This window comes from Macrosteles quadrilineatus, unplaced genomic scaffold, assembly GCF_028750875.1.
Source record: "Macrosteles quadrilineatus isolate MER2022 unplaced genomic scaffold, UCM_ALF_1.0 Scaffold_33__1_contigs__length_1397503, whole genome shotgun sequence".
Lineage (NCBI taxonomy): Eukaryota > Metazoa > Arthropoda > Insecta > Hemiptera > Cicadellidae > Macrosteles > Macrosteles quadrilineatus.
The window spans coordinates 1,078,125-1,150,213 of NW_026542626.1; the positions used below are offsets into that span (position 1 = coordinate 1,078,125).

General features: G+C 36.3%; 4 protein-coding genes across 4 annotated transcripts; 3 read left to right on the forward strand and 1 right to left on the reverse strand.

The window, feature by feature from the left end:
- Positions 1-14,701: 14,701 nt before the first annotated feature.
- LOC129005795 (uncharacterized) lies at positions 14,702-16,630 on the forward strand. The gene has a single exon (XM_054434803.1). The coding sequence runs from the start codon at positions 14,702-14,704 to the stop codon at positions 16,628-16,630; it is 1,929 nt and encodes a 642-aa protein (XP_054290778.1).
- A 162-nt stretch (positions 16,631-16,792) lies between these two features.
- On the forward strand, positions 16,793-18,442 carry LOC129005796 (ATP-dependent DNA helicase PIF1-like). Its single transcript, XM_054434804.1, has one exon. The coding sequence runs from the start codon at positions 16,793-16,795 to the stop codon at positions 18,440-18,442; it is 1,650 nt and encodes a 549-aa protein (XP_054290779.1).
- Positions 18,443-18,573: 131 nt separating this feature from the next.
- Positions 18,574-18,981, forward strand: LOC129005798 (ATP-dependent DNA helicase pif1-like). The gene has a single exon (XM_054434805.1). The coding sequence runs from the start codon at positions 18,574-18,576 to the stop codon at positions 18,979-18,981; it is 408 nt and encodes a 135-aa protein (XP_054290780.1).
- Positions 18,982-26,044: 7,063 nt separating this feature from the next.
- LOC129005799 (thiamine transporter 1-like) lies at positions 26,045-29,602 on the reverse strand. Its single transcript, XM_054434806.1, has 3 exons — positions 28,828-29,602; positions 28,526-28,602; positions 26,045-26,134 (listed from the first exon to the last, which is right to left on the reverse strand). The coding sequence occupies exons 1-3, from the start codon at positions 29,600-29,602 to the stop codon at positions 26,045-26,047; spliced, it is 942 nt and encodes a 313-aa protein (XP_054290781.1).
- Positions 29,603-72,089: the final 42,487 nt, after the last annotated feature.

Below are 72,089 nucleotides of genomic sequence, written 5' to 3' on the forward strand. Positions count from 1 at the left end.
CTCTTACCACGTCTCATATCAGATTTTTTTCCTTAATCAAGTGCTGGGTCTTTGTTTAGAATTTTTTCTGCTTCACCAGATGTTTCTGCAAGTGAAAAAATATAGGCTCGCATTAAATCGTCATTGGTTATTCTGTAGGCATAGCCTCCTAAAATTATCATTAGGATATCTATTATATTGTACGCGCCGATCCTGGAATTTGTGCCCATATCTTTCTGTGGGTCCTACCTCGCTACACATATTATTACTGTCCGCCGGTTTATGAAATTATTCATTGTCAATGGCCTATCAAAATACAAATTTTTTTCAAAACATTTTTTTACGTACGTTTTTAAATTAATTTTACCATACAAAAAATTACCTCGACCATGCAACTCGTCTTCGAACATATATTCCATGTTTTCTGACTAGTACCTAGCTTTGAACGCATTTACAAACTCCTTGAATGTACTAACATCCGCAACCATTTCCCTAAACCAACTATTGGAATTTTATTTACCTCACAGACGTTAGCAGATTCACTACACCTCTTATCTATTTCCACAACTGATTGTTGTACTTGATTAACTTCTTAATCTACTAAATTAACCTTTTTAGTCAAACCATGTGGTATTACTCTCATTTCCGCCTTGTGTGAATCAAACATTTCCCCTAAGTGTATGAAACTCTGATCTAATTTCATCTTTGAATGCTTGATTTCAGACTTAAGGTCTACAAACATTTGTGTAATCGACTTAAGACAAGCACCATCCGATGTTGAAAATATTTTTCTAGCATCACCCCTTTCAAAACTGGAAGAGAATAAAATAAAAGCCATGATCTAAATTCAAAAGCTTTCCACAGTTTGATTTTCATGATGGATCTTGGAAGCCTTTTGATAAAGGCAGGGGGCCTTATTGACAACAACATGCTGTCTATTATTAAAACTTGATCACCCAAATACCAACGTTCATTGTGACCAATTGATTTCAAATAAATCCTTTACTGATTAGGATAAACGCTACTTGCATTGTAGAACACATTGATTCTCTCTTGGCATAAATCAGCTATCCAAAAACTTTGATATTTGTCTCCATAGTATTAATGGACACATCGAACTTGAACTATCGGTTTATATGAATATTTGAATGGCTTACTAATAGACAAAATGATAAATATATTATTGCCCACTCTAAAATATAAATATTCTTACCTCACCTAGGCCTAACATACCTAACCTCCATACAATTTTGAAATTGAGGAACAGCAAATTGTAAAATAAATATGTTTTTGAAATTGATAGGATCCACAAATTGTAAAATAAAAATGTTTTTGTGAGGAAAGATTTTGCACTAGGCTGTTTAGAAAAGACTTTGGTTTTACACAAAATCCCGTCCATCCATGGCACCAAATATCTACCAAAAAGAGTTTTCCTGAAAGTGAATCTTCTTATATGAAAGTTGATTGTGCATTCCAATAAAGACTTTGGTATTTACAAATATTGGCTCACCGTATCGACATATCGTGGAATAACGCATTGCTGCCACGTTGAACATAATTAAACTGAAAACCAACAAGACAATATGTCACTAAAAAATTTTAGTTATGGGATTTTTGAATCGCTCGCTAACCAAAGAAAGGAGTAAAAGACAAGATCTAAAAGACAAGGATTTACTTCTTCTCACACCAGCTGCTCTGATGTATGTTGAAGATGTACACTTTGATGGTGATGGACACTACCCGATCTTTGTATTCATCAAGAGGTCGATGCAGATTTTGCAACAATAAACAATCGTCGATAGAGTGTTCAAAGTGCAATGCGAGGCTGTAACTGAATGAAAATAGCAATTGTTTTGTGGGGTTTCACCAAAAGTAGATGGCGTTTCTTAATGGACATACTCTAATGAAATTTCAAAAGATTTTTCTGATGGACATGACTAATGAAATATCAATAAATTATATAATAATGTATTTTTTTATTGTAATCACATATTTTTGTAGAGGTTTTACATGTGTATACATTTTAGTTAATTTTTTATAATGACGTTTATACAATTTTATATTGGTTTGATAACTTTTGTGGAGAAATTGATTTTTTTATATCTTACATATAATTATAGTTATACAATTTTGATATCCAATATGTGATAATGTCGACTTATTCAACCCCTAAAGTTTATTTTTAAGTGCTATACAGATCAACTTGTTGTATTTAATTCAACATGAGATTCCTAGAGAAATCTCCGTATCTTTGGCAAAGTGCCAAAAATGGCAAACATGAAAAAATTTTGAAAAATACTTATAAGAATTTTAAAATTATTTTTTTGAAGTTCCTTTGGACCATTTTGATTGAAATATTGCAAGGAAAAAGTAGTTTTCAAAAAAAGATTTGTTTGCCAAATTAAGGGATAAGGCTCCATATGGCCTTTCGTTTCGGTTAAGACTTGTGGGTTCCAGTTGGGCTGGGATGTCGGCACCCACCAAAGTTTTTTAATCAGATTGTTTACTTCAGCTAGTCAGATAAATCTTCCAGAACTTTTGGTACAAGATAGCGAGTGTAAACCTGTCTTGTCCACGATTTGTAATCTCTTACAAACTCCCATGTATTTTATGATGATTTAGAATTTAAATTCATTTTTAAGACTAATTTATGCTTTTATTTAACCTTTTTAATGTTTTCATATTTTGCTTTAACCCATTTCATAAAGAAATTCATCTTCCATTTCATGCCAAATTATTTTTTTTCAAAATCATGTTTTTGTAGTAAAACACTGTTTATTTGAACTTCAAATAGTTGTTTTGTAAGGTTCAATTAAAAAAAATATTCCGATTAGCTTAAAAAGGGTGTGAACATATGGAAAGAAATTTAACATTCCACTGCGATTTGACTACTCTATACCTCAATCAAGGAAGATGAAAAACAAGTTTTTTTTTTTAGCTGGAATACATTTATTTACATGAACTGGTTGGTTGGTGGTTTAGTGTGTTAAGTTGTGAAAAATGGAAAAAAAATACACAAAGCCCGACATCACACTTTTTACACATTGTTCTTCCTGGATGTGCAACCTTCACCGGCACATCTTCTTCTCTTCTATTCTTTTTGGGTGTAGCGATAACTAAGTGGTCCATTCCATCGTATCTTATATCATCAGATACCCTGCTATCAGAAACTGATCTTTTGGAAATAATAGGTCTTCCGGATCCTTTACTTGCTTCGCCAAATCTTATGATGTATGTCATCACTAATTCTCGACGAAAATCAAGCTGAGGCTGTAAATTTCCAGCACTTATTCGCAGCTGCCATGCATTGCGAACTCAGATGTCTATCAGCAATGTAAGGATGAGCCAGTACCAATTCTTGCTTCGAATACTAATCCGACAATTAGCAACATTTTGATCCATACGATCAGTTCCACCCATGTTTCCATTGTATAAAAAAAAAAAACTGCCGGTCGATCCACATGAATATGCTTTTTTTGTGCTTGAGAGTATCGTTTTACTTTAGTTGAACCTACTTCTTTCAAAAATGAGTCCAATGTTCTATTTCTAGAACGATATTCCTGACACAAGGTCTTTATCTTCTCCTGGTGCTTTACAAGAGTTTTTTTTTCTTTCTTGTCTCCTCCACAGCATTCCCAAGAAGAAAAGCTCTTTCAGACGACTCGTCCTTTTGAAATGCTTCAATTACGGTCCAAATTGAAGGGTTTAAATGTCCAACAAGTGTATTGAATTTGTGTCCATGCTTCGCACACGTTATTTGTGCGATGTGCGTCTTGGAGAGTTACTTGTTGGACGTTACGTGTCTTTGGAGGGAAAAGAGGAGGCGTTACAACTGCTCCTGACACCCCGCTGACATATGTAGAGTCGAAATAGTGCAGTAAATCTCAAATGGAGACGTTCCCAACAAATACTCCATCCTCTTGGCAAGGTCCTCTATAGGTAAAAATGCTAGAGCGTCGACTAATTCAATAATTCTTCATCATCCATGTATTTCTTTGCCATTCCTTGATGTTGAATTTTGCGCCACGTGCTTTGGTAAAGACAAAAAACACCAATGAAGAACGATTTCCTCCCCAAATACTCTGGCAATCGTAACCATGGCAGCTTTCTTAAAGTCTACAACCTCCTTCTTTGGTTATGGAAGATGGCCAGGCTTAACCATTTTTCCTAATATTATTTTTTTTTTAGATTTCGTGAATGTTGGTTGTCCTTTCCGTCATAAACACACGTACGGACTACTACTATCGGATCAAAAAGTACTCGAGTTTGAGCTTTTATGGCAACGTAACCAGTAGACATTGAAAAATACAAGTTACAATATAATTTTACAAATTTATTCCTAAGTACATAAATGTACTCATCGGAATAATCACTGTCTAAGTAATCTGCAGAGATACCATTCAAGTTTATTGTCAGTGGTTCAACTGGAGGCATATCAATCATATTGTCTCTTTTCCAATTATTTTCGATTATTTGTGACTGGCTGATACATTTCTTCCACAATTCTGACCCGCAAAGATGAAAAAAAGACCAATGGAGATCGTTTTCCTCCTCAAATACTCTGGCTATCGCTACCATGGCGTGCGACATTCCACCCATCCTCCTATACAGTTGACCAAGGTTCGCGATTTCACATCCACCGACATCATGTAATTAACCGTGTCAAGGAACTCGTCCTCACGGACGGATATGTACAGCAAAGGCAACACAAGTTTTCCCGTCCCCATGTCGTGCATCTTCGGTAAGTCCAAGATCCTGACAAACGCCTCAGCCTCAGACAACGCGATGGGCCTCACGATCGTTTCATGGTGCCTCGCGCGCATCAGTTTAAAAACCACAATGGGTCCGATCCTACACACAATCTCGCTAACGATGTACGTTCCTCGGCACTTGATGACTGGGTTCTCGTAAAGCATACGCCAGGCTTTCGTCTTGTGTCGGTAGCCGTTCGATGTTCCCCCACGGTACGTGAGGCGGCTGTACTCCCCCTCGTTCGCGAATATGTACAAACTGTTATCTGGCATGTCTGGGAAAAGAAGCTCCATCGGCAGTAGGGCGTACCCATACGCCGTTTGGGCGCCTGTCTTGTTGAATATGTCCACCAAGGACTCTCTGTCAAAGTTGTAAATCGTGTCTTAGAACAGAAGCGTGTTCGCCTGTACTGGCTCGTCATGGATATTTGGGGGCAGATGGTTGCTCTCTGTGTAATCCTTCAAGATCGACATAAAGTCCTCGTACCTCTTCGCCGGCCCTCTCTGCCCTTGACTCTTCGTTTTGCCGTGCGGCATAAACACACGCCTGTCCGATTTTGCGGCCTTGGTCTTAAGTCTGGCTGAAATGGCCATGAGTGTCGGATGCACAATGCGGTCGATGTCTTTAGCCTCCCCACCGTACACATAATAATGAATGTGGGGGTTTGCATTATACATCGAAATCTCGCGCATCGCGGCCCCCACTACCAATGTCCTCTCTGTGGTGTGCTGCACCCTGAAACACCTCTCGTACACCGCTCTCGCCAGCTCTCTACAGGCGGCAACCACGGCAGGGTCTGAGGCCATCGCGTTTGTGCCCGTAAACACCACAGGAAACGGAACTAATCTGCGCAGATAGTCGCGCGGTTTCAAATTCACCGCCACTTTATAACTCCCCTTTACGGCTTCACGGATATACTCAGTGGCAGTCCCATTACCCAGCGTGGTAGCGTTGGCCGCCAGCGCTTTGTAGAGCACTGTCTGAGTGTCCATTCTAGCAGCTTTGGCCCAATATGTAAGAATAAGGGTCGACAGAAGGATTCGTCAAGACCACGTTTTCGGATTTGTACTTTCGAGGTCCCACGTCACCAAATCTCTCTCTCTCTCTCTCACTCTCACAGGTTGCGCAATAATTTACGTTTTCTGAATTTTACTTTTGAGGTCCCACGTCACCAAATCTCTCTCTCTCACTCTCACAGGTTGCGCACTAATTTACGTTTTCGGATTTGTACTTCCGAGGTCCCACGTCACCAAATCTCTCTCTCTCACTCTCACAGGTTGCGCACTAATTTACGTTTTCTGAATTTTACTTCCGAGGTCCCACGTCACCAAATCTCTCTCTCTCACTCTCACAGGTTGCGCACTAATTTACGTTTTCGGATTTTTACTTCCGAGGTCCCACGTCACCAAATCTCTCTCTCGCACTCTCACAGGTTGCGCACTAATTTACGTTTTCGGATTTTTACTTCCGAGGTCCCACGTCACCAAATCTCTCTCTCTCTCACCCTCACAGGTTGCGCTCTAATTTGTTTAGTGGTCGCTGCTTATATAAGCGGTCAATAAACGGTCAAACTGTTTTCGTATAGTATGTCGACTTGTTACTGTTTCAACGATTCTCAGTGATTCTGTATGTAATGTTTTTCTTACTACCACCGCCAAGTGTTATAGCAGGGTGTCCACATTCTGGAAAGTCAGGGATAGTCATGGAAAGTCATGGAAAAAAATTTTAGTCATTGAAAGTCAGGGAAATAGGCAAAAAGTCATGGAAAGTCATGGAAATTTCCAATTGTGGATGGATTTGAGGGGACCATTCAATGCTCTAGTCAGCTGCAACCCGGACTGTTGTAGCATTTTTCGGGATTTTTCACAAATGTTCGACAATTCAATTTATTACAGTTGTATTATTTAATGATTTTTCGGTTTGTTTTAGTTCATTGTTTTACCTATTATACTCCATTGTTATCTGTTATTATATATTTCAGTATTTTCTGCAAAATAACATGTCCAGGCAGTTATATTTGTGTGTGTATGTTATATTATAATTTGCGTGTAAAGTTCGTGAGTCATGGAAATCAATGGTAAATGGTCATGGATAGTCATGGAAAGTCATGGAAATTAATGACAAATTTATGACAAATTTGTTCTGGACACCCTGTATAGGTTCCTTGTCGACTGTCCGATTCACCTCGTAGAAATATTTCTCACATCTTTATATCCACTTCCATCGAGTTTAATGCTTTCATTTTTTGAAATGTTGTTGTGCATTTGTGTCTGGAGTTGTTTCTTTGTCGTCATGGACTAAACTAGGTTGCCGCTGGCACATTGATGGGCCCAGGAGGGCTACCGACCATACAGGTAGTTAATTTATTTAGGCTACGTATAAAATAGTACCAACCAATAAAAAAAAAATATTTGAGCAAATTAAACAAGTGCTTTTACCAAAGAAATTCCAAAAGTAATTTTAAAATATATCTATCTCCAATGTTTATTATGAAACATGAGTATCTCCATATTTAAATTGATTGTTGTAATTTTATCACATAAAATGTGTGAAAACAAGTTATAAAAATTTGAGATTTTAGCTTGATATTATTAGACTAGTTTGAAAAGCATATGGTGGTTCTAAAAATATGCAATAGTTTTTCTGCTCTCCTACAAAATGTACCAAAGTGGAGATAGCCAGGTTTGAAACCAGAGCTCTCAAATACTTCTCTTCTTGGGTATCAGCACTGACAGCTTGATGTAGCTGGCAAGGCTGGGTCTGCAGATGCTGTAGGACCAAGTCTAACTTGGTTTCCAGCCTCTCGTTCTGTGATGAAATTTATCCGAGGACCTTCCACATCAGGCCTTGGTTTGCTTTGAGGTCACTTTGATAACTGCTTCCCTTACTCCTGCCTATACTGTTGCTGCTGTTGCTACCTGTAAATGTCATTGTAAAAAAAGTAATTTGATACTTTGTGTCCAGCCTCTCGTTCTGTGTTGAAATTTATCAGAGGACCTTCCACATCAGGTCTTGGTTTGTTTTGAGGTGCTGAAGGTCACTTTGATAACTGCTTCCCTTACTCCTGCCTATACTGTTGCTGCTGTTGCTACCTGTAAATGTCATTGTAAAAAAAGTAATTTGATACTTTGTGTCCAGCCTCTCGTTCTGTGTTGAAATTTATCAGAGGACCTTCCACATCAGGTATTGGTTTGTTTTGAGGTGCTGAAGGTCACTTTGATAACTGCTTCCCTTACTCCTGCCTATACCGTTGCTGCTGTTGCTACCTGTAAATGTCATTGTAAAAAAAGTAATTTGATACTTTGTGTCCAGCCTCTCGTTCTGTGTTGAAATTTATCAGAGGACCTTCCACATCAGGTCTTGGTTTGTTTTGAGGTGCTGAAGGTCACTTTGATAACTGCTTCCCTTACTCCTGCCTATACTGTTGCTGCTGTTGCTACCTGTAAATGTCATTGTAAAAAACGTAATTTGATACTTTGTGTCCAGCCTCTCGTTCTGTGTTGAAATTTCTCCAAGGACCTTCCACATCAGGTCTTGGTTTGTTTTGAGGTGCTGAAGGTCACTTTGATAACTGCTGCCCTTACTCCTGCCTATACTGTTGCTGCTGTTGCTATCTGTAAATTTTATTGTAAAAAAAGTAATTTGACACTTTGGGTCCAGCCTCTCGTTCTGTGTTGAAATTTCTCCGAGGACCTTCCACATCAGGTCTTGGTTTGCTTTGAGGTTCTTAAGGTCACTTTGATAACTGCTGCCCTTACTCCTGCCTATACTGTTGCTGCTGTTGCTACCTGTAAATGTTACAGTAAAAAAAGTAATTTGACACTTTGGGTCCAGCCTCTCGTTCTGTGTTGAAATTTCTCCGAGGACCTTCCACATCAGGTCTTGGTTTGCTTTGAGGTTCTTAAGGTCACTTTGATAACTGCTGCCCTTACTCCTGCCTATACTGTTGCTGCTGTTGCTACTTGTAAATGTCATTGTAAAAAAAGTAATTTGATACTTTGTGTCCAGCCTCTCGTTCTGTGTTGAAATTTCTCCGAGGACCTTCCACATCAGGTCTTGGTTTGCTTTGAGGTGCTTAAGGTCACTTTGATAACTGCTGCCCTTACTCCTGCCTATACTGTTGCTGCTGTTGCTACCTGTAAATGTTATTGTAAAAAAAGTAATTTGATACTTTGTGTCCAGCCTCTCGTTCTGTGTTGAAATTTCTCCGAGGACCTTCCACATCAGGTCTTGGTTTGCTTTGAGGTGCTGAAGGTCACTTTGATAACTGCTGCCCTCACTCCTGCCTATACTGTTGCTCCTGTTGCTACCTGTAAATGTTATTGTAAAAAAAGTAATTTGATACTTTGTGTCCAGCCTCTCAGTCTGTGTTGAAATTTCTCCGAGGACCTTCCACATCAGGTCTTGGTTTGCTTTGAGGTGCCGAAGGTCACTTTGATAACTGCTTCCCTAACTCCTGCCTATGGATGTTTTAAGTTTTATTTTACAAAATTGAATTGAATAATGTATATATGCAAATAGGACTAACAAAAACTCTACCTACCTGAGGATGCAGGGGAATCTGATGACACAAGCGGTATTTCTATTGTCAGTGGTCGTGGTTGTTGTAGACCTGAATAAAAAGCAGAGTGGATGTTGGGAGGAGATAAAACGGACCTAGCAGATGGGAGGCTTTGGAAGAGACAGGTGGAGGAGGTGGGAGAGTGGAAAACCGACAACCTCTAGGTCTTGAGCAGTTTTTCCCGCAGCTTAACTCTGGTTCGCTCTCAGGCGAAGAGGAATCTTCCCCTGGCAGTAAAATTATTTTTTTCTTTTCTCTGTCTTTTCTTAATTCCAACACTATTTTCACCCTAAAAATAAAAATCAAAAGTTATTATTCATACATATCTTAATTTAATAAATTTATATTTATATTATAATTATCTTTAAATATTTTATGCAAGTCAGTCCTTTAATAAGAAATTAATGTTTTAGTAAAATTATTTTTTTCTTTTCTCTGTCTTTTCTTAATTCCAACACTATTTTCACCCTAAAAATAAAAATCAAAAGTTATTATTCATACATATCTTAATTTAATAAATTTATATTTATATTAAAATTATCTTTAAATATTTTATGCAAGTCAGTCCTTTAATAAAAAATTAATGTTTTTAACTAGCCTAAATTAGGCCTAATGGAATTCCTAATTTGTTTAGTAATCTATATAAATAAAATTAGAGTTTTGTCTGTACATTGCTCAGAATTATATATTTTTAGGTTATTTTTACGTCTTATACATTAAATAAGCAGAAACGAGTCTTATCTCAATTTCTGTCTGTCTGTCTTTCCCACTGTCTGTCTTTCCCTCTGTCTGTAACAATCAAGATGGCATTTTACGCTATCTTCACCTGGAAAACGAGAGTACCTATCAAGATTCTAAGTCATTTTAATGTATTCGCTGGATTGGCGAGATTGTTTTTAGCCATTAAAATATGGCCTCACTACTTTGTAAATAATATTACGAACGTTCAAAAATGTAGTTTTGTGCGATTTATGTCAAGTTTTCGTCCTATTTTTATTGCATAATCATCTATGAAATAACGAACATCTGTTCGGATCAAGGTTATTTTTCCTAGCTTTCACTGATATGTTTACAAATGTTGTTTACAAATACCACAACCTTTTTCAATCACGTTTTGAATGCAAATCCCAACCAAGTGAGATTAAAAACGTTTTTCTTACATAACGGATTTAATTAATCGAAAGTGCAATAATATAGTGTAATAGTGTAACCGTGTAAATGAAATTAATAGGCATCATCCAGTTCAGGAACCAGAGATTCTTTGTGTATAAATTGTTCTTGAGTTTTGATAACCAGAAAGAAGACCTTGAATCAGTGTTGTATATGGCTGAGAAACTTAAATTTAATCATGATCGTCGCCAATAGCTTAGAAACATGGTTTCCACTCATTGACACGGCGCTTCAATGGCGGTTGTGTAAAGTGTAAAGTAAAAATCTCAACTGCAGTGGGTGATTGTAACAGAGGTTTACGGACGATGCTAAACTCGCTTTTCTAATTTGTTATTTTCTGTTCCTACCATTAACTATAGTACCTACTCACCGTGTGATGCAATCGCTGGACCATACAGCCTATAGGCCCATAGCCCATCTCTTGGGTACGTACGCCTACCCAATTATTCATAACAACCTTTTCGACGATGATCCTTGATACCGGTACTTTTCCCTAGAATACACGGCCTACCTTCTTAAGAAATATAATTACAAACGTCCAAAAACCCAACGTTGTGTGATTTTTGTCACATAATCTTCTAATGTTAATAGATTGCCTTTACCAATCATTGTTTAGAGAATAGGTACGTAATCTATTAAATAACAAAAAGTTTTTTGTATGAGATTGTTTTTTTTTCCAAACTGACACCGATAATTTTACATTAAAAGTTGTTTACAAATAAAGCAATTAATGGGAAATAACTTTGATTGCCGTTTTAAAACGTTTTACGAGAAAATCCAAAACCAAGAGATCAATAACCTCGGGACTTGCTACCTACTTAAGAAATATTATTACAAACGTCCAAAAACCCAACGTTGTGTGATTTTTGTCACATAATCTTCTAATGTTAATAGATTGCCTTTACCAATCATTGTTTAGAGAATAGGTACATAATCTATTAAATAACAAAAAGTTTTTTGTATGAGATTGTTTTTTTTTTTCAAACTGACACCGATAATTTTACATTAAAAATTGTTTACAAATAAAGCAATTAATGGGAAATAACTTTGATTGCCGTTTTAAAACGTTTTACGAGAAAATCCAAAACCAAGAGATGAATAACCTCGGGACTTGATTAACTCATATAATTGGTCGGCTGTACTATAGTTCTCAACTGTGAACGTTGGTTTTTGGTACCGGTTTTATTCCTTAGAACCGTTGGTAGGTACTGTTGGTAGCAGCAAGAATCATTTTTAAGTACCAACACATCACCGTACTTTACAAATCAGTTATCTTTGGTGTTGCACCTTATTTATTATTACAGGCGTATTCAATTTAATTGATGTCTTAACTGTACATTTTTTGCTTTTTCTTTCTTGATTGCAAAATGGTAGTGTTAGATATCAATTTCATTTAGTATAGCATATTATTTTTATTTTCAACGCATACTTTCCATTGCCCTGAGCTTTGGTTTCACCGTTTATCTTTTAACCCATGTCCGGCCGATAAGAATGAAATTTCCCGACCTTTGTACTTTTCCATCGTACGATGCTCGGCCGCGGCACAGTCCGCTACTACTCCTCTCGACATTAAGTCACTTTTCATGCAGCAATACGCTCACCGCTATCATAACCTTTCATATTTCACTACAAATCAAATTCAACCCTCATTAGGCCATAAAAGATCGTTTTGTTTTTGCCTTTTTATAACAAGAAGTGAGTTTTAAGTTTATTTTTCGTGTACATAAACTATTTCTAACTGACTGGGGATACAAATTCTAGACCACTTCTAGATGAGCTAGAGACTTGAAATTTTCGGTGTTTTGTAGGTCTAGTGCCCAAACCACCCATAAAATTCCAAAAAGTCGCATTTTCAAGTTTTAACCCCCCCCCCCCGAAATTTTGAATTCCCCCCCATGTTATTCTTATGGGGAATAACATTAAAAATGGCCGACTTTGGTGTGCCCATCTGAACGGTTTAGAAACGTGCTAGAGACTTCAAATTTGCGTAGTATTTTACTATGGGATCTTACATTGACGGTGAATTTCGCAAAAGTCCCATTTTCCAATTTTAACCCCCCCAAAAATCCAAAATGGCGGACCTCTGCAAACGACAAAACACGTTTTTTTCAAAGGGATATAGCTCGAAAACGGTAAGAGCTAGAAAAGATTTGAAAGTATATCCAGGAACAGGAATTAAATTTTATACAAAACCTCCTCAAGCGTTTTCCGGAAATCGCACTCCTTAAGCTTCAAAAAACGCCCTACTTTCAAAATTTTGTAAATTTCTTTAAAATTTGTATCGGTTTTCGCTATGTTTTCGTACCTTAATAATTATTTTTTGCAAATATTATTAATGTTTCGTATTCTCCTTAGTTTACTTTACATTTCACCCTCTACATGTTTTTTCGTAACTTTACTCCTTGACCCCCAAAAACTTAATTTTAATGTGAAAATTTGATTGTTTTTTACCGCTTTTACCAGCCCCATGTTATTCTTATGGAGAATAGCTATGACATTTTAATACTTTGGTATGCTCATCTGATTAGTTTAGAAACGTTCTAAAGACTTTAAATTTTTTTAGTATTGTAGTATGGGATCATCCGTTTATGGTGGAATTTGCAAAAATGCCTTTTTTAAATTTTAACCCCCAAAAAAATCCAAAATGGTAGACGTATAAAAACGACAAAACACGGTTTTTAAAAACGACTATATCTCAAAAACGGTAATAGCTAGCAAAAATTTGAAAGAATCTTCATGAACAGGAATTAAATGTCCTACAAGACACTATTATGCGTTTTTAGAAAATCACACTCATTCACCTAAAGAAAACGCCCTACTTTCAAATTTTGGTAAATTTTCTTCAATTTTTTTTACCGGTTTTTGATTATTTTTCGTACATAAAAATTTTTTTCTTCAAATATTATTAATGTTTTGTACTCTCCTTAGTTTACTTTACATTTCACCCTTTACACGTTTTTTCGTAACTTTACTACTTGACTCCCAAAACGCGTAGGTCAGTAACGCTGTATAGTCATTTGGTTCTCGCTCTAATTTTTGCTAATGGATTTGGCTACCCATGATTAAGTTTCACTGTCACTTCTTCCTATTTATTGGACTTGTTATTTTGGCGATTTTGCTGCAATTTTCTGTAAGCATGGAATTCTCTTGCGTTGCGTCTGGGTCGTTCCACCAGGGAGATCCCAGATTTACCGAGAGCAACAACGCTCAATGCATGGCAAATGCAACCTGTGCCCTCGCATGGCAAGCATTCTGCGGCGGATTCAGTACCAACGCTATTGACGCTATACTCATGGCGGGCGATAGCTTGTATACACTATCTCGCCGTGAGCACAGCATCACTAACCGGTATCTGTTCCCTGGGGACCTTGCCAGGCACTTCGTGGTTGCACACCATCGTGTAACCATCGAAGAAATTTCTTGTGTTTGGGACGGGTTGTATCCGTTACGAAACGATGGCCTAGATGAGGTGACAACTTCCTTGTCTTCGGTTTTGGAAGCAGCTATGCCCGGTGACTCCGTTGATAGCGGTTTTTTGTTTACGGGACAGTTGGTGACAGTCGCTTTTTGGCGTTTCCAAGGGCGGCTGTACCTCTTTGATTCCCACGCGGTAAACGAAAACCGTCGTCGAGACATTGATGAGGCGAGAAATAAGGCTAGGGTGTTCGTCTGTAATAGTTTTCCTTCTCTAGCTTCCCTCATTTTGGTGAATTCTGCGTTCGTCGGTGGGCAGTACTCCGTCACAAAAATAAAGTTTTTCGTCAACGAAACTCAAACTGTCCACACGGTCGACTGTTCGGACAATGACTTAACTCAGTTATCAGAATCTGCCTCTGAGACAGTTGTTCAGAAAACCAAATGTTCTGGTAGACCAAAAACAATAAAGCGTGGTCGTCCAAAGCTTTTAGACACGACCCGAGAAGAGCAAGTGGATGCGGCGAAGAAGAAGTATAGGGAGACGCACGCTGACAAACTCCGGGATGACAGTCAACGTTACACTCAAACCCACCCTGAGGTGCACCGAAAGGCTGTTCAGCAATACGACCTGCGTAATCCCGGTGCTTCTGCTGAGAGAGTTCAGGTTTTTCGCCTGAAAAATCCGAAAATGTCTGAACTTCGCTTTATGCCCGCATCACTTGCTCGGTCCGTAGTCACAAATGGCCCCATGTCTGTTTGGAATGGGGAGCCACTCAATGAAATACAACCATACAAATTAAAAAAAAGTCAGTCTCTGGGTTGATGACGTTTTCAGATCATTGCCAAGCACGGCTCTTCGAGGAGGAGAAGAATAGAAAGCAATGGTGCTGCGGGGAAGGAGCGTTCAACGTTCTCGACCTTCCTCCTTTGCAAGAACGCTTTTATTCTGACCGTCTCTTCCTGGAAAGAGCCCGTGCGTACAACGACCTGTTTGCTTTCTGCGCGCTCGAAGTGTCAGGCGGGTATCGTCATCCCAGTGGTCTTTCTTTTTTCAAGATCGAGGGAAGAATGTACCACCAGGTCTACAATCTGGACGCCCCAGGACAAAAGTTCACCACTCGTTCTGGGAACGTTCAGTTTGTGAATCGGTCCCGCCTGTATATTGACGATGGCGAAGAGCGCCGTAACATTGCGATGGGTAGATCGCTTGATGCCGAGATCATCGACGGTATTGCTGATTTCCTGTCTAGGGAAAATCCTTACATTGAGCATTACCGTCGATTGAGCAACGAGCCTTCCGTAACAGCTCACTTGGATTTTGAAGTAACAAGCAGGTCTACCCATGGCCCTGTTCTCGGTGATCGGCAAACAGGCGTCGAAGTGCACGCCGTGCTCAGCAATGATGAAAACGACACTGAGCCCCGGAGACTGACAATATGGAAATCCGGTTCCGATAGACCTACATTTATTGATCTTTTACACCCCCTAATGGAACCTTTCCAATATCCCCTACTCTACCCGCAAGGCACTGTGGGATGGCACGTTGGTCGCCTTGATAACAAGGGTGCCAAACTGACTCAATTTAAGTACTCGCGGTGCCTCCTACTTTCTGAACCTCGCTTCTCTCACCTAGGCCGTCTCTCACAAGCTTGGCAGGTTGAGATGTTCGCGAGGTACGAGGAGCAGAAACTGCGTTATATTAAGTTTACGCAGCTGAAGAACACCGATAGTGCCTTGCGGGTGGGGCCGGTTGACGAGATTCGGAATGCACAGCAGGTCTTGAACGACATCGCTCGTGATGAAACCGTCCAAGGCGAGGGTGGGGTGCAGGCAGGAAAAGTCTACCTCCCAAGTTCGTTCACCGGGGGGCCCAGGTACATGAAAGTAAAATACGAAGACGCTATGGCAATCGTATCGCGCCTGGGTTCCCCCACTTTCTTTTTGACGTTTACGTACAACGCGACTTGGGGGGAAAACAAGAAAGCTTGCCCTTGTGGAGGTACTCGCAGTGACCCTCCACAAATGGCGAAGAGCGCCGTAACATTGCGATGGGCACTGCTTGCAGAGTTTTTAGCGGATATTCCCTCGGAAGAAGAGGCCGGAGGCCGACTGAGGAAGTTGGTCCTCAAACACATGATCCACGGTCCATGTGGTAATGATCATAGGACTGACTTTCTCTGTTGGGACTCTGCAAAGGGTTACTGCACCAAATACTTCCCCAAGCCCTGCTGTGAAACCACCCACGTCGACGAGAGGGGATTCGTCCAGTACAAGCGAGATTATACCAATCGGGGGACAATTGTATCACGCAATAAGAACATTATCGTACATGACGGTTGGGTTGTGCCTTATAATCCCGCACTGATGTTGAAATACGAGGCCCACATCAATTTGGAGCTGGCGTCTACTCGCCGCGTGATTAAGTACCTCTTCAAATATCTTATGAAGGGAGGATCTCTCCAGAACGTCACAGTTACTCCCTTCAGTAAGCAAGATGATGAGGTACAGCATTACGTGACGAAGAGAATGGTGGGTGCCAGTGACGCGTGCTGGCGTTTATTAAACTTTCCAGTATCAGAATCTGAGCCGGCTGTTGAATGTCTTCCCGTCCATCTGGAGGGCAAGCAGTCCGTCCTGTTTAGACCTGGCCAACTGGCAGAGGCAGCCGCTAGGAACAGCTCAAAACTCACCATCTACTTTGACCGGCCTCGTATTTCACTGTTTGACGACCTGACTTATCAGGGGTTCTAGGAAACGTTTGTGGTTCATGTCAAGCGCCCAAAAACTGCGGAGATATACGAGCACCCCGATGGCGTCCATTTTATCACTGCCCGACAGCGTGGCGAGAAGGTGTGCAGACTGTTTTGGGTCTCTCCGAGCAGGACAGAACAGTATTACCTGCGTATCCTGCTTATGACTGTATCTTGCCATGGTTATGCCGACCTCCTGTCCCGCGGTGGACCAAACTGCCGCACTTTTCAAGGGGTCGCGCGGCATCTTGGCTTGGTGCAAGACGAGCAGGAGTACCACTACGCACTGCGAGAGGCCGCCACTTTTATGACCGGCCCGAGACTTCGTTCTTTCTTTGTGATCCTCTGCAACATGGGGGCTCCTGCAGCTCTCCTGTGGGATGCTTTCCGTGATTCCATCTGCGAGGACCACATAGAGCGTAATCCTCTCGATGTTGAACTGGCCTACAAGCTAGGTCTCATCGATATTGATCGGAGTCTTCGTCGGCAAGGTTCTTGCGTCGCAGATCACGGCCTCCCCGATGTACACGATGACACGACGGAGTTGGGCAGAGAACTGCTCTTACACGGTGAAAATCAACAGAGAGTGTTTGTTGAGGAGTGGGTGCCAAAGCTCTCTGAAGATCAAAACCGCGTATTTGAGTACGTTACCTCCGTTCTCAATGCCCCTGCCAGCGGAACGTCGTCGAAAATCATTTTTCTTGACGGTCCGGGAGGCTATGGGAAGACCACTCTGATTCGTGTCATTCTCGCATACGTGAGAGGTTGTCGTCAGGTTGCACTCGCAGTCGCTAGCTCTGGGATCGCCGCGGGTAACATGCCTGGTGGAACTACAGCTCACAGCATGTTCCGGTTGCCACTCGACTTCGGTGACGGCACCGGCTTTTGGAACATCACCAACGGCTCCCAGCGAGCAGAGCGCATCAGGGCCGCAAGGCTCATTGTCTTTGATGATGCCCCGATGGCACATCGGTTCGTTTTCGAGGTTCTTGACAGATCCCTGCGAGACCTCATGCGTTCCAGTGAGCTATTCGGTGGTAAAATATTCCTCTGTTGTGGCGACTTTCGCCAGATCGCGCCTGTCGTTGTAAACGCTCGTACTCCAACTGACATTGTTTGTGTCTCACTTCGGGCTTCCCATCTGTGGCAGCATTTTAAAATTTTTGCCCTGACAACAGCTCATCGGACTAGTAGTTCCACAGCCTATTCCGAATTCCTTCTTAGGGTAGGCAACGGAACTGTCAGTTCGACCACTTTCTTGGAGGGACGGAACGAACAAAGTCTAATTCCGCTGCTCGGGATTAGACAAGTGACGTCTTTGACTGATTTGGTCGATTCCGTCTTTCCCGCAAACGTCCTACTCGACTCTGATATGTGTTCGCGACGCGCAATCCTCTCGAATCTGATAGTGAACGTCAAGGAGATCAACGACCACATCTTGAACTCCCTTGACGGTCATCTGTACGAGCTGAGGAGCGCCGACACAGTTGACAGAGAGAACGACGATGGCCTGGATCTCGACGTTCAACTCCTGAACACGGCTACTGGCAAGGGCGTACCAGACCATGTTCTGCGGCTGAAGATCGGCTCTGTTTGCCTCATTATGAGGAACCTCAACATCGCTGAAGGACTCGTCAACGGCACTAAAGTCATCGTAATCGGCATCACCAACCGCCTGATTACAGTGAGACTTCCCGGACAGACGCAACCTATCGGAATTCCCCGGATTACCTTTACTTTTGCGTTTGTCGAGGGTTCGCCGTTACGTGTTCGTCGACGTCAGTTCCCCTTGACGGTCATCTGTACGAGCTGAGGAGCGCCGACACAGTTGACAGAGAGAACGACGATGGCCTGGATGTCGACGTTCAACTCCTGAACACGGCTACTGGCAAGGGCGTACCAGACCATGTTCTGCGGCTGAAGATCGGCTCTGTTTGCCTCATTATGAGGAACCTCAACATCGCTGAAGGACTCGTCAACGGCACTAAAGTCATCGTAATCGGCATCACCAACCGCCTGATTACAGTGAGACTTCCCGGACAGACGAAACCTATCGGAATTCCCCGGATTACCTTTACTTTTGCGTTTGTCGAGGGTTCGCCGTTACGTGTTCGTCGACGTCAGTTCCCACTGATGTTGGCCTATTGCATGACCGGACACAAGAGCCAAGGTCAGACAATAGATTCAGTCTGTGTTGATTTACGGACCGATTGCTTCACGCACGGGCAACTGTACGTCTTGCTAAGTAGAGTCAGACATCCTGACCATATTGTCGTTCTGGTACATCCCGAACGTGTCCGAGATGGAATCGCATACGCGAGGAACATCGTGTATGGCGATCTCCTTCTCTAAACCGGACTTGACACCAGCAGTAGGCTAGGGGATCTGCTTCATCAAAACTCCCCGTCGTGACTTGACAACACCGGCAGTTGTACATAGGGGGCCTTACCAAAAGTCCCCGTTTTTGTATATTTTTTTCTTTTTTTACTTTCTCCCCCTATACCATAGTATATGGAGAAAGTATTGTTTTCGTCAAAATTTTCGAGTTTGAGTTTTGTGTGGATATATTCGTTTTGGGCCCCCCTGGACCCAAAAGAGTGGTTTTCGAAGTGATGTCTGTGTGTGTGTGTGTGTGTGTGTGTGTGTGTGTGTGTCTGTATTCACCGAATAGTGGCATCCTTCACAGGCACACGGCCGTACTGTGGCACCTTCAAAAATTGTGGCACCTTTTTCAGGGTGCCACAGCTAATTCGATCATTTTTGAGGTTTTCCAGCATTATTACGTCGTTTAAACATCACATGCCACAATTGAGTATTTTTGAACTCGTTGATGGGAGTTTAAGTAGCGCAGGTACACGCCGAATTGTGGAACACGAAACCATACAGGTAGCTAGCGCGCCTCGCGCCGTCCGCCGGAACTATAACTTTCCTAATGCTACGTTGCCAATTCTCGCGCCAGCTTACACTCTAAATAGTGGCACCATGCCACAATTCAGTATATATCAACAGTGTGTGTACAGGATGCCACTTAATGAGTTGTAGCGCTTGAGCAGTGTGTAGAACAGTGCAACAAGCAACTAATAAACTAATAATACTGTACTGCCACGTACAATAAAACAATTTAAGTACCATAAATAATATACTTTTGCTCCAAGTGGTGAACAAAGTTTTACATTAAAAATAATTTGTATTGTAACTAATTATTTAAATTGTTTTTATGCAACCATTAAAAAATGTATTTTTGTTTACAAACATAAATTGGTAACGTAGTTACTTTGTATATCAATTGAATTTTTACATTGAAACAATAACAATGTTTTAGGTTAGAACACTATATAAGTTGTCCTATGCTGCAATTTTTTATCTTACAAACTATTTCGTGCTGACATCTGTTTTATTAACATTCTAGTCATGTTGACAAAAATTTTACAATTACATTTCTAAATCACTCAGTAGCGGTAATTATTATTATTTATTATTATTATTATTATTTTTTTATCATTTTATTTAATTTACAATCTGTTAAAAAAATAGAACAATAAGCAAATGTGATAAAATTTAAACACAGTAGTTAGTCCTTATCCAACAATAAAGCTAACAAACAAACTTTGCATATTGGCACAAAGTTTAAAGTCCATAAATCTCTAAAAACGACTACTTAGGTCCAAAACATGGCATCTTTTCAATCTATATACAGTTGCTGTTGTTCAACAAATTCAAAGCGAGGTAGTTGGTATGGTACTCTAATTTCTTTAAGTATTTGGCACTTAAGCTTGAAATTTCTTCTTTGATCGTTGGGGTTCGACTGTCTCTATGGAGCACTTCGTTGTTAACGAACCATGGTGCCTGAAGAATGTGTCTAAGAACTTTAGATTGGAATCTTTGGATGATGTTCAAATTGGATTCACTGGATGTCCCCCACAGTTGGATACCGTACGTCCACACTGGTTTTAGAATGGTTTTATATAAAAGCAATTTATTTTCTGATGTTAATTTAGAATTTTGATTTAATAGGCAAGAAAGAGGTAAATTTCGATGCAACATTGCTGAAAGTTATGTTTTGCTTCTCACTCTCAGAGTATTCCAAAGACATCTAATGTTTCAATCCATGTTCAAATGTTATATGAGGTAAACATATAACCGAATGTACGGTACTTCAATTCAACAATTAAACAACAATTAAACACAACAACAACAATTAACCAACAATTAACAACAATTCAACAACAACAAACAACAACAACAACAACAACAACAATTTTCAACAATTAAAGTACGGTACTTAAATTAAAATACATATTATTACTAGGGTTGCTTTCAGAGAGGTGAAAACCAGTTGAGCGGAAAAAACGTGATTTGATATTTGTATAAGTAACTAAATGTAAAAACTCAATAGATGTACTAATGCTGGTTTTATTGGTTAAAATTATAATAATTCAAATTTGTTTTACTACATCTTGTTATTCAGATACCTCTTCCAGAAGTGCATTATGGTAGTTTTGACCAGGAAAATATTACAGTAGTTGGAATCTGATATTAACATCCAAATTTAACTGTAGCCCACAACAAAAACATTGGGCTTCATTTTTCACCCTTACAATCGGTTAAAGTATTGAAGTATAAAAAAAACGTAATTATTAAAAAAAACTAGTATTAAAGTATAACAACAGGAGGGAAAATTTGACATTTAAATTCAACTGTGCAACATAAACATTGGTCTTCATTTCAACCCTTGCAATCGGTTAAGCTCAGCTTTCTTTGCTGGAAATAATTTATGATTGTTAATACCAAGTATTCTTGATATGATGGAGGATATTATTGTAATGTAACTAGAATGTACGTCTTCTACCATTATTAGGACGATTTAGAGACAGCATTTTAATATTGTTCTTAATAATGGCCATTGGATACAGAAGATTTTGATGAAAAAGGCTTGCTACAAATTTAACATGGGGATGGAATGTCTGTAAGTTGTATTGATAGTCAGAGATAAAACATAGGCCTACGAAAAGCTTAGGGCTATTTTAATGTAAGACTCAAATGTAAAACACCTTTAAAAGACTAAAATGAACTGAATTATCAATTATATATTTTAATGTGTAAAAATGTAAAAAATTCAAAAGACTTACTTATTGAACAACAAAATAAGATGGCTGAAATGTAGGCCTAAACATAAGTAATAAGTAAACATCGCATTCAGCTGATTTAAGTGAAAACAGAATAACAATAAGAAGGGAAGACATGTCTTAAATATACAATGTAGATAATATGATTAGAAATTCGTAGCCTACTTCTGGACAGGCCTAGCCAATTATCCATACCGTGGATAAAAGTGTACTTCTATTAGCCCAGGTAATTAATTATTTACTTATTACGGTTGTAACTGGACGTATGTATAGTCCGTGGCTTGGCAATCAAATAACAGTATTTAAATAGGATAGGCTACTGTTATCAACTTTTGAAATTACTGGATTGTTACCAAATTACTGTTTCACAAAATACAGATTCCATTTTCAACCGAGCCATTAAAATGAGGATTTGCCGAACAATTATTAATATTACAGAATAATATTTAATGCTATACAACTTTTCACATTTCATAAATTATATGTTAGTTTTGCTATGGTCAAAGGTCCAAATCCAAAAATGTTCTTTTCATTTGGATTTATGTAGTAATTTGCTAGAATCATTGACTTTATATCAAGTCAATGCTAGAATACTGTAGATGGCTTGTTAAGACCATAACGCAAGCATTTTTCAAATCGTTTACCCGTTTAACCAAATATTCCAAAAGATAAAAATTATATGGTGCAACACAAATAAACAACCCGATCACCTATCTATAACCTACACTTTACCTCCCTAATCCAACCTTACTTTAAAACACTTAATGTAGTCACGAATACTCATAAACCCCGACCTACCTTCACCTACCACCTACCACATGCCTAAATTAGATCAGTGTTCAATCTGCGTTTTAAGAGTAATAACTTACTGCACCGTCGATGTAATTCAACATAATATAACCTGTGAGGTATTATCGGATTAAATATCGATTTCGATGCGGTTAGATATATCGCTTATTTTTTTATCAGAATTTATTTTACAATCGGTACAAATATGAGGACAATAAGTAAAACATATATCAAAACAATGTCAGGAAACATTAAACAAGCACCTGTTCATCAACAAACCTTGCCAAAAATTGGAACAATCATTTAAATATTTACAGAAATCTGTAGCTTAGGTCCAGCACATGCACAACACTTTTTAATCTGGCAATGCACTGACTATTGTCCAGCAGATTAACAGCAAGACTGTTCGAAATCCTGATTTCTAACATTGGCTGTTTCTAATCAGCCGGCAACACAAATAGGTTCCGAGGAAAGTAGTCACAGGTCCGTATCCCTCCACTCCTTGTTAAATATTGGAAATTTTAAGTTCGATTTAAATTGCATTAGCATTATCTAATTGAAATTTGTTTGTTTAAAAACCATCTCACTATTAGTCTAAGTAATTTTGTTAAGTTTGGCTGAAATGCGTTCAGCCGTTATTGAGTGATGTTTCTCTATTTGTTGCATTGAAGTTGACCCCAAAGAGCTTCGCTCGCTCCGCATTGACAGTAGCTGCTTAAATAGTATTTTCTCTTTGTACCATTTTTTACAGCCAAAATGTCGTGTTATTTTCAATAATGTTACCAAACCAGTGCGCTAAAGTCCGTAATATAGGCAGGTGCAAATAATTTGTCAAGGTGGGTACCATTTTAGACAAAGTTTCTATGTTTGGATTTTATTAGACACGATAAGAGCAGATATTTCTACATAAATATTTGATATGTGTAGTATAATATGATAAAATATAGGCAAAAGTGGTGAAAAGGCAGACACCAACCCGTGCAAGTGAGATAGTTCAATAAGAAATAATTTAAGAATTGCTGTGATAAAAGGACTTTCCACTGATTTCGTAATGGGACGTTATATTGCAAAACATGACATGATAAAGAAGAAAATCAATTTTAAAATCTGAAAATAACATTGCAAATACTTATTTGGTAGAATTCAGTAACTCCCAATAAAAGTGTGTTGTTTGAAATACAATTTAAAAATGATCAGCTGTTTCATTAAAAAGTATTATTCACATGGCCAAAATGTAAACAGCTCTGTGGAGGGATCTTTAAAGGCTTCTGGGGCAGAGTCCTAAGGGATTTTGATTAGTCTTTCTTTTGATACCTAACTCATCTACAGACCAAGACGTTTCTTTGGACACCCCTACCAAGTTTGGGTCTCTAAATCCAACGTACAAAAATAGTATATTTCGTACCTAGGGCCGAAAGTGAGGTTTTGCCGACTCGAGATCGGGTTTTTAGTTTGAGACGAATTCGAGAACGTGAAACGATCGAGAGCTGCAAACCCATTTTGGCTCGTGGTACGAACGCTATTTTTCACCCAAGTATGTTTTGCAATATAACGTCCCTCTTATTTATGTGAAATATTTTGAGGAATCAGCAAAATCAAAAATAACAATAAATAGTTGTCTAGGCAGCTGTGACAAAAACAAGTCTATTGCAATGCCATGGATACAGCTTGTGCATTTAATATACATTAATGTTTTAAGTAAATAGGCGAACAAGTGATTTTGCGGCCCTAGGGATGTAAACCCCTGCTCGGTCCCCATATGACGATGACAGCTGGCATGGCCAGTAAAACGTAACTTTCAGGCACCAATATAAACCAGCTAAATGTATGTAAAACAGCTAAAAACATCATAGTGAGGTGAAAAATTCGTTACGCATACTTTTACATTACCATGAATTAATTATATGCACACAGAAAAAACGGAGTCATACTTATTGCGTATTTTAATGTAAACTAGTGGCTTGTAGGGACATAGTCCCTAAAAAGCTTAAACGGAAAAGGAATTATTGTTGGAATATTTAAACAAACTCAGAATCAAATTATCTATATGTCAGGATAGGCCTAGATATCCCACTACAACATATCTTTTGTGCAAAAAAACAAAACAGTTTGTTGTTTGTCTTTGTTTGCTTTTGTTGATAACGTTATGTTCAATAAAGAATCTGAATGATTCCAGAGGTTTAACTGCTAAAGGCAGCAAACATGTTTATGAATAAATATTGGTTTATTAAGGTAGCTTTGGTTTTTTGGTTTATGCTGATAACAAGGCTTCCCCGATTGAAATACAGTATTGGAAATTGTCTTCGTCAAATAAGAAAAGGCAAAAAATGGTGTGTTGAGATACCCTACCCAGTTATTATTTCTAAGTCTATGCTCATTTTGTAAAGGTTTAACAAAATTATTATATTCTTAAGTAAAGGCATCCCATTGACAGAACTTGGACCTAAATTTGTTTGTGATCAACATTAAAATACCACTATTAGCCTAGTGTAAGTATATGTTGTGTTAATCCTCCTAAAGGTGCGATTGATTTACATATTCTACCAAAAAAGGGCCTAGTCAACGTCTAATTACTAACTATTTTGCGGCTAGTTAGGGTTCCATTACCCAGTTATCGAAACTAATCATGACATAAATATTTTTGGTTCGTTTAAATACCTGTACGAACCTACTTCATCTCTATTCCCAAATTGTTTTCTAAGAGTAACCGTTGAGGTTATTCCTCTTCATACAAAATATTGATTAAACACTACAATAAATCTCAAATATAAATGTTAGTAAATAAAAAAAAAAATTGGAATAAATCTTTTACATATGTTTTGAAATAAAAACAAAGAAGATCTTCTTTTAATCTTGAATCGTTTCTTAAATCTTGACAACAATTTATTTCAACTTTGACATAACTAAAAAGTCTTGATTATTAAAGGTAACGTTATCCCTTTATATAGTTGGTTTTATATAGTATACATTACATTGCAGAATTGACTGGCAAATGAGTAATCCAAATGTAAGCTTACTTGCTAATGATAAAATAACGATCAGCTGGATTGAAGTAAACAAAAATCAGCAGTAAATGCCTTCTAATGCTATTCTTATGGAGAACATTGTACGTTATATCTAATTTTGTGTTAAGATTTTGGGAATTTCACTATTTTTCCCGCCGTCACGGGATAAAGACCTTTAATTTGAGCCCTCTCACGTCGTTCTACGACTTCCCAGTCGCCCACAATTTTGATGCAAAGAATCGGCTTACGTAATTAATATATAGATAGAATAGATTTCTTGTATATTCCCATGAAACTGATAATTTACCCAGCACATTAAGGTCTTTATTCCAAGTATCTCAGTTCGTAAACCATACATACAATGTGACGATAAAATATCAACAAAATAGCATGTAGTTTTATGTAATCCTCACGACATTTCATTTGGTCCATTGACTTTAAATCCAATAATTGTAAAAAATATTGGAGCTTTGAAAAAAAATTCATATAAAATCCTTACACTAATAAAAGACGACGTGAGGAGCGCGGGCAATGAGCTATAGTGGCTAGTGCATAGCCACATGAATACAGAACGGAATGAAGGAACTAGAACGGAGAACTGGCAACAGCGCACGCGAGAAGTAGGAGGGGCGCACACACCGCTCAAGCACTACAACGCATTAGTGGCATCCTGTCCACACACTGTTGATATATACCGATTTGTGGCATGGTGCCACAATTTAAAAACTGGAATGTTAGATGTTAAAATGGAGTGTTCATTAAAAATATCGATGCAGACATGTTTCTACCACCTTCCTTCATCCACTGGTGGCCGCAGGTTGAAAGATGCCACAATTAGGTGTTTGCGAGTATTCGGTAAAACCCCGTATGCGTGTGTGTGTCTGTGTGTCTGGATGTGTACAGAGCTAGAGACTACACCTGTGGTCCGATTTCGATGAAATTTGGTATGTAGGTTCTAATCTATGGTATCTCCAGGCGTTTTAATGGGGATTTTCCCATAAAAACCCATAAAAACCGGAAAAATAGGATTTTTCCAAAAATGGCCCGAACGATTTTGATAAAAATTTAGTATGTTGTAGCCCTTTAAATTCTGAACAGAAAGGTACAAATCCCATATCTGTAAAAATTACGGTTCAAAAGTTATGGTCAAATATGTTATTTTCCCATAAAAATCCCATAAAATAACGAAAATAGGATTTTAGGAAAATATACGGTTTTAATTCAACATAGTATGTTATAGTCCTTACAATTTTGATAGTTTTTTTACTTTTTAAAAATTTTTTATTTTTAATAGGGATTTTCCCATAAAACCCCATAAAAAACGGAAAATAGGATTTTCCCAAAAATGGCCCGAACGATTTTGATAAAAATTTAGTATTTCATAGTCCTTTATATTCTGAACAAAATGGTACAAATCCCATTTCTGAAAAAATTACGGTTCAAAAGTTAATGTAAATTATGTCATTTTCCCATAAAAACCCCCATTAAATAACAGAAAAATCGGATTTTCCCAAAAATGGCCCGAACAATTTTGATCTTAATTTAGCATGTTATATTCCTTTAATTTCTGAACAAAACTGTACAAATCCCATTTCTGTAAAAATTACGGTTCAAACGTTATTGTAATATATGTCATTTTCCCATAAAACCTCCATTAAATAACAGAAAAATCGGATTTTCCCAAAAATGGCCCGAACGATTTTGATAAAAATTTTACATGTTATATTCCTTTAAGTTCTGAACAAAATTGTACAAATCCTATTTCCGTATATTTACTCTCACCGCTTACACATGATAAAGGTTGTTGACAAACTTATGGGAGAAAGTATGTGTCAGAATGCTGATACCGTTTATTAGTAGTTAGTTTAGTTGTTGTATATATTTCCTTTAAGTAGTTAGTAAAGTTTACTAACTTGTACATTTGTGAATAAATTGTAAATATGGTTCCGACGTTTCCTGGCCTCCTCGTGGCGGAACTGGATATGCCATAAAGTTTATGGCTAACCGACAGGGAAACAAACATTACTTGATCTATTTTCATAAATATATACATGAATATCTACTGTTATCTATTTACTTCATATAATACTCTACAATTATCAACTTATTAACTTGTCAATCTACTCTAATATATATTGTGAAATAATTATTACTTCAATATCGATTTTTGCTATTCAATGCTAAATTATATTATCACTTCGTTTGACCAAATACTCAGTTGTAAATATACTTAACTAACGTACTCTCTTACCGTAACTTTAAAATTAATGTTTTATAATGGATTTTTTAAGTTTGAGCTGAAAATTAACTTGCCAGCCTCCTCAAATATATTCGTGAAATTGTTTTCATATAACTCAATATAGACTGTTTCAATGACTGCTTTGTTACCCGCTTTGTTACAACTATACTACTATTCTACTAATGACGACTAACAGCTAGGGGGCCTGGGGCGAGCCAAAGGCGAGTAAATCATTATAAAATTGAACTATTTCTCATATTTAATATAAAACGATCTTTTGAAAATAAGCTAATTTCTGGGTAGGCCTAAGAGCTCATTGCTCACGTTTTATTACAACACATATTTTGGTTTTTCTTCTCCTTGACTGTTCTTCAGGTGTCTCAGTAGCCCTTTTTATGGCCATTCCCTCATGTATTACTCAGCGGTGAAACGCCTTATCTGAAGTGAAGTCTCGCAAGTTCGTTTTATAAAAACCAGCAGTATCTGCTCAACCAATCAGTCTCACCCTCTTGAGGTACAGCTGCCTCGACCTCAGCCATTGGTAAGCTGTTTCTAGCCTGGGCTTCAGAGTCTTCATTATCCAAATTCAAAGGGACATTGAACTTTTTCATTATCCACAGACCAGTTATGTACATGATCCCTGAACAGATTTCTGTGATTCCAATGCAGGTCAACTGCGTAAATGGGCTCACAAAAGTTTTAATCCCCGCCATGGTTGTAATCATAACTTGGATAACAAGACTCAGGGTGTTGTTTAGGCTAATAACTAGCCCATAACTGTCAGGGTTAATTCTGGATGCTATTTCGGAGTTGGCTATTATTTGGGTGACATTATGTAATATTCCACAGAATATATACGTAAAGCACACCACTAGCCAACTCCCAGTTCCCGCACAAAGCAATAAGGTACAACACTGTAGTAAGCCACACGATCCTAACAGGATATAATTTTTTTTTTTGGACTTGAATTTCAAGCCAAAATAACCCATTAATAATGATGATACAAAGCCGCAAATAATATTAAGTATTTGTGGAATACCAGTGGCAACAGGTGACCCATGAAGGAATACTCCAAGCAACTGCACGCATATAACCATCTGGCTAAATGCTGCAGTCATCATAACCACATACACACAAAACCCTAGTGTATAGGGATTGTAGTAAGCGGCCTTGAAGTCTTCCCATAGCAGCTGCTGTACGACTGTGATGGACGGCTTTGGAGCTGGACCAGCTTGGATGTTTTCAGCCTGGCCACCTAAGCTGACGATCCTAGCTCTATGAAAATAGAGGGTCGTTTCAGCGTTGGGCAGCAAAACCAGCCAACAAACAGCGAACGCCAACACAATGATCGTCACGTAGTTGCTCCATAAACCGGGAAGTGGCCATAATGAGACTAGAGCAGAGAATATGCCTCCTGCCACGGCGGCCGCCTGGCAAAAGCTTGTCACCTTTGTGTAGTTAATTTTTGGCACCTTGGCATAGATGTAGCTGAAATAAGCCACTTCCGCCGCCTTAGCTGCTCCATACAGGCATTGCCTACCCATCAAAGCAAATGTGTCTTCTGATACCAAGTTTATGATCTGGGCCGCCAATCCAAAGAGAGCTCCAATCACAATGAATGGTTTGTATCTGAAATAATCTGCACAGAAAAACAGCATGGTTGTCAGGATCAGCTGGGTCAAGACTTCCCAAATTCTGGCTTCATTTTGCTCTCGGTTGTCCAAGTGATGCAGAATGAACGGGTCATCTGGCCCAATCTCTTTCATGAACCCGTAGACACACAGAAAAATGGTTAATTTCACCCATTCATCCATATTGATAATAGGTTGTAAATCCAACGAAGGTCTATGGAGGTCTAGAAGATAACTCCTCGGTATGTAGGTTTAGAAAGTGAAGCGCTAAATATCGGTTGTCTCAGGAACTGAAGCCTTTTACAAGGATAGAAGCGCCAAAGCCATCTATCTTTTAGGCCTATGCCAAGAAAAAGATAACGCATTTTAGTAAAACATTTATTCAGCAAACCATCATTAATTGTTTAAACGCTTTACGTTGTTTATGTATCAATAGTTCATGGCCTATTTTGGTAATATTTACTATAAATTACCAATTCATTTCATTTAGTAAGCCGTCATTTCGGGTCATCATCGGTCCAAGCAAATATACATTGTTATGATGAAATTTGATGACATTGACAAATATTTCAGATACTATTAATAATTTTACAAGTACTTTGTTAGTCTTAAAGCGTAGCAAATTCCCTAATAAAGTTCTGAATTTTTGTGTGTATGTCTGTTAGTAACGCATTAATGTCCTTATTTCCAGTGTTTCACGGAAAGGACAAAAGTACCTTTATAATGAAAATGTCAACACGAATAAAGTGTTAAATTGGGAGGTTGAGGTAGTACATTAAATACTTTTAACCATTGTGGAAGGTAACTTTCAATTATAGGCCTACATTAGGGCTATGCCTCATAGATCTATAAATCATTTTTTAGTTTAATCATTGGATTTAACATATGGACCATCACGACCCAGGTTACATTTAATTTCGAAGGATTTGTTTTGGCTTGAAACTGTCAGATACTGTATTTGCGAAGGCTTATATACAGGGTGACCGTTAAGTCTTAGGACGACTTTATAACTTTTAAACGACAAACTATATCACAACCACATTTTTGGTATACCGTTACTTGAAATTGTAAGCTACTTTTCTGTGTACATGGTGGTCGGACATCACCTTTGGGGGACGGCCCGTCGGGGGTCAGAAGAAAATCTTTAATGACAGCCTATGTTGAGTTGTACATCATTTTAAAGGTCTACTTCAACTGAAAACAATCCTGCAAACCGCATTCAAAAGGTTGATCCTGCGCAAAATGGCAGATGTTCAAAGATTTTCAAAATTAGCCAATTTCTTTAAATTAAAACACTTTTTTAAATCTTTAAACAACTGTCATTTTTTAACGGATGGTCCTTTTAAAGTGCGGTTTGCGGCATTCTTCTTTGCTTAAAATTCCCTTTCAAATGATCCCCATAACTTCACATTAAGTAGTAGAGAGTAAATGTCTGTTCTGGAACTTGATTTTTGGAAAAACACTGTCTCTTCTGGAACCGAGCTTTTTGTTTCAAAAGGCGAGTGCTGGTTGAAGCTGGGAGGCAAGAGCTCCGCTGATGAGGTTTAAGTAGTGTAGCGTTGCAGATTTTTTTTACATTTATCCTAACTAGAGACTGCAACTATCCTACATACCAAATTTCAACTCTATATCTCAAATGGTTATGGAGATATTAATTGTAAGGTGAAGGTAAATAGTTAAGCCCAAGTCCTACATTTATGATTTTTTTTCAAATCCTTGCATGCGAGTCAACTGTATTTTATGTCCTTAACATATGTACAAAATTTCATATAAATCGGTTAGTAAATAACCAAACGCAAGGCAACTTTAAAAAATTCACATGATCGTGTGTAGTGTGCAAGCTTATCAACCATTCCGAATTTTGTTTGCACTAAAACAAACTAGAGGCTCTAACCGTCCTACATACCAAATTTCAACTCGATAGGTCAAATAATAACGTATATATTAAGCATTGGGCAAAGGTCAATAGTTAAGTCCAGCCTAAACACGTCCCAGAGGAATGGAAGTTATATCAGTATATGGCTCATATATGAAAACCTTCTTTATGGAATTTCTTAAAAATTTTCTTATTTTTGCTCTATCTCTTACCGTTTCCAAGATATAAGCGATTAAAGAATTTATTGGTAAAAACAAAATTAAATTTAAGTATAAGTTTCAAAAAAGTTAAAGTTTCAAAAAATATTTAAGTTTCAAAATGATTCTAATTCTTAAATTGTGTTTTACTCACCAAGTAAGTGAAAGGAGATGCTCACTGAAGCTAACACAAAACCACAACTTGATTGAACAGACACAACAAGTAATGTACCCAATCTATCACAATTTCGGCTGACGCAAATGAGTGATAATCACGAGCATGTTGTAAAGGACGCACGTGGTGTTAACAGTCCACTGTGCAATAAAATTTTCCACGGAATTACAGAAGTTCGCAAATGCGCTAATGAGTGATTGGTAATCAAACATGGTGACCTGGAGGTCAGCGCGCCGCTGATAGCTAAAGATTGCTACAGCATTCTGTTGCCCTGATACCCAAAACAGTAAAAACATCTGTTAACTTCGATATATCGGTATTTAGTTCGATTCGATATATCGATATTTAGTTCGATTTGATATATCGATATTAATTTCGAAAATCGATTTATACAGTTCGATATTATTGTAACTATATTCCTACTACATTCTGCCAGCCGGATAACTGTTTCAGAATTTTTCTAAATCTTTTCTTCAATATTTTTGTTTTAAAAATTAGTTAATTTGTTTGAGTTTTGTTTCAAATGTTTCCTACTATATCATAGTACCTTAATACTTTTTCCAAATTATTTTTGTTTATTTTCTGCGTATTTAACTATATTACTTCAGTGACTATGTTGATGCAACTTGTACTCTGCCCACATCAGCTTTTCTGATGCAACTTGTACTCTGCTCACATCAGCCTTTTGCTGATGTAATTTGTACTCTGATCACATAAGCAATCATTTAGTGACGCACGAGTGTTACTATAAATAATGGCTAAAACGATGGAGCATTCAGCTTGAACACTCAGTTGCTCCAGTTCGTCAACCCTCACTACGCCTTCAAGCTCCAAACCATGTAAGTTTATTAAGACTTATTGTTAAACTAAAATACTTTAACATATTTTTTAACTTAAAACTTTAATGTTGGTTTAATTATTTTATAACTTAAAGTCAAAATAACATTTGAAAAGTTGGTTAATTTTTAATCAAACTTTTTTAATTTTATTCTGTAAGAATAACTTAATTTGCCAAGTGTTTACTAGTTGTTTGATATTAATTATTGTTTGATTGCTTATTGAAAAATAATTCTTAAACTAACTTTGCAAAAGCACAATATTGGTTTGTTAGGTTAGCTAAGTTGTTTACTAAACGTTTTAGTGTAGGATAGTTTTGTACTGAAAATTCTTTTAAATTATTAAATGAATATTTCTAAAATGCTAATATGTGTTTTTACTATGGAATAACATTTGTTTCATTATTTTTGTAACTTAGTAAACACAGAGTTTAAATATGTGAAACATGATTAGCTTCTTTATTTTCTTAGTTAGTAATAAACTTATATTTTTAAATGCAAAGTAATAGTGATCTAATAATATTGATTGATTCCAGTTTGAACATCTTGCTGCTTAGTTCCGGCTTAGTACACCATCTACCATCCTACACCATCTTGTTGCTCAGCGCTACTCCACTACGTCCATACGCTCTACACCGTAAAACTTTAAGTAAGTTTGTAATGTTCAAGTAATTATTTTTACGTAAACTTAATTTTTGTTTGTTAACTATTCCATTATGTTTCTGTTTTTTGGCACACACATTTTAACACTTATATTAATTTAATATCAAAACTATAATGCCATTAAAATTATATGCTTATTGGATTTTAACACACATATTAATTTTTTTATTTAACTTGTATATTGTGTTATAAACTGTAACCCTGATAAAATACAATAGTTACCAGCTTTAGTTTTACAATTGACTTCCATGTAACATAACTAGTGAGCCAAAATATCTTAATAACAATAATTTTTGTATCTCACCATCCCTGCAATATAAATATCTATTTTATTTTTGCTGCATTTCAAATTCAATACTTGAGCTTAATTAATTTAAGCTTAATAAAGGTTTGAACCATCTAAGTTGGTTTGAATATAAACTAAACTATTATATATTACTGATTACAGCTTACTAATTTACTGTTATGGTTTCAGGAATCTGCGTGTGTAAATTCGCTCAACCTCCGACCTTCGCTCAACCTCCAGCCTTTGCTCAACCTCCAGCCTTCGCTCAACCTCCGGCCTTCGCTCAACCTCCAGCCTTACTCTTTAACCACTTTCATCTCCCAGACTTCTACTCTCAATTAATCAGGTATGTGCATAGTTAAATTATTAAAAATTCAGTTTAAAATACCATAAACTATTAATAGGTTTAAACATGCCAACGTTTACAATTATATCTTATTCTTAATTTCAGAATGAATTCAATTGGGTTTCTAAAGCTGTCCGAGCACGCTTTCATCCCGTATAGACACACAAACAAAGCAGCAGGCTTAGACCTAAGATCACCAATTAGGGTTACTATTCCTGCAAATGGGAGAGCTTGTGTGTTGTTAGATCTAGCAGTTACACTCCCTGCCAATTGTTATGGCAGAATTGCACCGAGATCTGGTCTCGCGTTAAAAGAATGTATTGATGTGGCAGGCGGAGTGATTGATGCGGATTTCGCTGGTAACATAGGGGTTATACTTTGCAATCATTCAGATGAGGATTATATGGTAGAAAGGGGAGACAGAATCGCGCAATTAATTTGCGAAAAGATTTGCTATCCGCAGGTGTATGAACTAGTTTGTATAGATGAAACAGAAAGGGGTGCAGGAGGTTTTGGTTCTACTGGACGATAGATTGCAATCTGTAATGTAGCAGAAGTCTAGGATGGGAAATTTAATTTTATTTAACAATACATTTTATTAACAGTTTAATATTATTACTATATTACTTGTGTAATAATAATAACACGAGATGTTAGCCCGTCCTACGTACGGGAATTCAGTAGTCAGTTAAAACCGTGTACAATTCAGATCAGCTAGTTTACACATATAAAGACAAAGTTTCTTGCAGTTTTAATGTGTAAAATCATCTTGTAAACAAATGTTGTGTGACCAAATATGTTTTTATTCCATTATAGGCCTATACGATATGCATTTTAAATCCGATAATTTTACAATGAAACAGCAAAATTCCGCAATTTTTACGCTGTGAAAAGCGTTGAAGTGAGATTTGCAGCCGATTCGCACACTGATTATAAATAGCCTACAGTAGAGAGAGTAATAGTCAATTGAGAAGTGTATAGACCTAGTCAACGATACCACCTTCCATAGCATACCTGCCTCTTCCATAATTATTATCACCACAATACAACTACTATACACAATTTCCAGTAGGTCTGAATAGAAACGACCTAAAATAAAACGATAATATCCTAAAATTCACAGTACACATAATTTAACTTTGGTGTCCTAACATCAAAACTAATCGTCACACCTATCCTTTATATCAATTTCACTGCATTAATTGCTAAATAAATAAGAGTAAACAAAGAAAAGTAAAAACAATAACAGTTTGTTTTGAAACAGCTTTTTGGTTCAAATAACATTCATTTGAAAAAAAAGAACTGGTCACATGTAGCAGGAATATAAAAAATAAACACGCTAGTAAAGCTAATGACGTAATTGTCAATGTTTATTATCCATACCGTTATCAGTTCTATCCTTGATAATTACCCACCCTCATTGAATAAATGTACATCGTAATTATCCATATTAGTTAATTTAAACTACAATATATTCATAGTTGAAATAAAAGTAATATTTTCACGTTTGGGGGCGCTGATATAGGCACCCCCAAACGTAACCACAACTGAACACGATTTCATAAAAGGATTGTTTGTCTAATTGCAGTATCCTAGGTCAATGTTGACGTTGTGTTCAATCTACGTCATCCATCTGTTTATCTTTGTATAAAACCCGGCTGAGGTTGTGGTGGTAATTTAAAATCGTGATTCCTGATTATTCTTGATCTTCTTTTTATGACATCAATATTTCCGGGACTAATCCAAACAAAGTTAAAGCAGACAAACATTAATTGTAAACAAAAAGCTACCATGAAGAATTAAAACATGTAAACATTGTTATTTTTCTATTCTTTCTTTGAAAAGTGGAGTAGTAAAATAATTTGCATTTATCCTTTTTTATTAAGACTCGTGTACAGAGCCTCGATTTGTACTGTGGTTTAATTAATTTTGGTCTAAACTATTTTAACTGTGGTCTAATTATCTCTACTAATCTTACTTATTTCCTATAATCAATGACAAAATAAGAGTAAATAAAATAACTAAATAGTTCCATAGTTTATATTTAACCAGCTGTTAGTTAAAACAAATTATATTGCTCTAAAACAAATCGAAGATTACAAAGATTGCTTTAAAAAATAATTTGAACATCCTAGTATTATTTTACTATGTATAATTTAATTAATCTGTCATCCTCTTACAGAAGAATTGAACGTATCAATGATTAGCATTACACATAGTATAAATACGTCAACCCTAAGTATGTCTTCACATTTTTATCCAAATGCTGAATTTGTTACACAAAAGCTGAATGTTTACAGCTGTTACGTTAAGCAAATTATTTTATGCCAAAAGCTAGTTTAGAATCTTAGCGTCGGCTGCTAGACTTTTTAAAAATTAAAACTTAATTTCTAAAAAACTGGGACCCTAAACTAAATTTATGGCTTCGACATTCCCTAGTTCTCAAAATTATCTTTCTTTCAACACAAAAATCTTGAAAATCCGTCGAGTGGTTGATTCAGAATCGTGAAATAAAAAAACACTGTTTCGTTTTAATATTATAGATTAGCAATTTTACTTATTTACAGTAATGGCTCCAACACGGCCAAAACAAGAAGGCATAGCTTCAAAATATCAAATTAAAATATTGCAGATATTTAAAAAATATAAGAAAAAGTTTCATAAGCTAATTGTAAAATAAGATTTCTGGATAGACAGGTTTCTTGTGTTAGTAATTCAATAGATTTTTAGTGGGTTAGTTGTGAGAATTTAAACTACATTTAACTTTAAAACCCAAAGCTCAAAATCAAATATTACTGTTTCATGAAATGCTATTGCAAGTTTAAAAATTGTAACATTTTTTTTACATATTTGCAGTCATGAATTCTCAGACACCATCTAAACAGTCAGTTGAAGAGGGCGTTGTAAAATCTGCAGTGGGCATGATCAGTTTACTACAAATAGTACAAAATCTAATTACTCTTGGATTAAATTCAGTAGAACGATGGCTGAATATAATTCCAAAATTAAGAGACTCTGAACGATTCTATTCTCATCCTGAACTTGCGAATCTCCAATTGCTGCTAACTCAAATATCTCAACATTTACATTCAAAACTATTTGAATTTTTTCCTAATGATCTGTCACAAGAAAAACTCCCAAGACTCTTGGCTAAGGAAATCTCATCTAAAGATCTAATTAAATGTGTCAAACCTTTGCTAAAGAAAAAAAATTTCAGTGATAGGTTCTTCTCAATTGAAACCAGCAATTTTTTGAGTAGAACAGTGGAAGATGCTTTGGCTGTTTTTAATTGTGGTTTGCCAGAGCCTGAGGTTAGCTTGATTGAAGATGATGATAATGATAAACCTTCAGTTTCAAAAAGAACCCATGAGCCCAGTGTTAAGGTTTCCCTTAAGAGGAAAAGAAATCGTTCACCATCTCCATCTGAGTCATCTGAAGCATCATCGGGTGATGAACATTCCGAGGCTTCTGATTCTGGATCCGAATCAGATAACTCAGACAAGTTTGATAGGTTGTTTGTTGTAAAGTCCACAAAAAAATCCTCTAACATTAGGCAAACATTTCAAACTCAAAAGAAAAGATTGAGGAAGAAACTTATTACACCCGGTGAGGAGGGCCGTTACATGATTAAAATAGAGCTAACTGACACTAAAGATCTTAAGAAATGTCCAACAAGCAAGTTTTGGACTAAAGTATCAACTAAAGCTGTTTTTTTGACAGAGCCAAAAACTCACATTTTCAAAAAGATTAGGAATGTTTTGTATGATGTAGGAAGAGCAATAAAAGAAACGCCTGGAGTAGAGTGTGAGGAGGTTAAGCTGGATAGGAAAACTAATTAACAAGCAATTGTTTGTAGGCGTAGTACGTTATTAGATAGTTAGCTTATTACTAATAACTTATAAATAGTGGTGTTAGTTACACAATTGTAGAGGAGAAACCATTCTAAATAGTTTTGTTAATCCACAGGATGGAGGTAAGCTCGGAAGGGGAGATGGAAACGGACGATGAAAGTGTTGCTCGAACACATTCTAGATTTTACCGGTCGTGTTCTGGACCATTTAATGAATTTGTTGAATTAAGAAATGCATTCAGCGGGAACTTGAAAACATTTTATCTTAAAAACGGTGATGAGGAAAATAAGGACTTGTGTTTTTTGTTAATTTCTGTGGAATCAAAAATTAAAAGTATTATTCAAAACCTTTTAAGTGACTATGGGGCTTTAAAGTTCAATATAGTTAGTGAATGTACTTATATTAAACCAGTGACAGACGAAATTCAACTAAGAACATTTAAAACCAAAAACAAGGCTGTGCTGGAAAGCTCTTCAATAAACTCAATTTTGAGAAAAATGTTTAGTAAGCTGTGTTATGAAGAACATGAATACGAAGGGAAGGGATCGGGGTGGACGCTGTCAACTGTTGATGGATTGCTTCTGAGATTTAGCAGGTATAGACCATTGCGAGGAAGCACCTATATTCCTCTACCAAAGGAAATCGCATTAAAGAAAGCCGTCATCAATCCTAAGAACCATCGGGATATGAACTGTTTTGAATGGTCTCTCCTAGTAAAATACACAAATGATTGTAGAATAACTGCTAAAACTTTATAACATAGACACAAATTCAACTTCACAGGAATTTCCTTTCCCACACCAATCAAACAAATAAGTAAATTTGAAAAACAAAATCCCGGAACCAGTGTTAATGTTTATGGTTTAAATCAACAGAACATAGTCTATCCTTTAAGAATAACCAATGAAGAAAAACCTAACCATTTTGACTTGCTTTTTATCTCAAAAAATGGTGTTAACCATTACTGTTATATTAAAGATTTAAGTAGATTAATAAGGAAACAATTAACTACCAACACTGGAAAATTGTCTATCTGTAAACGATGTTTTAAACATTACCAAGGTCCTAAGAGGAAAGTAAATCTAACTGCCCATTTAACTGACTGTTCCAAACAGACCCCAGCAAGAGTAGTAATGCCATCCAAACCTTCAGTAAATAATCAATCTGACCCGTTAAACATTTTGAAGTTCAAAAATCATCACTATTTATTTAAACTGCCAATTGTTTGTTATGCTGATTTTGAATGTTTGTTATTAAAAACAAACAAAAAAGTTTCTGATAAGACCTATGTTAATAATGTTCATGAACCAATGAGCTTTGGGGTGTATGTTGCTTATGATGATTCTCTGCCTTCTTATATAGCTAACTATTTGCCTAAAGAACCATACATTTATCGAGGGTTAGATGCTCCAGCAAAATTTATGCATTACATGAAAACTCTGGCTAATTTAATTGGTGATTTAACCCAATTAAATGTCCCTATGTTGCCTTTAACAAATGATGAGAAACAACGGTTTAAAAATGCCTCAAACTGTGAACTGTGTGACTGTGAATTTACATTAATTAATTGTCCAGTTCGTGATCACTGCCACTTTAGTGGACGATTTAGGAATGTGCTGTGTTCACAATGTAATCTTAAGAGACAATCTCAGAAATTTTTACCAGTATTTATGCATGGAAGTTCTAACTATGACAACCATTTTGTAATAAGAGAATTAGGGTGTGATAATTACAGAGTGGGTGTAATACCTAATTCAAAGGAAAAATATGTTACATTTTCCAAATATACTCAATCAGGCATTACTTTAAGATTTGTGGATACTTATCGTTTTATGGATCGATCATTAAGTGAGTTGGCTAATAACTTGCCAAAAGAAAACTTTTCCCATACTAAAAAGTTTTTTCATGAATCTGATTTACCTCTGGTCACTCGTAAGGGAGTGTACCCATACCAGTATACGGATAGCTGGGAAAAACTAAATGACAAACAGTTGCCAGACAAATCCTTCTTTTACAAGGGTTTGGGAGATCCAACGATGGTTGATCCAGAAAATGATTCGTACCCTTATCAACTAGAACCGATTGATGAAAATGAATATCAGCATGCAAAAACAGTCTGGTCACATTTTAAATGTAGGGACTTAGGAAGCTATAGTGATCTCTATCTTAAAGTAGATGTACTACTACTTTGTGATACATTTGAGAACTTTCGATCAATTTGTGTTGAAAATTATGGATTGGATTGTGCTCATTACTTTTCTTTGCCAGGTTTAACATTTGATGCTATGTTAAAATACACAAAAGTAGAATTAGAACTGTTTACAAACTATGACATGTATTTGTTTATTGAAAAAGGTGTAAGAGGTGGAATCACATCATGCTCTAAAAGATATGCTCGTGCTAACAATAAATATATGAAAGAGTTTTATGACCCAAAAGTGGAAAGTTCTTATCTAATGTATTTTGACGCGAACAACTTATATGGCCTAGCCATGAGTAAATCTATGCCACTAAATTAATTTGAATGGATGAACAAACAAGACATAGCATCTTTTAGAGTAGATGATATTCCTGATGACTCTTCTGTTGGTTTTGTTTTGGAAGTTGATGTTGAATATCCAATTTATCTCCATGATTCACATAATGACTTACCACTTTTTCCTGAAAATAAACCACCACCAAATTCTAAGCAAACCGAACTGTTGACTACTTTAGAAAATAAGGAAAGATACGTTACCCATTATTTAAACCTTAAACAGGCTATTCAACTAGGCTTGAAAGTAACAAAAGTCCATAGAGTCTTAAAATTCAATCAAAGCCCTTGGCTTAAACCCTACATAGATTGGAATACTGCAAAAAGAACATTAGCTAAAAACCCTTTTGAGGAAGACTTGTATAAAAAAATGAACAATGCAATGTTTGGTAAGAGTATTGAAAATATACGTAAAAGAATGTCTCTTGAACTGGTGACATCACAAAAACGTTTGGATAAATTAGTTTGTAAGCCTACATTTTTGAATAGAACTATTTACAGTGAATCCTTAGCTGCCGTCTCTTGTTCAAAAGAAAGTATTGTTTTTAATAAACCCATTTATATTGGGTTTACAGTGCTAGAGCTGAGTAAACTTCATATGTACGATTTTCACTACCAAATCATAAAACGGTTTTTTGGTTCTAATGTTAAACTCTTGTATTCTGACACAGATTCACTTTTTTATGAAATTATCACTAATGATATATATGTAGACATGAATAGCCCTGAACTAAAACAGTATTTTGATACTTCTAATTTTTGTAAGAATCATCCATGCTTTTCAGCTAGTAACAAGAAAGTGCTAGGTAAATTTAAGGATGAATGTTCTGGCAAAATAATTATTGAGTATGTAGGTTTGCGTCCAAAGCTTTACTGTTATGAAATATTTGAACAGGTTGTTAGGAAAAAAGCTAAAGGTGTTAACACAAAGGTTGTGGAAAAAGCCATCAATTTTGATGATTTTAAAAAATGTTTGTTTAATAGAGACTTGAATATTTGTAAGAAACAAACTCTGTTTCGGTCAAAAGATCATAGAATTAGCACTATTACTATCAATAAAATTGCAATGAATGCAAATGATGACAAAAGACATATTCTAGATGATGGTATTAACACCTTAGCTTATGGGCATTTTAAATTATGTCAGTGAAATATGTAAATAAACTTGTATATATGATATTAATTTGTGTTTTTAATTTCCTTTATTATAATGGTATAAGGTTAACATATAACAACATATTTTTAAAACAAGATTTATTTATATAATACACTATTTACATAACTTTTTTGACAGTTCCAGACAATGGAGAGTAATACACTAATCCATCACTTATAATCAAACAATATGCAGCAGTATTTGCAGGAACTGCTTTTGTAGTTTCAATTTCAAGACGTACATCAATTGTGCCACTTTTTAAAGTTTCAGATTGTTTAGAACAATCACATACAAATAATGGTGAACTCTCAATGAAGTCTTTTTTGCTTATACATGGTTGATCATCACTTCCTGCATAGAAAGAAGATTGAAACTTTGCATAGTACTCATATAACAAAGCTTTGTTTCCATTCAATGGATCATATGGGTAGTATATTCCATTTAAATAAAGCCTTATGTTATTTAAATCACAAAAATCAAAATGTGATGCATTTTTATTATTTTTTTCTTTACGTTCAGTTTGGAAACCTACAATAACATATCTAGGTTTCTCAATAACTGATAGTGTCTTAACAGTCCATGTTTGAGAAGTGGTTTGAGGTAGCACAGGGTACTCATGCATTTGCCACCTCCTAAAGGCAATTCTTAAAGGTTGATCTTTTTCCACTAGTTTTAGAAGTGATAGTTTAATTTCATCATCAATTTTCACATAAGGCATTTTCCAGATAAGTTTGGTTATTACAAATTTAACAGTTTGTAAAGATGCTGCAGCTTGCAATATTGCATTTTTGTCTGATGAAGATCTTAACAATACTAGTTCTTGTTTCACATTTAGCAAAATCTCTTTAAAATCTTCAGCAAAACCAAGCAACAGCTTGAGTGGTACACAAAATGAAAAGTTGGTTTTATCTTCAAGTACATCAATCTTAGGTAATGTCCAGCCAGCGTTCCCCATCCAGTGAACATCTCCAGGACGTGATGTAAGTATATTTTTCATTGTAGTAGTTATTCCAACATTTTTTACTCGATCTATTTCTGTTCCACATAGCTCATATCTTATTTCTTCGAATAGAAATGCGATTGCATTATTTATAAGATTAGTTGTAGTATCATCATTTCCATCCTGTTTTTTCAAAGTTCCCTCAATTAAAATATAACTCTCACTTGGTAACGTATATACATCTTGCTGGTGAATTGGTATTCTTATTTCATCACTGTTTCCAAAAGTGTTTGATGAATAAGGATTGTGAGAATGGAATTGAAAGTCAATTACACTGTTGTCAAAGCTTGATTCAGAATTTATATTTAATATTCGATTCATTTCTTCTTGAATATCCCAATATTTTGCAAAAATAATAAATTTTCAGGGGATAAAGTTTTGATAAACTTATTGTTACTACGCACTGTAAAGTTGGATGTGGATGGCAGGGCTGCTCTTTCCTCAATGACTGTATGTTGAATGCTGGGATATTTATGTATAAATGGTTCTCTTTTTTGATTATAATTCCTAAAAAAGACTAATCCCATTTTTTATCTGCGCTGCTTTTCTCTTATAACTATACGTATATTTATATTTTCCCCTCTCAGATTAACTAACTCCCCGTTTTGATCTTCTAAAGCAATTATAAACTCTTCCAAACTATTTTGTTTGTTTATTGGAAGATAAGTTATTGTATTTGGTTTCTCAACAATTTTAAACCCCGGTGCTACAGTTGGATAAAACTCATGTAATACATGTCCTTCAACACCGTCAATATAAGATCCTCTTACAATATTACAAGTGATCCGTATGACATCTACTTTGTTAATGGAAACTTGATTGGGTGATTCAGTCCATTTATTTGGCTCAACCATGATTTTGTCGCTAAATCCAAGGAGAGACCCTAATGTTCCTTTTTTTGTGAAGTCTATTCCCTTGTCACAGAATATTTCACATTTTAAAGTGTTATTGTTAGCAACAAGTTTAAATTTAATGTCAAGTTGCTGCCTTTCTATTTGCTTATTAATAAACTCATTTATACTTTCAATTTCATATGATCCTGTAGGAAGGCTAATCACATCTCCATTTGAAAAATATAATTTATTATTTTCATTCTCCTCCACGTTGGGTATTGAATTATAGGTCAACAAATCATGGAACCCCATTTCCCATTCATTTGATGTTGATAAATCAAATGGTGGAAACAGCGTATACCTAATACGTGATGAACTCCCTTTTATGCAAATCATTATGTATGACTGGCTAGAAAGTCTAAACACAAATGACCACAGTTCACTTCATCCTCCTTTTGTATAGGAAAATAATTATATCTAACCTCAGTGTGGTAAGGTCCACTGTTAAAGTAGCGTTGAAGTTCAACTGGTGGTTTGAGATTTCCAAAGCTGTCAAAATATTGGACTCTGAAACCATTTTTTGTATAACACACCCAATGTGTCCCCTTTCCATTGTTGTCATCCAAATTAACAATTCCAGTTTCCTTTTCACTTATATTATGAGGCAGTAAATCCCGCATAAACACTCCTCTAAAATTAGGTATATTTAAACGTGAAACCCACTTTAAAATATCCTTGTTACTAAGCGGTCTGTTAGGAATACTATTTATCTCCTTTGTTAAGTAGACGATCTTTTTTTTTTTCTTTGCACATCCTGATCCTTTATAGGGTCTTAGATATAAGCCTTTACCTTTTCTTTTAGTTGCATTAGCTTTTCTTGTATTTTTCTTATTTTTGCATTTACATCTTCTCTTTTTCTTTACCTGTTTTTTTCTACCAGCACCAAGTTTATTTTTAGCTTTCATTATATTTGTAATAGTCCAAGCTGCTGCCTTTTCACCGAAACTTGAATCAGAAGCTTTCACTCGTTCCCAAGCCTGCTCAGCTAACTGTTTGTCAGCAATAGATCTGTTTTTACTATCAGAAAATTTGGAATATGCAATATCATGCAGTTTACAGGCTGAGTCTAATTTGTTGATACCTGGATCACCACGAGCCAATCTAGTCTTTAAATCCGTTCCAGGACCACAGTACTGATAGCCTGGCAAATGCAGTTCCGTTGGTAAGATGTCTATAGCACGGTTTAAAATGTTCCCAGCTGCGCCTGTAAGACTACTGATCAGGCCGGAGCCTCTTGGATAACTGATGCGACCAGGTCGGGAGAACATCATATTTATTAATGATTTTCAGCTCCTGATTTGTCTTTATTTATTATCACTGGTGCAGGCGTATTAGCTTTTGGTTGCACCAAAGCGTTTTCACTCACTCCAAACAAATCGCTCCAATCACAAGTATGCAACGATTTATTTACTCTTTTTTTCCATTCCTCTTTAGTAAGCTTTGGTTTGTTTTTCTTTTTTAAATTATTATGAATCGCAAAAGACATTTCAGCCAATACATCAGCAATAAATGAATAGCTTATTGCATCTCCTTTTGCTTTAGGAAAACCTATGTTTTTTATAACATTTCCCTTAGCATCATATTCTTTATTTTCTTTTAAGGCTAGAGTATTAACTTGTAAATAACGAAGATTTACAGCATCATGTGACAGTTTTGGATCTTTTACATTACAAATATTTAAATTCTTTGCATTAAAGACACTTTTATCGACAAGTAAAGCATTTTCCTTTAAAGTTCTATAGTTTACTGCATCACCATCCGCTATAGGAAAGCTTATATCTTGCACTCTGAATTGGTGAAAAGAGTAACTGTCAAGCAGTTTTACCGGTGAATTAGAAGTAAAATATAATTTATTAACAGCATCACCATCACTAATTGGTACATCCAAATTGCTTACTCTAAGCCCTTTCGCATCATACTCTTTCTTTTCATTCACCAATAAACAATTTCCAACAGATGTATTAAGTGTAAAAAGATTTACAGCATCCCCAATCTCTGTTGGTGCTCCAACATTACAAATCCTTTTGAGTTGGATATCATAATCACCATCATCTGTAAGATTAAAACCATCACCTTTAGGACCCTTTTGACCTTGTGCAATTTGAGCATTACCAGAGCTTGAGTAGCGTCCAAATTTATCAACACTCATCATGAAGTTCAGAACTGAAATGAGGGTAGAGATAATAAAACAATCAGTTTAATTACAATTATTTATTGAAAATTAAACATTAATAACACCATTGTTTTCCAATTCCAACAATTCCTCAATAATAGAATTTATTTCATTTTTATGTCCATTATTTCCTGCTTCTTGTGATCCATATAGGAGGCGGAGACGGTCAACAAGCTCATTTGGATCATCAAAGTAAATATATTCCGGCTTTCCATTGCCTAATGTAACTCCGTGTGAATCTGATTGTGGAGCAAGCAGATCAGGATATGTTGTCATTGGATTTGCTTTAATAACATAATCTTGCTGTGGTAATTTATTTTTTCTACTTTTTGGAGTAGTTTTTAAAACACCACTACCACTTGCACCATTATTATCCCATTCATTTAATATTGGAGCAATTATATGCAAATACTTATGACCTCTGTTAGACCTTCGTCTACCAAGTGCTGAATAATTCACTCGATAAACATTAGTATCTTTTAAAATACCAGCATAACTTTTTAAATCTTCTTCAGTATAAATGTATTGGTTTGGTGAATTCATAAATATCAGCTCATAAAGCCCTCTTGTTCCTAAATACCTCACACCATTTACTATAATGTCATTTTCATCAATTTCAATTTTTTTATCACCAATCATCCAGTCATTTCCCTCTACACGAACACCATAGTTGTGGTCAATAGGTTTACCCCCTCTAATTAATTTGAGAAAATAATCTTTAGCTATATTGCCTGTGAAAGTATGTTCAACAAATTCCTTAGCATAGTGTCTTCCTTTTGGTGTTTTTAAAAGAGCCTCACCTGTACTTGTTGTTTCATAAACCACTGGCTCATGTTGCATTTCTTCAATACTTTGTTCATCATCTCCTTGATTTTCATACTCCATTTCATTTGTATCAAATGTGGTACTAGGGATTGCTGGACGTTTGGAAGGTGGTAGACCTTCATTTCCATCATCATATTCATAGTCACTTTCATAATCCTCTCGCGTAGGCAGATTAATCTTTTGTTTACGTTTCACTCCTTGATCGGGTGCGCGTATAAAATGTTTAACTGGGGTTGCTTCTTCAAAATTTTCAGTAGGTTTTCTCTTGCGATTATTCAATTTCTCCTTCTCTGATTTACTTTCTTCCTGTTCCTCTGGTAGTTTAATCAAAGGTTCAGCAACAGGTTTCCACTGCTTTTCCAGTAATTCACTATTATCGGTTAATTGACGCTGTAGCGCTTGATGCTTTAATTTAATATTCCTTCTAAGTTCACTAATCTCCTTAACCATTTCTTCCTTTGTTTTATCTTTAACCCAATCATCATAAAATTGTTCAGCCATTGTTTGCTGTCAACATATGTACTGGTAATGGTTAAAATGTAACATGGTAGAAAGTTATATCTTCTCCCCACCACTATTATCAAACTTTGATAAAAACGTCTAATCCATTTCGATAGCGACCTTTACCCATCTCTCTGTCTTTGTCTATCACTACAAATGAATTTTTCCCACTACTCCACACTTTTAAACACATTTCTTTAAAAGTTCCAAAAGTCATATCAGTGTTAACATGGTCATGATAAATATGTTGTAAGTTTCTATTGTCTTGTTTGAATAAAACAATAAAATTAGCGTTATCCCTAACCAATTGTTTTGGTACATAGCTGTATGTTTGGCAAATATAAAACGTATCAATATTGTTATGTCTCCCCATTGAAAAGTAATTTTTAATATTTTGCTGTTTTTCACATGCAACATCATCAAATATCATTATTGAATTAGGAATGATTTCAGAAGGATGCAAAACTTCATCATTATTTGAAAACATGTAAAACCCAATTTCTTCAATTTGTTTCATAACACACTCAAGAAATTTTTATTTAGGCTGATATAAGGATTTAGAAAAAATGTATACATTTTTAAAATACAATCCACTTGGTGAGAAAAGAAGATTTAACATCAAATTAGTTTTTCCACAGTTTGATGGTCCACAAATAATGCACCTGATAGTATTTGGAAGGAGAACACCATGCTTTTTGCTGGATGATTTATTTTTATCGTTGACTCTAATAACCTTATCTAGATTAACAACACTAAAAGAATTTTTTTGTTTGGTAAATTTCATATCTTACTTCACACTAACTCACTCTGGCTAATCCAACTATCATGTGACTTGTCAAAACCCAGCCACCGCACTAATAGCCTGTCCCCCTTTCTCCTTATAACTTTTTGAACTAAGTAAATATCTGAAAACTTAGTTTTACTTAGTTCTTCTTGATAAAACCCACCTTTCAACACTTCTCCTTTGGAGTCTTTCAGAATATAAGTTGGCGGGTTAGTTGGTTGAACTTTTGACACTGTATAAACCTCATTGCTCCACCTTGGCCAGTAACCTTTTGACAATTGTTTGAATCTTAAACTTATTCTAACTTTGTCTCCCACCTTAAACTTTTGCTTATACACTTTTAATTTTCTACTTCTTACAATTCTCAAGAGAATTTGTTTTTCATTATCTTTGTTAACATCAACAGGCTTTATACCAATTGTTCTATGTACTTTATTGTTATAACGTTTAATTATGTCAGGAAGATTTTGCAACCATTTAAAATTACCTTGTACAGTAAATAATTTCCACATTTCACCTTTTAAAGTTCTATTAAATCTTTCAACTATTGATGCTTTTTTATCTGAGTAAGTATAATAATGATTTATATTAAAACTTCTTAATAAAGATTGAATTTGTGAGTTAAACCATTCTTTTCCTTGATCAGTTTGAAAATGCTTCATTTTATGAACTTCCAAAATAGGTTTTAATGCAATAACAACTTCTTTAGCAGTTTTTGATTTTAAAGGAACAGCAATTGCATATTTTGAAAAACAATTAATCATAGTCAAAATGTATTTATATCCATTGTTCACTGATGAAAAAGGTATCATTTCTACTAAATCAGCTTGATAAAGATCATTAATACCTTTTAACTCTACATACCGGGTTGGAAAGTTTTTTCTTGACTGTTTGTGTAACTCACTAGCAATCTCAGCTCTGATATTTGACATTTTACTACAGTGCTTGAAAGGGAATGATGAAAATAATTGCTACAGAACACTTTTAACATCAAATTATTTATTTTACAACACATCAAATAAAACAATTATGAAAAACCTTTTATGTATTTACAATAAATCACAATATGGTGATGCTTTTTTGTGTTCCACCATTGGATCTTCATCAGGATTCCACTGATCCAACATAAGGCCACAGCTTACACAAGTAGTAGCATCATCAATACCAGTATAGTAGAATCCAGCTTGAACCATCTTCTCTATGTTTGGATAAGCTTTAGGGTACGCTAGAAATGTCTCTCTCATCACATCTTCCATTTCCCTTACACTTCCCTTTAATTGGCTATAATTTTTAAAATCCAAAGACACATTTTTACTCATTTCACAATCTGGATTTGTTAATTTATGTACAAAATTAATGTGTTTTAATGTTAACTTTCTAGAGCCAGATTCCCATCTACATCCACAACAAACAATATTTTCAAATAATTTAGTTCTATAAAATCCAGATTTAATCAAATCACTTTTTTTAAAATTAAATAAGTTGCAACATGAAGCTTCACCTGAATTACTAGATGTTGAGGAACAAGATGCTGAAGTTGGTGACTCCATCATGGTGCATTAGCCACTGAATCAAGTAATGTGTTTTCATTTTTAGCAAGCAGATCAAAGGTTATCTTATGTTTGCAAAAATAGCAATATTTTCTTTTGATAACTGGTCCATCAATTGCATCACCTTCATTAGCAAACTGATAGTGTTCTTGGCAACGCAAGTTTTCTATGATGTCTGGATCAGACTGCAATTGCAGTGGAAGTTTGTGATAGATATATTCTAAGACATTCACATAGTTAATGATAAACTGTTTTGGCAGATACTTAACCAACTCATCCTGCATCACATATCCTTTTTCAACCCATTCTTTTATAGCTAAATCTATATTTTTACTAGTGTAAATAGCAACCTGCTTCTCAATATTCCACCATTGCAGTAAAACGTGAACATTAATGTATGCACAGTTAGTTGGGGAATGGCTAAAACTGCAAGTTTTGAAAGAACCTAAGTGCACTCTTGCTTTTAGATCTGATAGCTTTGGACACCCCAAATCTTCTAGATTGAACACCTTAACCTCGAACTCAGACAGAAGTTGAGCAATAAAATGTTTCTTTTCCAAACCCTTAACATACACATTTCCTTTTATATCAATATATTTAAATATATCTTTAATCTGAGAGTAACCTTTGAATCCTGAACTCCAATATAGACCATGCAAATGCCGTTCAACCCAGTGTACTTGTTTCCTCACTGTCTTTGGTAACTCGTGTAGACTGCAGGGGGGTAGAAAAAGCTGAAGCTCGTATATCTGCCCATCTGTAGATATAATTGCTAGCTCCTTAATGATGAATTCATTATCCTTATTCTTGAATCCTTGGAAATCCAAAATAAACTCCATTGAACCTGTAAATTATATGATATAATTTATTCCCCATCCTCATAAAAGCTTCCATTTAAGTCTGAATACTGGTAATTAAATCTTTTATAAAACTCTTTGTCTATATCGGTAATTGATTTCTTTAATTCTGTCCATTTATCTACATCCAAAGAAATACTTTGTCTTCCCAGTGGAGAATTAATTGTTATAATAATTTTTGTATCAGTCTGAACATTTCTAAATTCCACTTTCATATCATGAGTAATAATAAAACTTTTAAACAAATCCATTCTAAAATTTACCTGAGCACTCAAACAGCAGCTTGAAGTCCGTGATGCAAAATAACATATATCACTCAACTATCACACGGCTTATATACCAGTTAATCACGTGTAATTATGACGCAAATATAAGTCAAAGTTCATGGTTAAGCTAAATAAGCACATCCAAAGTTCATGTCAGATAAGTTAATTAGTTGTTATAACGTTCCTCAAATGCTTCACTGATTGTAGGAAATATTTCTTGAAATTTTTTCCATCTTTCACCATCCAATTGAATTACACCATCTCCCAACTCTATTTTTACATATGCATTAGTTTTATTATCCCCAACTACTATCTTAAAATTATCCACAATTGAAAACACTTTGTTTTGCTCCTTTTTAAAATCATGCCTTTTAATAAACTCTTGATCAATTTCATGTAGATATGGTTTTAGTTTTTCCCATGCTTGAGCATAGATAACAAAATTATCACCATTAGATTCAAAAGCAATATATGTTTTATCATTAACTTCTCTCAGTAAAACCCTAAAGTTTTCAGAGATATTGAACATTCTTTCTTCCTCCATCCTTCTTAATGGGTGTCAAGAACTATACTAAATGATATAGCAAATAATACACACTTTTATACCAAAAAACAAGCTTTATTTTATAACTAAAAATCACTTAACAAATCTCTCACAAAATGATTAGCATCTTCCTCCTGAACACATGTTACTTTACGATCTTGTAATGGTTCACTACTCCTCTCTGACGGTGCATACTTTGTCTGTGCTTTGTACATCGTTGCATCACCAGGTGACCAGCTAGTTGAAGAAACAAACCCACTCTGAACAGGTCGCCCTGAGCTAGAATCAGCTTGACGTTCGTATTGCCTTTGATATGGGAGAGGAAAATCCAGGTAAAGGTTCCTTCTTAAATCCTGGCCAGGAGGGTTTCTTTGAGGCTGCTGCTGATTGTCTTGCTGAGACATTATAGTCTGTTCACCATGAAATCTCATTAATAAATGGCAATTACCATATAATGCAATATAATAGCAACTGTTTAGAGCACGCTTATCAGAGATCAAGTTAGCTCAGTGCCAAAGTATTAGACTCAAAGTGGTAGGGAACCAAGGCATTGCTCACTTGATCTCATTTTATGAAATTTTTTGCTCGAATAGTTCATTATATTTCTGATAGGTTGCGCAGCAAGCGCTTTACTATTCATATTGTGAACTTTATTCTCGATTAGTTTGTTACATTTCTACTAGGTTGCGCAGCAATCGCTCTGATACTACTCTATAATCCAACAAACCTATATGAAAACCTCAAGTAAATAATGCACTCGCCTTTTGAAACAAAAAGCTCGGTTCCAGAAGAGACAGTGTTTTTCCAAAAATCAAGTTCCAGAACAGACATTTACTCTCTACTTTAAGTGATCCAAATCTCTTCAAATCAAAACACTTCAGGGCGACGGCCCCCAAGGAGTCGGAAGTAAATCTTGAATGGAAGCATAGGTTGATATGCACATCGAATTAAAGGTATTTATAAGTAGAATACAATGCCGCAAACCGTACTTCAAAAGGACCATCCGATAAAAAGTTACAGTTGTTAAAAGATTAAAAAAAAGTGTTTTAATTTAAAGAAATTGGCTAATTTTGAAAATCTTTGAACATCTGCCACTTTGCACAAAGTCAACCTTTTGAAGTGCGGTTTGCGGCATTGTTTTCAGTTGAAGTAGACCTTTAAAATGATGTACAACTCAACATAGGCTGTCATTAAAGATTTTCTTCTGACCCCCGACGGGCCGTCCCCCAAAGGTGATATCCGACCATCATATACACAGAAAAGTAGCTTACAATTTCCAGTAACGGTATACCAAATGTGGTTGTGATATCGTTTGTCGTTTAAAAGTTATAATGTCGTCCTAAGACTTAACGGTCACCCTGTATAATAGTTTTGCCAGCATTTCTGAAAATATGCAAACCAAATTCTGTTCTTAGTAAAAAGGTTTTAATAACTGACTACAATAAGATCCCCGTGCGTAGAACGGGCACACAGCTAGTGATTTAATATTACTTTAAGGAAAATAAAATAATTATCTAATATACATGATTCACAGTGGCAGTCCTTCCCTTATGGATGTTAAGTAGGAATGAAAAATCTATACCATAAAGCCTATAAATAGTTTTTAATGTTACAAAAATCCTTGCTTAACATGACGCCTGAAATCGCCTAAGTAAGTAAATTACTTGAACCGACTTGTACACTTTTTTACCAGTGTTTTGGCATTATTGATTTTGGATGATCATAATAGTCACATCAACATTGAAACAATTGAAAAAGCTCGTGAAGTAGGTATAATCATGTTGACATTTCCCCCACATACCTCTCACAAATTGCAACCACTGGACAGAACAGTTTTGGACCATACAAGACCTTCTACAACACTGCAGTTTCAGAGTGGATGCTTTCTAATCCTGGAAAAGGTGTTACACTCTATGAAGTAGCTCAAATGTGTGGAAAAGCTCATATTCAGGAATTTACCACCAAAAATATAATCAAAAGATCAAAGGTAACAGGAATTTGCACACTCAATGCAAACATTTTTGGTGATGAAGAGTTTTTGTCATCATATGTTACAGATAGACCAATTCTACCAAACACAACAAAATCAAGAGATCAAGAAAATGAGGATCAACCAACAGCGTCAACTTCCTGTTCAATAGACGAAGTAAGGAATCCCATTCAGTCAAAGGCGCAACATTTGGATTCTACTAGCCTGACTCCCCAAGGCGGACTTGTAGTTACAACAATATCCCCTCAGATGATAAGGCTTTTTCCGAAGGCATCACCACGTAAACTGGCTAAAGAGGAAAAAAATAAAATCGAAAATAATAACAGATACTCCTAAAGAAATGCACTGGAAGGAGAATTGAAAATTAAACAGTTGAAAAATAAGAAAGTGTCAAAAAACGTTTTGTTTACAGACAAGAAAAAAGAAATGTGAATCGAAGAAACTAAATTTGAAAAAAATCATAACAAATAGGCCTACAACTGGATCAAGGTCAGAAGAGGAAGACAGTTACTACAATGAATCGGAAAAAGAAATAGTCGTAAAAAAAATTAAAAATAAGTTTTTTAAAATTTAACTGAGGAAATTGAAATGGAAGAGGTTAAAAATCGAATAGAATAAATGTTAGAGAATCTAAATGTAAGTGTAGGGTCTTTCATCCTGACCAAACTTTACGGGAAAAACAACAGAAAAAGTTCTATGTTGCAGAAGATGAGATAGTTGCAGGCTTTGGATACAGGATAAAGTACTTGAAGAGGGTTGATGAAACAAACAAGTTTGTTCGTGAAAAAGAGGATGTTCAGGCCATGGCCTGTTGTCTGAAGAAATAGAGAAAGTGTTACCCTATCCGATTTCTGTGGGGGCCTCAGAAATACAGGTTTCACAACTTGTTTTTCCGGTTGATTTTTCAAGTTTAAATGTAGCCTAAACCGATTTATAACATGTTTTGAGAACAGTCACGTACAGTTAAAAAAAGTGTTCAAATAAAAGGATCTTGAAACCATACTGAACGTTTTTATTTCAAAACCTTTAAGGCCTGCACACACCGAACGCGGGAAGCGGGAGTGACGCAAATCTAGTTCTAGGAAGTTCCCGCGCGGGACTGTAAAACAACGGCGGGATATGAGAGAGCGCACACCAACGCGAATCGTTCGCGCGGGATCGAGTGGCGGGATCTTTTCGCAGCGTCTTCCCGCCTGGTTCGCTGCATGCAGTGTTTTCCCGTGTGAATAGAGCGGGAACCGTACAGTCAACAGTCACACAACAGGTGAGACAGTGCTTTGTGTTTGATAGTGTAGTCGTGTGTTTAGAAACTATGAGTAATTTAACAGAGATGTTGTTAGAGTGTGTGTACACCTTTATGACCCAAACAATAAGGACAACAAAAACTAAAGAAGAAAGACCGAATTTAGGACGAGATTGGGAAAGAGCTGAAAGTACCGGGTGAGGAATAATTGTCAACCATTTTGTTTGGTTAGATTTTCATTTTAACATAATCTTGGACCGAACTTGGTATGTGTTCAGTGCTGTGATTGGATTATTATATTTTATGGGTTAACAATGTTTACTCTTGATTGTAAAGTGTTTACAACTATTCACTTGGTTTCTTAAGTACAGTACTATTTCCGCTTAACTTATAATTTTGTTTTTAAATTGCAATTTTAACTAATTTAAAATTAATATAGTGTTTAAGAATCAAACATTTATTGGTCTTTATAGCATTAATACATTAGTAACTACCCTGAATTACCCTAATCCCAAATTTAACATCTTCAAAAACGGGGTTTTTGTATTTCATAATAAAAGTTTTATCTGAATTAAGAAAAAACATTTCCACTTTCAACGTTCACAGGTAACAAAATAAAAATATCTTCAAAATATTCACAATAAAACTATAATTCTATAATTTTTTAATCGTAACAGCAACCAAATAATGATTCCTTACTCTTGTCGGCTATGTATTTTTAGAAACAGCTTAATTGTTAGATATTGGTTCCCTAAAGATTGTCATTACACATAATACTAAACATATTTCTTTGCATTAAATTCTGAGAAGTAAGAATGTTTTGATAGTCGTTACTTGACAACCTCGTTTCTTACCAAGCAAGTAATGGATCAGTATTTACAACAACAGTGTTAAATAAACTAGTAAGTTTGAAACTCACAGGGTTGTTACACATTTCCAAAGTGATTCCATAGTTAACCTCACTTACATAAAGCAAATTTAATGTAGGCCAATGGCTTATAGAGCTCAATTTTATTTGATAACAAAATAAGTTTAACTACCAGGAGTCCATCTTCCTTAATTTTAAACGCTTTAGACAGTGTTCTACAACTTCTTATTAAGTAGTCTACTTATTAAAGAAGTCCACAAATCTTTCTCGCACAATTATTGCAAATCGAGGACCACTCTTAAAACTCGATTGCAGTTAACAAAGGCACCACCAACAGGAGTGTCAGAAGCTTCCTCATCAAGACAATGAAAATAGTTCACATCAGAGTTTTTATCGATTAGGTAATTGTGTAATACACAAGTAGCCATAACAAGGCATTTAGCAGTTTCCACATTGACTTCCAGTGGCCTGCTGTAGATTTATTTATTTATTTTTATTTATTTATTTGTAAACGGTTGCACCATTTTTACATGAAAAAACACAATAATCTTACATACAAAAGAAGCAGAAAAAAATCACATGCCAGTACAAAAGTAGTGAAAGAAAAAAAACTGGAAAACAAGACTTCAATAACAAGACATAAAAAGGTAAATAACAACTATAAATAACAAACTATGAATAACAAACTATAAGTAACAACTATAAATAACAAACTATCTGAACAAGTTGACAAAACGAGAGATTCGAAAAACAAAACCAGTATAGAAACAATAATGATGCAATGCAGTAAGCCGAGTGAAACTTCAGTAAAAGAGGCAGAACAACTTCATGAAAAACAGATGAATCCTCCACTTTTCCAGATGAAATAGACGATCCTCCACTTTTGTGATAATTTTCCAAAAGTATTTTCTACCACACCACTAGCCCTGCAGAGTCAATAATTATACTGGGTGGCCCATAAGTCAGTTGACAAATTTGCATTTAATGAAATGATACACAACAAAATGGAATACATGTCTATTATTAATTCATAACTCAAAAACAACATTTACTGCATTATAAGTTTATTTAATTTATGTCCAATCTTACTTCAAAAGGTGTTAAAAGTGGTGTCCACGCTCTTCTATGCATGATTTGCATCTCTTCAACACCGTTTTACAAATTAAGCCAGAAATGTTCCTTGATTGTAGGTTTTCGAATTCCAATTCGATTCGCTCCTTTAAATGTTCAACATCACGAATCTTGACTGAGTAAACTTCATTTTTGAGAATTCCCCATACTGAAAAGTCCATTGGTTTCCACCATATGGCCATGTTTCCACCATGTTTGCAAAACAAATACACGCTGTTCTGTTGTTAACTTTCTATTCATTGTTTATCGAATAACAATGAACACACTATCATGAATAACAATCAAACATAACCTCAAACTAAACAACAACAATTACTAAACACAACTCCCAACAGCTGTGGTATTACAGCTGTGTATGGTACTAACTGCTAAAATTAAAAAAAAATTGCAAGCGTCAACTGACTTATGGGCCACCCAGTACTTTCTTTTTCGTCGGTCTTGTCTTGCTTGCCTTTGCGGGATAGGTTTCATGAGAAATGATGACAAAGAGAATGCTTCATCTCCAATCAAACAATAAGGTGTTGACAATCTACCTCCTGGTAAAGGCTTGTCGTTCGGTATGTTAAGCTCATTCCTCGTGATTTTTGTATCCATTACTGATTCTTCAAAAATCCCTCCATCACTGTTTTTTCCATAGCCACCGATGTCAACACAAATAAATGTATAATCTGGACCGACGATGCTTAGAAGAACAATTGAAAACTTCGATCTGTAACAAAAGTAAGTAGACCCACTATTCGCTGGGCACTTCACCGTAACATGTTTTCCATCAATGTTTCCTACACAATTCGGGAACTGCCTCGATCGTCAAATCCCTTTTCTGCCTCTTTCCAAACGTCCATTGTAGGTTCAGGCATTATACAAAGGTTGCAGTATTCTGATAATTGCCTGGCTTACGTCTTTCACTATAGCACTTACAGTAGTGAATCCGATTCTGTAACTATGGCCAATAGTTTTGAAGGTATGCCTAGTAGCCAAATATCTGCAATGAAAAAAAAAACAGAATGCGCTCATTTCAATGTTAAGAAAACACTGACCCACAGAATTATATGTGGTAAATAATAGAATACAGTACGGTACGTATTTTCAAAGAAAAATAGTCTATTTGAAAACGAAATCATTCACGAAAATAATATTGGAAATAATAACACGCAAAGAAACAGCACCGCAACCAGTAGAAGAATTATAGAATAGAAAGAATTATTTATATTTATTTATTTATTACATGCACGGCAAACACCATTTTACAAGATGACATTGAGTATGAACTGTTGTCAACTATACTAGTGCACAACAGACGCAGTTAGTCAAGGTCAGACGTGTTGTATATCGATGGGTCAGACCAGTTAGCGTCGATGTGTTAATGTTGTGTTTGCGGTATGTGTGTGTGTGTGTGTCTGTGTGTGGTGACTGATGTGAGGGATGGTGAGCGGAAAGGTAGGTGGTTGCCGGTAGGGAGTGGAAGTGTTGTTGTTCTCATGCCGCGCCGGCGCCGTCCTAGTGACTCATCGACGACAGACAGACAACGCAGTATGCTTCATCCTCAACTTGCTCCGTACAAGTTCATACGGACCTATAACATGATTCGTAAACAGTATAATAACAGTCAGATAGCATTCATCATTTCACTTTGTACTATATTAGACTCATACACACTTCTCAGGGCCTATTTTAATTTATATTCTGCACATTTACAGGACCATATAATTTATAAGGCCTCTCGCCACTATACGATTTCGGTCGTGTGACACTGTGTCGTACGATATTCTTATCGTATGTGTGGTCCTCGCCCACTATAGGTACGACACTTTATCGGATAAATTACCAGTTGCTCGGTAGCCGTGGAGGAGTGAGTGTGTTGCGCAATATCTTAACAATGGTTTTTGTATCAAACAAGGAATCCGTTACGTGTTGTTGCTATGTGGCTGGCTGCTATGGCGCAGAATTAAGCGTCGTAGGATTAAGCGGAAGTATTGGATTCACCCTATTAATCAAAGTAGGGATCACACAGGATCATTTCAAACTCTTTTTGATGAACTTCGGCGTGATGATAACAAGTTTTTCAATACCCGTCCTTCATACGGGGTTGGCATGTAAGTGGCAAGTGGCATATTAAAGGGGTTTTTGTATATTTACCGTCTTGTGAGTAGCAGAATAAGCGTAAATACATGTTTTAAGTGTTATAAGACGTTTCTTTTATTTACTTTCCGTAGATTTGATAACACGTAAAATGCACATCAAGAAGTTATTTTGTTTTTTTTAAGTTAAAAATGGTTTGGAAGAGAAATTCGGAAATTTTCTGTTTTGCGGGAAAAATGAGTAAAGTTAATCTTTACTACATTTAATCGTCAGCATAAATTTATAATAGAATGTTTGCTATGATAAATAGATACTAACCTGATCAGAAAAAGAAGCAGAAGTCTTTTCAAACATAATTTGACCTCCAAAGTGACCACTAGTGCTCTTCATCATATTGTTCCTAACACATTTGATTGTGTGGGGGAAATCGTGAAGGAAAAAAATCTTCGCCTCATTGACGAAAAAATATGGGGTCAAAGGTGAGACGTTCAATATCCGGGCAGTTTTCCTATTGACAGAACTCTATATTGGTATACTACAACCAATAACATCTATTAACACCCTTTCAAACTGCGGCACACGTTATTTGTTGTTTTATTCGCTTTTTTTGGAAAATGCCACCATGGCCCCCAGGAGGTTCTAGTGCCATCGTGGCATTTTCTAATTCCTTTACCCCGTCACCCCCAATACACCTGAAATTTGCCACAAAAACACATTATGACACCCTCTCGCACTTTGGCACACATTAATTGCTGTTTTATAAGCCTTTTTTGAGAAATGCCACTTTGGCCCCCTGGAGGGTCTAGTGCCACCGTGGCATTTCCTTATTTCTCCACCCCTTCTCACTAATTACGCTCGAAAAGTGTTACAAAATATTTTAACACTGACCTCTTTACTCAACTAGACCGTTTTGAAGATTTAACAGTGATTTTTACAGAAATTACAAAATCTTAGGTAAAAGACTACTACCGCAGGTCGATATCAATACCTCACCTGCATTTTCCCCCCAAATTCAAGCAAAAAGTTTATAAAACTGGAAAATCCGTATTGCAACCTTCCGAACTGGCATTTTTTAGTCAAACTACAACCAATAACACCTTATAACACCTTCTCACACTGCGGCACACGTAGTTGGCTCTATTATATGCTTTTTATGTGAAATGCCACCCTGGCCTTCTCTGAGTTTATTTCGTGCCACTGTGGCATTTTCTTATTTCTCCACCCCTTCACACCCATTAACCTCGAAAAGTGTTACAAAATGTTCTAAAACTGACCACTTTACTTAATTAGTCAGTTTTGAAGATTTAAAAGTGATTTTTACAGAAATTACCAAACTTTAGTCAAAGGACTCCTACCGCAGGTCCCTCGCAATGCCTCACCTGCATTTTTTCTCCAAATTCAAGCAAAAAGTTTATAAAACTGAAAAACCCGTAATACAACCTTTCTAACTGGCATTTGCCAGTCAAACTACAACCAATAACACCTAATAACACCCTCTCACACTGCAGCACACGTAATTTGCTGTATTATATGATTTTTATGTAAAATGCCACCCTGGTCCTCTTTTAGTGTATTTCGTGCCACCGTGGCATTTTCTGCTTGCTTCACCCATTCACCCCCATAACCCTCGAAAATTGCTACAAAACGTTTTAAAACTTACCTATTTAATAAACAAGTCCGTTTTGAATGTTTTTCAGTTATTTTTTCAGAAATGACTCCTACCGCACAGGTCTTTCGTGATATGCCATCGTGGCTTTTGCCACTATGGCCTTTTGTGATATGCCATTGTGGCTTTTGCCACTATGGCCTTTTGTAATATGCCATAGTGGCTTTTGCCACGATGGCCTTTCGTGATATGCCATCGTGGCTTTTGCCACTATGGCCTTTTGTGATATACGTTGTATAATATCAATGTAAATAATGTATTGCTTCCCTACTTTCACGTATTTGCTTTTTTATACTATTTCCTTCAATACGCAACCAACAAAAATCCATTATACTATCACGTAAAGAAAACTATATTGCATAATGAACATCTCGTCATTGGTGATTTATAGTTTAGGTTATTCAGTGAAATTGTAAATTCTACGTTGTATAATATCAATGTAAATAATGTATTGCATTAGGTTACTTAGTATCAAGCTCCAATTTCAATAATCCCCCTAGTATGAAGATTATTCAATGTTAATAAAACTTCCATACCTGTATTTGTTTTTCTATGTCTATGTAAGTATTTCCATCATTTAAACCAAAATTAAACCAAACTATTATAATACCATAGCAACTGAGATTTATTTTTAAAAATTTACAAGTGGCACCCACATCGTTAAGATTTAAGTAATCTTAAACTATTCTATTACATTATGGCAAGACAACACCTACCTTGTATTCACAATGATAAAATGGAAGAGTCCGAACGTGTACGCAAATACCACTTGAAGACGAGCAATCGATGCCGGATAATGGCAATCCTGCGAACAACTGTGCCTGAGAAGATCTTGGGTGCGTCAAGTCAGGCCAATGTAGCAGACCACGTTATGCGGATCCTCAAAGCACCCAGATCAACGAGAATACAGAAAGACACTCGTCATGGCGTGCGTCGGATGATATCCACATACATCTCGGAAAATATCGGCCACCCAACTGAAGAAATGGCCATAACGTACTATTGCCATGATTGCTACGACGGCGTTGAACTGCACGAATATCTAACGTTATACGGGCCTCCTGGATTAACCCTGATGCAAGGTGGGAACTCTCCTCCTTCTCCACATTTTCAACCATCTACTCCACCTTTGGCGCAACAGCATCCATTGGCAGTACCGTCATGTTCCTCTCCCTATCCCACCATTACCTCTCCTTCTCTACCGGGGCCATCCACTTCCACAGGGCCCGTAACACCGTACACGGGGACACCTCTTCATCTCATTCCCACGCCCCATTGGATGGCACCAAGTTCTTGGCATTCTCCAGCATCGAAGATCTTCTCAGGCACAATTGTTCGCAAGAGTGCCATTATCCGGCATCGATTGCTTGTCTTCAAATGGTATTTACGTACACGTTCTGACTCTTCCATTTTATCATTGTGAATACAAGGTAGGTGTTGTCTTGCCATAATGTAATAGAATAGTTTAAGATTACTTAAATCTTAACGATGTGGATGCCACTTGTAAATTTTTAAAAATAAATCTCAGTTGCTATGGTATTATAATAGTTTGGTTTAATTTTGGTTTAAATGATGGAAATACTTACATAGACATAGAAAAACAAATACAGGTATGGAAGTTTTATTAACATTGAATGATCTTCATACTAGGGGGATTATTGAAATTGGAGCTTGATACTAAGTAACCTAATGCAATACATTATTTACATTGATATTATACAACGTAGAATTTACAATTTCACTGAATAACCTAAACTATAAATCACCAATGACGAGATATTCATTATGCAATATAGTTTTCTTTACGTGATAGTATAATGGATTTTTGTTGGTTGCGTATTGAAGGAAATAGTATAAAAAAGCAAACACGTGAAAGTAGGGAAGTTTGAATTAACATTGATTGATTTTCATTAGTGAGTGGTTCTTTTAGTTGTCGATTGCAATTAACTAGGGAAACTAATCTAATATGCTATTTACAATGGTTTCATATAACGAACTATTGACATTTCCACTGCCTGCATTCTTACACAATAGACTATAATTAACTAATGACGACCTAACAACATCAAGGTAGATGTCTATTTGAGATTACATAATGACTTTTTCGTACGTTGTGGACATAAACTATAAATGGAGATTCACAACACGATATCATTTGTTGACTCTAATACTTACTGGTTGATAATGCACAAAACAAGTACGAGAACAAACTGAGAGGTTGACTACTTTAACAGTGGTGCGCCCTATGAACTACGGGTGAAATCTGTGCAGTTAGTTCTTATATTTGCCGTTGCTAGGCGCATTGTCTGCAGACACTTGTTACCCGGGTGTAAGAATGAATACAAGTTGTATATACGTTGTATACGATTGTTATATGCCGTATACATGGACCAGGTGACCAATAATAAAAATATTTCGAGTTGGATATAAATATATTGAGTACATTTAACATAACAGATTGCATGTGGCCATGGGACAAGTTAGCTCTCATACTGATTTTGGACGACATACATAAAGACTATATATCGAATGACGACATATCAACTAGCACAAAAATAGAGAATCAATGTAAACCTGGATTATTTGAAAAGCCGAGATTGTGGTGACGTTATGGAACCCCATGATTGGCTTATAAACGACACTAAAGTTTAAACTGGAGGTTACAACTAATATACCCTAATTGATATTGATGCAACTTGCATTATTTGTAGAATTGGGTGGTTAGAGGATCCGTATAAGGTGGTCAGTTAGTTGGCATCAATTGGCATTGCAAAAAAGGCCATGTATGCCATAAGCCACCATGGCATGCCACAAAAGGCCACCGTAATATAAAATAAATCAGGCATAGCACAAAAGGCCATCGTGGCAAAAGACACCATGACATATCGCAAAGGCCATTGTGGCTACAGCAACCGTGGCATACCACAAAAGGCCATTGTGCCAAAAGCAATATCACCATAGCATGCCACAAAAGGCCACGATAAAACATGGTGAGCACATCAGAGATAGTACAAAAGGCCATCGTGGCAAAAGACCCCTTGGCATATAACAAAGGGTAATGGGTGTATAGGGGTGGAGAAAATGCCACGGTGGCACCAAATAAACTCAGAGAGGGCCAGGGTGGCATTCAAAAATATAAAGCGTATAATACAGCAAATTACGTGTGCCGCAGTGTGATAGGGTGTTATAAGGTGATTTTATGGCATTTGCTTGTAATGATGTGGTCTGTTTACAGTTAAAGTTGGGGGCATGCAGGACTGTATGGATGTGCGTAGGAAATTACGATGGGGACCGTAGAAAATCTTAGGCGAGGGCGTTTAGAAAAGCGTATTGCTATAGATACTAATACCCCCGTCGCAGCAAACCTGCATACTAAGCGAATTTCCATCTACCCGGCTTGATTTCTACTAAAATATTCCCTATAAATTTTAAGATTTATTTCCTATTTAAATAACATTAATTTTAGTGAGTAGTTAGGTTTGCTGCTACGGGGAAGATGTTGAGGTGTGTTTTTGAAATATTGATAGCTTAGTATGAAATAAACCAAATTGCCAAATTTGATTAAAATATATCCATAAACAAGCAAACTAGAACAGTTTATTTATTCTCCATAAGAATAACATGGGAATTTTAAATTTACAATTTTTTTAATTTTCTCCGTAGTCAATGAACATTCAAAAACACTTCAATATACTAAATTATTTGTTTTTTAAGCTCTTCAAAATAGTCTAGAGAGAAATTTAGAAATTTAAAGGTTTTAGGGTCAAAAATGAGAAAACCCCATTTTTACCCCATAAAACCCCCCATAAACCCCTGATCCCATGGTCCGATTATGCTGGTTTGCGAACTCGTTCGAATAAACGTAGGTTTACACGTTTGTACCAAATTTAATCAAAATCGGATCAATTTTGCTCGAGTTATCGCGCTAACGGACACATATATAAATAAATAAATATATATATATATATATATATATATATATATATATATATATATATATATATATATATATATATATATATACCCCCGCCGCAGCAAACCTGCAGACTAAGCGAATTTCCATTTGCCTGATTGGATTTAGACTAAAATGTCTCCTTAAAAATATCACATTTATTCCCTATTTAAATAGAATCAGTTTAACACATACTTAGGTTTGCTGCAACAGGGAGGGTAAAAGTGTTTTTTATGTAAAATGTTAATAGTTGGTAAGAAATAAAAACATTTTCCAAATTTGGGCAAAATATGTTAATAAACAAGCACACTACAATGGTTTACTTATTCTCCATAAGAATAACATGGAAATTTTAAATTAACAATTTTTTGGAATTTTCTCCGTAACCATTAGGCGCATTATAACGCTTCAATAAACCAAATTATTTGTTTTTTTAAGCTCTACAAAATAGTTTGGAAAGAAATTTCAAAATTTTATGTTTTTTGGGTCAAAAATAGGAAAATCCCATTTTTACCCCATAAAAGCCCCCATAAACCCCTGTTCCCATGGTCCGATCATGCTGGTTTGCGAACTCGTTCGAATAAACGTAGGTTTACACGTTTGTACCAAATTTCATCAAAATCGGATCATTTTTGCTCGAGTTATCGCGCTAACGGACATATATATATATATATATATATCTATATGAATTTGAACGGATGGTGTTTTTGGCCTCTAGGGACCTCAAAACGAAAAAAAAATCGGTCCCGGGTCCAGGTCTTACCATGAGTACTACGGTAATAGCTTATTCCCTATATGGGAAATTCGCTAAAAGGGACGAGACGCCAACAGGGAATTGGTGTGGAATTTTATATTTATAATTACATGGGGATTGAAACTAGCCTAGTCATACATTTGCACAATCGGCGGAAGGGTGGTTACGGGACAAGACCCAGAGGTTGCGAAAGTAGCGCTACGGTCGGCGAAACTGAGGCGCACCGAGACGTTGGGGCAATTGATAGAGGCTGAAGCCAACAGTGGGGTGTAATGATATTTTTATTACCTGGTTGGCAATTATATGTTCTGTACAGGGTAGAAGTTTGGAAAGTGCAGGAGTAGTTAGTGGAGGTGTACGCGGTCGAGAAGTAACCCAGTCATTGGACATGCTGGGCCCGGTGGCGTTGACAAATAACCGAAGCTAAAAATTTTGGGCGATTATAAGAGACACACGCCAACAGAAGAACAAGATTATATTTCGTTTTCAATTAGGTAATGGTGTGATCTGTATACTTTTAAAGTTTGGAACATGCAGGACTGCTTGAATGTGCGTAGGAAATTAGGATGGGGACCGTAGAATATCGTAGGCAAGGGCGTTAACAAAAGCGTATTGCTTTAGAAACTACAAGGAGCGGTCTCGACCGGCGCCAACAGCGAATTGGTGTGGAATTTATATTTATAATTACATGGGGATTGAAACTAGCCTAGTCATACATATGCACAATCGGCGGAAGGGTGGGTACGGGACAAAACCCAGAGCCTACAGTGGGGTGGTGCATGGGGTATGGAAAAGGCCGCCGTGGCAAAAGCCACCATGGCATATCACAAAAGGCCATCGTGGCAAAAGCCACCATGGCATATTACAATCGTGGCAAAAGCCACCATGACATATCGAAACCCACAGAGGCATACCGTTCAATTAGGTAATAGTGTGTTCTGTTCACAGTTGAAGTTTGAAAGCTGCAGGACAGTATGAATGTGCGTACGGTAATATCTCAGCTCCCTTGACATCGACTGGAGGGATCTTTTAATCTTTGCCAAAACAATTTTTTAAGCAGGTACATTCTATGGTCATAACAATTTGAATTGTTGTTAAGCCATTGTGGATATAATTGAAAGATTCTCCTCTTTGCCCTCAGCATTACATGCGTTGTTATTCCTACTTTTTCTATGTTACTCCTAAGAGTCGCATTCAATAGATCGAGTAACATGTCCACCACATCCACTGTTTTGTCAGATGGGTACGACAAACTGTTGCGCTCTGCAAGGTATTCTATGTTTTGAATAAGGGCTTCTTCAGAAGTTTCTTCAGCTGAAAGTGGCTTCAGAAGGTCCCTTTTGCAGTCTGAGCATTGAAATTTCTTCAGGGTAGCTCTGATGCCGTAGCCGGTGAAATACCTGATTAAATGTTACAATTTATTAAATATTAATCAAGAGAATCTCACTTTTTATATGAAACCTTTATACTTTTATTTGCTTTATAATGGTTTGATTTTTATTACATAACTCAGCTTTATAGCTTATTACAACGCTAATAAGTGTAGTTACTTACTTTATCAATGCTTAATTACTACAATCGTTCGTTCATACAGTTGTGGAAAAGTTATTATTCATGTTTGATTTTTTCAAGTGATTATCCTTTTTATCTTTTGCTCAAAACATTTATTTAAATTGACAATTTATTTTGCTAAAACATTAATTTAAATCTGCAATTTAATTAACTTAATTAGAAATTTGCAGACATTTTACTGTCAAACCTGTCATTTAATTAATTGTAACATTTTATGAACATATGTGTCTGATGTTCGTTGACAGCGTCAGTTGAAGCATCAGAGGTTGTGAACGGCTCATCAGTCTCAACCAACGATGTTAGTAACTCGTCACTGTCTGGTTCACAATTAGCCCCAGCTGGTGGCTGTACGAGAGCTGCCTGCATACAGTGCTTCAGGTTTTGGCAGAAAAGCCGCACTGAAGGATTTCTTTCGAATCTACAAAATATGATTAAATTAACCATATTGCCCGTCATTGGATGAAATGTTTTCTGTTTTTGTTTCGTGGCAAAAATTCACATACTTGTTCTAACATGTAATTACTACATACTCCTTAAAGAGATAGGTTACAATTTATTTGTACTATGAAAGAAATTAAAAATTAACTTCAAACAAACACACAACCTTCACATTTATAATATTAGTATGATATGACATACAGTGTCTCATGGATAATTCGAACCTCAATGGACCAACAAAAAAATTCTAACCATAGAAAAATTCGAATTAACCCATTTGTATAAAAAGAATAAATATATTGAACTACAGTACTGTACTGTACTCAAAAGCAGCGCGGGCTACAGCCGTGAGTCAAGGCCAAACATTCGCGTTTAAGGGGGGGAAGGGGTGGGTGCGACGACCTTGAATTTGAAGCTATGTTTAGACATTCACCATTCACCCGATACCTAGGCTGACGAGGGATTTGGACTGCAGGCCAATACCAATACAAAGTGTTTTTTTTCGGGAAATCCTTGCCCGGTTTGACTGCCGACTGTCTTTTTTAGATTAGAAACTACGAATCATCCAAAGTACAATTCCAATTATAATTAACCATGGTTATTTAGTATTGATTGTATGAAATGCTACAAACCAGAAGAAATGTACACAGATTTTAAAAGAAGAGGATCAAATTAGTCACGTTTCACTGCATATATATTTAAAGGGTAGCATTTTATTGATATAGATAAGGATGATAATAGTAAATAAAATACAATTTTAAATTTTAATTTTAAATCAAGTGTTTCTATTGTAATATTCGGTGAATGAGTCACATAATAATTAAACAAATAGTTAATTCTGTAGGCTCCAGCAAACAACGAAATTAAATAAGAATATTATCACATACCCGCATTTCTGTCTTGATACAGAGAACTCATTTTCAATGGGGTCTTGATTCAAACGACCAGTTAGCAAATATTTTGCTCCGTCAGCTTGTAGGTCCTCCCACATCAGTTTCGTGGCTAGCAACGACAGTTCAATACTGTCCATGCAAGGTGGCCTTGTTTTACCGTTGACCATTTTCAGGGATGTCGCCTGTCAACAGATGTTTTATGTGCATTTTATTTATAAACTGTGTTTCAAATAGTTTATATGTACAAGTTTAACTGTTTAGGTTTACTTAAAATTAGTGATTGAATAAAACCTACTTTCTATTTCCTCTGACAAAATGTGAGCTTTGAAAAATTTGTGCAACCAACATTACCCATTTTAGGACAGCCTGCAAAGTGTCCAAAGGTGTTCGCAAGTGGCTGTTTGTGGAGCTTGTTATCGCACACTTGTATGGGTTCGGACTAAACTTGCTCTTACAGTTCATTACATCGAACAAGTTGTTTATTCTTTGGATAAATTCTGCAGTGTCTAGAGCGGATGATGGTAATTTTCCAGTTTGAACTGCGGTTTTCATTGCGGCACTCACAGACGAGCTGAACACTTGAGTCGCCAGCCTGACAGACATCTTTTCAAAACTGTTAGGTTTTACATGTTTTTCTGACAGTTTAGTTGCTCGAGATTTTGTAGCTTGACTGTCGATCTCGTACAGCTTCATTACATGGGCCCAATCCGCAATCCCAACGTCATTTGACTCAGCTGGTACTTGTCTGTCCTATAAACAACAAGTTGTGTTAAAACCAGCCGTTCAGGTACAATTTTACGAAATTTGACATTTAACATTTAAGTAGAAATAGACAGGGACGTGACTAGGCTATTTAGCACCCGGGGCAAACACCTATTTTGGCGCCCCCCCCCCCTCAATTGGACTGAAACTAATTCCTTACAAATATTCTTAAAAAACGTGTGGTGTGTCCATCGGTACAATACATTTAATACCATTTTGATCTTAATATGCTTAACCTCAAGTTCAAAGTACTGTACTAAGGTCTAGATAATTATATGTGGTAAATAATAGAATACAGTACGGTACCGTACGTATTTTCAAAGACAAATAGTCTATTTGAAAACGAAATCATTCACGAAAATAATATTGGAAATAATAACACGCAAAGAAACCGGTAGAAGAAAGAATTATAGAATAGAAAGAATTATTTATATTTATTTATTTATTACATGCACGGCAAACACCATTTTACAAGATGACATTGAGTATGAACTGTTGTCAACTACACTAGTGCACAACAGACGCAGTTAGTCAAGGTCAGACGTGTTGTATATCGATGGGTCAGACCAGTTAGCGTCGATGTGTTAATGTTGTGTTTGCGGTATGTGTGTGTGTGTGTGTCTGTGTGTGGTGACTGATGTGAGGGATGGTGAGCGGAAAGGTAGGTGGTTGCCGGTAGGGAGTGGAAGTGTTGTTGTTCTCATGCCGCGCCGGCGCCGTCCTAGTGACTCATCGACGACAGACAGACAACGCAGTATGCTTCATCCTCAACTTGCTCCGTACAAGTTCATACGGACCTATAACATGATTCGTAAACAGTATAATAACAGTCAGATAGCATTCATCATTTCACTTTGTACTATATTAGACTCATACACACTTCTCAGGGCCTATTTTAATTTATATTCTGCACATTTACAGGACCATATAATTTATAAGGCCTCTCGCCACTATACGATTTCGGTCGTGTGACACTGTGTCGTACGATATTCTTATCGTATGTGTGGTCCTCGCCCACTATAGGTACGACACTTTATCGGAATAATTATTTGGAGGAGTGAGTGTGTTGCGCAATATCTTAACAATGGTTTTTGTATCAAACAAGGAATCCGTAACGTGTTGTTGCTATGTGGCTGCTATGGCGCAGAATTAAGCGTCGTAGAATTAAGCGGAAGTATTGGATTCACCCTATTAATCAAAGTAGGGATCACACAGGATCATTTCAAACTCTTTTTGATGAACTTCGGCGTGATGATAACAAGTTTTTTAACTACAATACCCGTACTTCATACGGGGTTGGCATGTAAGTGGCAAGTGGCATAGTAAAGGGGTTTTTGTATATTTACCGCCTTGTGAGTAACAGTATAAGCGTAAATACATGTTTTAAGTGTTATAAGACGTTTCTTTTATTTACTTTCCGTAGATTTGATAACACGTAAAATGCACATCAAGAAGTTATTTTGTTTTTTTAATTTATTCAAAATGGTTTGGAAGAGAAATTCGGAAATTTTCTGTTTTGCGGGAAAAATGAGTAAAGTTAATCTTTACTACACTTAATCGTCAGCATACATTTATAATAGAATGTTTGCTATGATAAATAGATACTAACCTGATCAGAAAAAGAAGCAGAAGTCTTTTCAAACATAATTTGACCTCCAAAGTGACCACTAGTGCTCTTCATCATATTGTTCCTAACACATTTGATTGAGTGGGGGAAATCGTGAAGGAAAAAAATCTTCGCCTCATTGACGAAAAATGTGGGGTCAAAGGTGAGACGTTCAATATCCGGGCAGTTTTCCTATTGACAGAACTCTGGTCGCAGACAATTGCTCTAATTGTTAAGCCCGAGGCCTGGAGGACAGAAATGCATTTCACGACCAGCTGTGCCACTGATGCTGCCGTTACTCGATTGTTAGTTGCAAAATAAGCAACTGGCATCTTCCAGCGATAGGTGAGACCTCTTGCCATGAACAGCAAAACATGGGTCGCTGGAAATGGTTTCCTTATTCCATCTCCAAGATCAAGCAATCCTGAAATTCAAATTATGACTAATGATGTTTTTTATTGTACAATCAATTCACATATTGATGATTTGTTCACTTCAGCTTTAATTTTATTAATATCATGCATTAGATCAGGTGTACCTTATTAGGTTGCATAGTTGCATTGTTGGATTTGAATGCCGCGCTAAAATGGCACCAGTGGCGCTGCGGCGGGGCGCACACGAACTACCTCACCATCAACTTGGCCGGGGAATCGAGCTCGCATCAACGGCCCCATATACAGGGTGTTGAAAATGTCTGGAACCAACATTATATCTGGTGAGTGGTTAAAGAAAAACAACTGATATTTTGTGTAAGGATATACTATGGTTTTACCTATCTTTTGGTGCCTTATGAAATTTTTTACCACTTATAGGGAACGTCCTGTGGAGGATGCAGTAAAAAGTTTTAATGGAAGCCTATGGTAAATGATACATCATTTTAAAGGCCATTTTTTTCTGAGTAAGGAGCCGCAAGTCTCATCTCAATAGGACCACCCTAGCAAAAATGGCGACTGTTTGAAGTTTTTGAAAATAATTGAAAGCTTAATTGGTATTTCTGTTAAAAATAAGTTTAGTAAAACAACACAAACAATTTAGTTAAATGTTTTTTTTAGTCATTTTTCAGTTCCTTACGTGATAAACTACTGTACTTCGTAACTGGCTTGTAATAGCATTTAAAGGAAACAAATACGGACCATTTAAATAGCAATGTTTTTAAATTTCAAACAGTCGCCATTTTTGCTAGGGTGGTCCTTTTGAGATGAAACTTGTGGCTCCTTACTCAGACAAAAATGGCCTTTTAAATGATGTATCATTTACCATAGGCTTCCATTAAAACTTTTTACTGCATCCTCCACAGGACGTTCCCTATAAGTGGTAAAAAATTTCATAAGGCACCAAAAGATAGGTAAAACCATAGTATATCCGTACACAAAATATCAGTTGTTTTTCTTTAACCACTCACCAGATATAATGTTGGTTCCAGACATTTTCAACACCCTGTATATGATTTATCTACTTGAAGAGTATGTTTTATCTATGGTACAACTGACCACAAGACTGTCACCCTCCTACCAACTGAGTTCAGGTTCGCCGCGAAATTTCCCGCGTTGTGTGTGCGCCACCTAGGTTCCCGTGACTAAATTTCTAGGAACTAGAAAATTCGCGACGCTCCCGCTTCCCACGTTTGGTGTGTGCAGGCCTTCAATGAAAATTCTAATTTTTTATTCTCATCAACTGGAGCAAAAAATATTGTTGTTGATGTTTGTCCAAAGGTACAAATGGTCTGCCCAAAGGTACAACAAGTAGTCGTACCTTTGGACAGTTTACACAATTTTATATTTTCTTCTATAAACTAATAATTTTTTAGGTATAGCAATGATAAAATTACACACATACCTCAAGATTCCAACTATCATTTAACATTTGTCAGAATTTAAATAAGTCAACTAAACTAAGTCTAATAATCTTTTAAGAAAAAAATATTTTCTTCAATTTGTCCAAAGGTACAAAACTCTCCCTAGTTGTAGAGAAACTATTGTACTATAGTTTGATATATAAATAATTCATAACAACATTCAATTTAAAATTGATACCAACCTCAGATTTACTTGTGATTGTTCAAATCTCAATATGGCTGTTTCCTTTCTTCACAGGAATGTCAGTTGAGTGGTTCTTTCCTCAAACCTGGGCATCAGGGGTGCCAACCAAAAACTCAATTCAAACTTTCATTAAAATACCCTACGTATGGGGGAAAATCCCTAGCCCATTGTACCCCATGACTCATTGTGCCCCGGTCTCCCCCAGTCTGTGTTTCATCTGTTTGAAGACTTAACACCGAGCGATGACTTGTCGTAACAAACTTACTTGTGGAGTTAATGGCTGCACCAATTTCCATAATAAACTGTAACACGTGACCTCAAAGGAAGGTGCTAATAAAGAGACACCTATTGGAAATTCACAGTGA

What these genes read in the sequence shown, in the direction of transcription:
- LOC129005795 (XM_054434803.1), top strand. Translation starts at nt 14,702, where the DNA reads ATGACGTTTTCAGATCATTGCCAAGCACGGCTCTTCGAGGAGGAGAAG.
- LOC129005796 (XM_054434804.1), top strand. Translation starts at nt 16,793, where the DNA reads ATGACTGTATCTTGCCATGGTTATGCCGACCTCCTGTCCCGCGGTGGA.
- LOC129005798 (XM_054434805.1), top strand. Translation starts at nt 18,574, where the DNA reads ATGAGGAACCTCAACATCGCTGAAGGACTCGTCAACGGCACTAAAGTC.
- LOC129005799 (XM_054434806.1), bottom strand. Translation starts at nt 29,602, where the DNA reads ATGGATGAATGGGTGAAATTAACCATTTTTCTGTGTGTCTACGGGTTC. An exon ending in TGGGTCACCTGTTGCCACTG is followed by an intron (nt 28,603 to 28,827) that starts GTATTCCACAAA and finishes CCCAAATAATAG; the next exon opens with CCAACTCCGAAATAGCATCC. An exon ending in TAAACAACACCCTGAGTCTT is followed by an intron (nt 26,135 to 28,525) that starts GTTATCCAAGTT and finishes TCTCCGTTCTAG; the next exon opens with TTCCTTCATTCCGTTCTGTA.